This window comes from Papio anubis, chromosome 7 (assembly GCF_008728515.1).
Source record: "Papio anubis isolate 15944 chromosome 7, Panubis1.0, whole genome shotgun sequence".
Lineage (NCBI taxonomy): Eukaryota > Metazoa > Chordata > Mammalia > Primates > Cercopithecidae > Papio > Papio anubis.
In genome coordinates, this window is record NC_044982.1 from 19,902,639 (window position 1) to 19,974,727 (window position 72,089).

General features: G+C 35.9%; 1 long non-coding RNA gene across 2 annotated transcripts; it reads right to left on the minus strand.

Moving 5' to 3' along the window:
* Positions 1 to 11,416: 11,416 nt before the first annotated feature.
* LOC103886419 lies at positions 11,417 to 39,283 on the minus strand. Of its 2 annotated transcripts, XR_002523452.2 has the most exons (4): positions 36,394 to 39,283; positions 18,681 to 18,825; positions 15,626 to 15,750; positions 11,417 to 12,290 (listed from the first exon to the last, which is right to left on the minus strand). It is a non-coding gene; the product is annotated as an uncharacterized LOC103886419 (long non-coding RNA). The 2 variants fall into 2 exon arrangements; XR_002523451.2 differs by having other exon boundaries at positions 15,626 to 18,825.
* Positions 39,284 to 72,089: the final 32,806 nt, after the last annotated feature.

Below are 72,089 nucleotides of genomic sequence, written 5' to 3' on the forward strand. Positions count from 1 at the left end.
TACTTTCAACGTAGAACAGCTCTCTTACCAATTACTTTCAAAGTAGAACAGCACTTTATAATATTAAAAAAAATTTTTAATCAAATTTTATTGTTTAAAATACCCATCTTCTCCACTTAAGACTGAGTTGTTTTGTGCTTCCTGATAAATTTCTTCTTTTAGCACAGTGCTTAACAAGGAATTGATATTTCATCAATATTTGTTGAAAGTAAAAACAAATGGATGACCACATGTTCTGAGTGTCCTCTATATCCATAGTGTGACTAGGACCATACATCTCAAACACTTGCTCCCCTAAATTTCTGAGTGAAGTTCACTGGGGTGTATAATACCTGGTTCATAAGGTGAACATTTGTAGAAACAACCCTATTGGTTAAGTATTGCTATTCATTCTTCTGAAATAAAGGAACTTTTCAGAAGCCAATATTTATAATCTAGCTTGACCTTCCTTGGATTTTCTTAGCAAGGTATCACAGAATGACTTTACAAAATGGGACTTGGTATTCTTTTTTTATTTTTCAAGTATTAGCAGTTAAGAATTGGAAAAACACCTCAGGAATGCGCCACAATTTACACCTACAGTTGGATTTTATGCAATCCCATTATTTTCCTTCAAGGTCATTGACTACACTCTGGAATTAGAAATAGACATATTCCATTAGACTTCTCTTCCTTTTTCTTTTGTTTCTTTGGTTGCTTTCTGCATCCCACTACACAATGGTTTGCCTTGAAATAAGCTTTGGTGGGCAACCTAGAATTTTGGTTTGGATGTCAATAGCTGCAACAGATTCCCTGAAAAAAGAGTTTTGTCATTTGCAATTTGAGAATGTGAATACTCAACTACCAGTATCAGACCATCTTGACTTTGTTATTTTCCCAGGAAATAAAAGTATAAGCAGCGCTGTGAACACCTGGAACTGGATGGAAAAGCCCTCAAGGACTTAATGGACATGATTGTTGCTCATATTGGCCACCCATCCTAGCATTTTAGCACCTTTTTTCATCAGTATAGAGCATCACAAAATCATGGTCTGGAAGAAATTTTAAGAAGTTGTCTAGAAAGAGTGGTCAGAGCTTTACTACATTTACTGAATTAACTTCCCATGTTTGCTAGTTTTACTACCGTGGGAATGTTGCAGTTAAGCAGAAGGTACAGTGATTATGAATACAGACTCTATAGCCAGAATTCTTTGGTCCAAATTTGACTCTATCTCATACTAGTTATGCAACTTAATCATTCTGGGCCTCAGCATTCTTATTTTGTAAAATGTATGTAATAATATAAGTACCTGCCCTGTAGATACTTATGTTGATTAAGCTAGTTTAAACATTTAAGGTGACTGGCAGAGTTACTGGCATAGACTAGTCCTGTATAAATATTTGCTTAAAATGTGTGTCTTTATTATGGACTGTATAATTCTATCATTTTATATTTTTATTTCACTAGCAAAAATAAGGATCATATCTTTATCAGCAAACCCTACTCATCTTAATGGTGATATTTTGGGTGATGTAGAGGACAGTCTAGACCATCTGGTAACTTCTGTATCCTGGTAACTCCCAGTAACTGTAATCAAGGTCAAAGAGGAAGCCCTCATTACAACCCCCATGTTTCAGAGGATGTGGCTGAAACCAACATCTCAGATCATTCCCAAAGTCATAAGAACTGTATAGTAGTAGGATGTGGATTAGAACCCCACACTCTTCTATTCTTACCAATTTTTACCATCAGTACAAATCTGTCAAAATGCTATATTTCCTTTAGAAACAAAAATAAACAATTTTGTTATGGAGTGAAAAGTTACCAATGGAAAGAGAAGATAGAATAATTCCAGATTAAAACAAACTAAAAACTGTCATCTGCCCTAAAACTGTTGTTGCTTAGGGCGATTATGATAATTGAAATCTGTGGCCCTGTATATTTTGGTTCACAATGTCAACAAATGTTATTTTAGTTCAAACTGCTAGTTAAGTGGACTTTCAGTTGCAAAGCTCTTCTGCCCACTCTCTGGCCCAAACCATGACGAGGCTAACAAGCACCTGAGACCCTCTCAAGTTTCTCTTTGATGTGGACAAAGGAAGACCTTCATCTATTCTTCCATTCCTGTGAATGAATAAGATAGCTATGAGCCTCAGGTTACTCTGGGCCAAGCTACGTCAGATCATCATCACTAGAAAAAATTCTGGAAGAACTAAATGACCCTAAATCCATTTTCAAACTAGCTTCGATTCTATGTTTCTGTTTCCCGTAAAACTCAAAGTTGATAACATATTCCTACTGTCTAGCCTATATTTCACAAGTAAAATTACTTAATATAGATCTGGAAGAGAAATGTAACTCCTTTCCTAAAAGATTAGTTAATATGCATTTAAAACCAGGATTTAACAGGACCTTACTTTGCTGCTCTGAAAATTTTTAATTCTTTTAGTCTTTTCTTATGTAACCATTCCCTCATTCTTTTAATAATTTGCTCTTTTCCTCTGGGCTCTCATTAAAGTCTTTGTTTCCTGTTTTATGCATTGGACTCAAAAGATGAAAGCATGCTTTAATTATGACCTTAATTGCATTACTATTCCCTGGAGAGTTCCTAGAAATATTATATATCTCAGGACCTAGATTTACTTGTTGAAGAAGAAACCCACTACATTGCTGGCTGTGGCTGATAATTAATTGAGTCATTTTGCAGATAATTTAAAACCAAAGAAATATTTTCAAACTTTTAATATTTGGAGGTCATTTATGTCTCATTGTTAGTGGTTGAAGTCTACTCTGTTTATCTGTCAGTTTCTACAGTTTGATTTTTTATTAAGAACTTTATCTTGTATTCTAGAATAGTCCAAAAAGTACACCATATCAATAGGTACATATATCAGAAAAAAGTTCCTTGGTTATAGGCATCAGAAAATGACTCTGAAAAAGTCAGACAACATATAATTTATTAGAATATCAAAGGAGGTTCACAGAATCAACTGAAAACAGAAAGTCAACTTGGAAATGAGGAGATACCAAGGCAGAGCTGAAGACTGGAAGCTGCAGCTGTAAAAACATTGTGCCATAGGAAAGCAAAATGGTAGGTTATAACTGCTGGTATGTGCAAAATTAATAGCCAACACTGAGCAACTACTAATTGTTTTGCATCTGTTAGTTTTTTTTAAATCATCACTATGAGTTGTCTGTTATGATTTTCTCCATTTATAAATGAGGAAACTAAGGCAGAATGATGAAGCAGCCTGTCCCATGTGGCGAACAGAGTCAAGCCCAGCAAGCTCATTCTTGCATTATGTAGAACACTGATGCCACTTGTTGTAACAGAAACTCCAAGAATTTTCAGTCATTTTGATCTTTTGCTCAGCATTCAAAATGAATGAAAGGATCATCAGATTAGCCCCAATACCAAGGAGGAAGAGCTAATTTCTCGTTTTGAAATTAGGGCACTGCTAGAAAGGGGAAATGGATGTCAGAAAGCCAAAAATAAAAAGGCATGCTATAAGAAGTCTGCCCTTCATCACACTTCACGGAAATGAATATTTGAGATTGTCTTCCTTATTTAATGGGAGAAGGTAAACACACTAATTTATTTTACATAACTACTTTTAGTTTGATTTCAAAAATACATAATTATCTACATTTTGAGTTATCACACAGAGTAAAGATATCTTGACTGAAATATTTTCAGTTTGTAACCATGAAATTACTTTTGTCTGAAATAAAATTATAACTGTGGTAATATAACAGAAGGAAGTGCTGTACTAGATGAAGCAGCAAAGGTATTGACAAGTGTGGTGTTAAGAACAGGATGCTTTCTTTCATCAAGTGGAGTCAAGAGGAATCTTATGTCTCAAAAGCAAGCAGAAGTGTTACAAAACGATCTTTTTTCTCCCAGGCAATACAACTGCAAAGCATTGTTCAAGGTCACCATGGGTGCGTACATTTGCAATGTAATGGAATATGCAATTATTCATAAAATGAATTCACTAGTTTTGAAAAATGAAAAACTCCAAATAAATACATGCTCAGTGTTTTAAGGTAAGAATATTATTTAAGTATGTGGCTTATGTTGGCATTGTTTAACTAGGCTGAGGTTTCTTGCTTTTTTTGTTTGCTTCTTTAATGTGATTTGCTAATTTCATGCTTCCAGAATGTCAACAAGGGTAATAAAATAGCAATTTAAGGCCACATTAAAAGCTGAACTAAATGGCACCATTCTACAGAAGACATTAAAACAAAATAACAGCATGTCCTCCTATCAGAAGGCGTCTTTGTAGCTTTAATGTAGAGTGGAGAAGAAAGATCTTTATTTTTCCTGCCCCCTACTTTCTGTGCCAGGGATGATGTTGTTCGTGGGACTAGAAGGCCTAGCTTGTTCCTGCTAAAATAATTCTTGTGACAAGTAAATTCTTTCTCTTAAAAAAAAAAGTTTAAAAAATCACTTTATTAAGATATGATTGGCATTAAGAACCTGTAGATATTTTATGTGTACAACTTGATATGTTTGGATATATTTATACACTTATGAAAGTATCAGATCATCATCCCTATCAATGCCATAAATTTATTCATCACTTTCAAAATCTTCCTCCTAGAAACTTATTTTTGGAGTTTGTTGTTGGGGTGTGTGTGTGTGTGTGTGTGTGTGTGTGTGTTTTCTTTTTGTGATAAGAACACAACATAATGGAAACAACTAATATCCATGTATGGTTACATGGATAAAGAAAAGGTGGTAAATATAGACAACAAAATATTATTTCAATCTTTAAAAGGAAGGAAATCCTGCCATTTGCAACAACATGGATGAGCTTGAAGTATATTATGTTAAGAGAAATAAACCAGACACAGAAAGACAAATACTGTGTGATATCACTTATATGTGGAATCAATTCTCTTTTCACTTGAATTATTCACATTCTTCTTAGAATAGGATTGTAAGATTTGACAGTTGATCTGAATACACAAACAGGGCAGCCATGTTGTCTGTATTCTTAATAGGGGCTCACGAGAAGGAAACTCACCTGGATATTAAAGGCTGGTAAACTTAGTCTCTCTCCACCAGTATCAGTAGAGTTGGCAATATTTACATTGTCAATGTTAAGGGCATTGAACCAGGAACTCTTCCCCCGACTCCATCAACCTCTCACCATAAGCATGCCTGGTGAATATGGTAACACTATTTTTTGATATGCTCCTTTCTTCCCAATTGGTTCCATGTGGATTCTCCATCAATATTCACATTATGCCATTTTCCCATGATATTCTGTGTGAATTTGTAAGGTTGTCTTTACATCATCCACCTAAGTAGTGACAAAGTAGAAAAGTCAGTGAAGAATACAAGAAACTTGAGACTGAAGTTCAGAGAAAGATTAAAAACCTACCCAAAAGTGACTTAGAATTTGTTAGTATTGACATTATTTTAAAGCACTTCTTTACTCATGTCTTACTGTCATCTGATAACATGTTGTGTTAGGAAGGCAAGATGTTACTTAACTTCACAGATTATGAAACTAAGAGACTAAGAGAGTTGGGTCAAATGTAAGATATATTCTACAATCATGACAATAGCTATCAATACAAGCCTTTAGGTGGAATTTTATGTACAGGAAATATGCAGAAACTTCAACATACTTCTTGGACAAATTGATTTTACTTTTGTACTCTGACTGATGCTAATCCCAAATGCTCTGTTTTTGTGAATATAAGAATTTATTTTTTGTCTGGGCGTGGTGGCTCACACCTGTAATCCCAGCACTTTGGGAGGTTGAGGTGGGTGGATCACAAGGTCAGGAGTTCAAGACCAGCCTGACTAACATGGTGAAATCCCGTCTTTACTAAAAATACACAAATTAGCTGGGCGTGGTGGTGCGCACCTGTAATCCCAGCTATTCAGGAGACTGAGGCAGGAGAACCGCTTGAACCCGGGAGGCAGAGGTTGCAGTGAGCTGAGATCCTGCACCACTGTACTCCAGCCGGGGTGACAGAGTGAGACTCCATCTCAAAAAAAAAAAAAAAAAGAAAGAAAGAAAGAATTTATTTTTTGTCAATTTTTACATGTCTCAGAAAATGTAAAATCTGTGGAAGGCTTGGTAACATATACAAGAATAACACACATTAAATTTTGGTAAAATTTTAATCTGTATAGAGCTGTCAATCTTAGCCACATTTCATTACTATTCCCAACTCTTGGCCTTTCATTCTATATTTATTACAGATGTTTGAAATACATTAATATACAATCCCTATCATGATATTCTCATCATTAATGCTTTTCTAATTAGAATTTAAAAATATAAGAATAACATTAGGTAACCTTTAGTACCTTGGGTAGAATTTTACCAAGTGTTCTGGATAAAAGTATGTTCAGGAAAACAATTCAGCATTATAGGAATTAATTGTGCAAATCTCAACCGACCTCTCTGATTGTAAGTGAAATTTACTACAGATCAAAGAGATCCAAAGAAATTCTAGTAATCTAAGAAAACGAATGTAATATTTTGAAAAATAATCACAATAACTACTGGATATTAAGTGCTTATTATTAGCTGGCCTTACTTCTTCTCCATTCTAAAGTTTTCTTTCTGGAAAGAGAACTCAATCTTTATTATCATTGGCCTCTACTATTGCCCTCATTCTGCCCAACGAAAGGTAAAGTGACATCTAATTGGTGATTTGCAAAGTGCAATTGTTTGGCCCAGCTCTGCCCTTTATTTCTCTTGGGAGCAAGTTTACTTCTCAAAATTGGGAGTTTCCATCTGTTATGCCTTGTGCCAAATATTACCTAGGCTCTCATGTGCTCACTACCATGCTGCTCCTGCTCTGCCTGATTGGTGGATAAAATCTGCCTTCTCGTAGGAGACCCATTGGCTCCTGCTCAAAAGTACCTTTCTCCATTGACGTTAAGGATATTTTAGCTTCCTTATCTACTTTTTGCCTTATTTCTTAAAACATTTAGAACCTGGTAGAGAAGAGAGTTGCTATTCATTGAGGTGCTTCTTGAAGACCCAAGGTTTGCAACAGAGAAGAGTATTTTAATCCATGTAATCCATTCCAGAGACCTTGAAAATGTGTTGATTTTCTTTTACAAATGAGAAAGTGGAAGCTCAAGGATTAAAGAGTTCAAGGCCACATGGTAAATGGCTGAGCTTGGGTAGAGCCTGCCTGTCTCTAAGTCCTATACTCCTAAAGCTGCATTCTGCTTTCTAAAGTCACAGAGATGAAAGATTGTTTTTGCACTCTCATCTCGCTGATGAGTAAACAGAGCCAAACAGAAAGAAGTTAATTGTGCAAGGTCATGCAGCTAGGCCTTGACTTCATCAAGGCTTGAAGTCAGGTTCTGTACTTTGTCCTCTTCTGTAAATGTATAATCAGGAAGTAACTTACGCTAAACAGAGTTTTGCCAGGTGTGGCTAAAATCTTTTATGAGAAATCTGATGCCATATTTGCATTTGGCCATAGGACACAGAATCTGGAGAAGAATAATTAAATATTTATTTTCAATTTGGGTTAAAACCAGAAACAGAAAATGCCAATAACTCTTTTTAGTAGAGGGCAGGGGCTAAAGAGATTTTAAAAGAGAACAGTCAAGGTTTTATAATTTCTATTATGAAGGCTGAAATAATTATGCAAAATCATGTATCTGCAGAGAATGAACATAAATTATTTTTGTATTGCTAATTGAATATCAAAATCTATTCTGCTGCTGTTATTTGTTTCACAAGAAGAGATATAATAATGAAATTATTATTTTCTGACTTGACTTGTAAATCCAATACATATGTACTTTTTTCATTGCTACAATTTAGAGTAATCAGTCTGTTTTTCAGTACTTTACAACTCCTTACAAACCTTTAGGTCCACTGGCATTTTTAAGTTTTATACCAAAATATATGCAGTTTGATAGCCTCCTCCATATCTGCATACACACACACAAAAACAGAAAGACTGTGTAATTGGTATACTTTTTTTTTTTTTTTGAGACAGAATCTTGCTCTGTCACCCAGGCTAGAGTGCAGTGGCATTATTTGGCTCACTGCAACCTCTGCCTCCCGGGTTCAAGGGATTCTCATGGCTCAGCTTCCCAAGTAGCTGGGCTTACAGGCACCCACCACCACGCCAGGCTAATATTTGTATTCTTAGTAGAGATGGGGTTTTGCCGTGCTGGCCAGGCTGGTTTTGAACTCCTGACCTCAGGTGATCCAACCCCCTAGGCCTCTCAAAGTGCTGGGATTACAGGCATGAGCCACCGTGCCAGGCCTGGTGTACTTTAAGTACTCTTAATACAATAACCTTCCATGTGTATCATTTAGCTATTACTACTAACTCTCCAAAAAAAACTAGTGTCTTAAATGAACAGGTCTTTATTATTTCTCATCATCTTAGGGACCAGCTGAGCTGACCTCAACAATCTGCTAGGTGATTCACTAAATAGTGTTGCTGATTTTGCCTGTGTTTTCATACACATCTGAGTCTTTGGCCTAGAAAATTTGCCTGCGTTCCATATGTGTTTTCATCATCCAGCAGGCTAGCTCAGTCTTGTTCTCAGCCTAGCTTAAACTTTTTCTAATAGTGATTGCAGAGGAGCAAGAAATAGAAGTATAAATGTGCAAAATATTTTTCAAGCCTCTGTTGCTTGTCACGTCAGTTAACATCCTATTGGCCAAAGCAAGTCATATGGTTGAGTCAGAGTGAGAGGGGACTACAAAATTACAGGGCAACAGCTGTGGTTACAGAAAGGCCATATTAGGGTTATCCATGCATTCGTCATACCATACAATGTCAGGTAGCTGACTTTTGTAATTTATTGGAAGATCACAGATAAAAGACATTAATAAAATTGTGTATTCTATTGACTGAATCCTGATGGTATTTATAAGCAATTTAATGCCTGTTGGCAACATCATTTTCTTCTTATTGCTGCACATACAACCAACTTGAGCAGGAGCAGGTTGAATATATTGAGTCATATCACAAGTTGATGTAGTTTAGACATTATCTGGAAGGGGAAGGAAAGGAGGAAGTCAATGAAAAGAAATCTTAAGCCCAGAGGCATTTTTAGATAAGCATGACTATTTTCTAGTGACTGCTTTTGTTAAACAAATAAAATGACCAACTTTAATACTGGGACCATAAATGTCTTGGATGGTGACTTAGATGTCTTTTGGGTTCTAGACATCCTTTCCAAAGTTCTGCTTTTAGCCCATTTTTTTGTTTGTTTTTTGAGATGGAGTCTCACTCTGTCACCAGGCTGGAGTGCAGTGGTGCGATCTCGGCTCACTGCCACCTCCACCTCCCATGTTCAAGCAATCCTCCTGCCTCAGCCTCCCAAATAGCTAGGACCATAGGCACGTGCCACCATGCCCAGCTAATTTTTTTGTATTTTTAGTAGAGACGAGGTTTCATCATGTTGGCCAGGATGGTCTCAATTTCTTAACCTTGTGATCCGCCCATCTCGGCCTTCCAAAGTGCTGGGATTATAGGTGTGAGCCACCGCAGCCAGCCCCAAATTTTTTTTAAATGTGCATAAGTTACAGTTGAGATGGATTTAACTCACTCATTTTTGCTTCTTATTCCCTAGTTATATGTTTCCAATCACTTAATGACTTTAATAAATTATCATTTGAAATAATAGTGGTTCTAGATGTAACATTATTAACATAGAAATTAAATGAGAGAAAGCATGTGGGATTTTGAGTATTAACCACAAACATAATTACATAATATTGAATCCACTGACTTAGGTTTCACTTTATTATGAGCATTTATCTTGACATTTTATTTAACCAGGATTCAGTTTGTGAATTGAGTATATCTGCCTTCATCTACTGTCACTATCATTGTGGGATATTTATATAGAAAAAAATAGATCAGATTGGCAATCAGCAGTGACATTGACTAAATTTATAGACCCAAACCTTTAATGCATGCAACTGTCAACTGATCACATCTGTGTGGTAGAATTTGGGGGAATCAAGTTGGTAAATATTTGTCCTCTTGACTTCATTGTTGCATAGCATTTGTGATGTTAATGTTGATAAATTTGAAAGGTATACAAAGTTATGGAAGACATAGCCCCTGCTCTTAGAAACTTACTATGTGGAGAGGAAATAATAATCTAATGCATAAAAGCATGAAAAATGGCATGTGGTGTCTTAGTTTATTTCATGGTGCTGTAGCAGAATATCACAGACTGGGCAATTTATAATGAACAGAAATTTATTTTGCAGACCCTGAATATCTGAGACAGGTCTCGGTTAACTTAGAAAGTTTATTTTGCCAACATTGAGGACATATGCTCGTGACACAGCCTCAGGAAGTCCTGACGACAGGTGCGCCAGGTGGTCAGAGCACAGTTTGGTTTTATACATTTTTGGGAGACATGAAACATCAATCAACGTCTGTAAGATGAACATTGGTCCAGTCTGGAAAGATGGGACAACTCAAAGCAAAGGCGGGACAACTTGAAGAGGGGAAGGGCCTTCCAGGTCCTAGGTAGATAAGAGAAAAATGGTTGATAGATCATAGGTAGATAAGAGAAAATGGCTTCCAGGTCACAAGTAGATAAGAAAAAAAATCCTTTGAGTTCCCGATTAGCCTCTCCAAAGAAGGCAATCAGATATGCACTGATCTCAGTGAGCAGAGGGGTGACTTTGAATAGAATGGGAGGCAGGTTTGCTCTAAGCAGTTCTCAGCGTGACTTTTCCCTTTAGCTTAGTGATTTGGGGGCCTCAAGATTTCTTTTCTTTCCACAATTGGCTCACAGATCTGGAGGCTAGAGAGTCCACGATCAGGGGACTGGCATTTTGAAAGAGGGTTTTTGCTGTGTCACATCACACAACACATGACATGGCTGAAGGTCTGAGAGAAACAAGGGGAAATCTACCACCACAGTAACTGTATTAGACCATTCAAGAGTGTGGATCTCTCATGATCTAAACATCTCTTAAAGGTCCCACTTCCTAATACTGTGCCAAGGGCCATTACATTTCAATGAGTTTCAGAGAGGACAAGCATTTCAACCATAGCACATGAAATCATACAGATTTGCGTTAAATTCTTAACTTTGACGTTAACTATCTGTTTTAGTCCATGTTCACGCTGCTGATCAAGAACATATCTGAGACTGGGCAATTTACAAAAGCAAGAGGTTTATTGGACTTACTTTATTCCCCATGTGGCTGCGGAGGCCTCACAATCATGGCACAAGGTGAAAGGCACATCTCCCATGGTGGCAGACAGGAGAAGAGAGAATTGTGCAGGGAAACTCCCCTTTTTAAAACCATCAGATCTTGTGAACCTTATTCACTATCATGAGAACAGCATGAGAAAGACCTGTCCCCATCATTCAATTACCTCCCACCAGGTCCCTCTCACAACACGTGGGAATTCAAGATAAGATTTGGGTGGGGAGACAGTCAAACCATATCACTCTCTATGATGTACTGGATCTTACCAAGCCTGAGTTTTTTCCATCTGTTAAGCTGAGATAGGTTTATTGGGAGAATCAAATGTAATAATTGATGTAAAATGCCAAGAACAGGGTCTGCATGTGGTAAGTGCTCAATAAATACTAATATTTAATAACATTAATGAAAAATACAGAAAATATATGTAAGTGATTATAATAAAATGCTGAACACTCATTAAAATAGTAGATTAAATAAGGTTTATTTAATGCATCCAAAAGTATAGAAATATTTTAACAAGCAAATAAACTTAATTAAAATGCAATTTTTTAGTTCAGAAATTAAGCTTTGTCTATTTGCAATTTTCCCAGTAGAAGTGCAGAATTGCATATGTTTGCGACTGATGCTTGCATGATCCTGGTTTCTGCTATTTTTTCTCATGGAACCAGTAACAAGAGTAGGGAGCTTCTCTTTTGTGGTAGTTGATATAAAACTTGTCTACCAATATATCCCCTCATCTCAGTGCTTCCCAAATGTTAATGTGCAGAATGAAAACAAACAGCATCATCAAATATGCAAATTCAAAATAATGCAGAGATTCTGATTCAGGGTACAGCAATGAGATGAAGAAATCTGAATTTCTCATAATCATGATGTGTTATTCTGATGCAAGAAGTTGGGAGCAACACCTTGAAAACCAATGAAAAGTCATCTCTGCTCTAAATGTCAGAGCCAAAGCATCCAGGTTGGAGCGATAAGAGTATTAGCATTTGAAGAAGACAGAGGCTGATTCAAAGTGGTTCCATGTTAAGTGTTTTTCATCTTGGAAAATGTGTGACTGTCTACAGTCCCTTCATTATGGTTTGAAATGCACTTGATGGTGGAGTTGGCAGTCACTGTATGAAGAAAGGAAATATGTTTGAATGTTTCTGTGTACAATGGATGGGATTAAAATCAGTTGGAGGCTTTGGTGAATACACTGTAACTTAGACAAACCACTTAAACTGAAGAGCACAAAATTAAATTTCCTGTTTTTCCCATCAACACAAAAGTCTTCATAGATTTAAAAATGAAAACTATTTGGAAAATATTGACATAAAAATCTACAGAAGTTGTGTACCTACATAATAATTATCATCAATAACAACACATAGATTAATTTTAAAATTGTTTTCTTAAGATGATTTAATTTCTATGATATGGGAGACCCTGAATACTGAACTATGTACTAGACCTTAAAGTTAACATTATAAGAGAGAATGGCTGCCCTAGGGAATAGATATATTTCAAGGGCTAAGTAAAAGCTTTTCTATCTTAAAAAATGTATATTTTCATCCAATGAAAGTTCTGTTATTCCAATAAAATTACAACTTACATGTATAACAACTTTGCCTTGAGTTTGGTAAAATTAACAATCCCTCAGACTCTTTTATGTTCTTTGATATAAAAGTTGCCTATCATAATAAGATATAAGTGATCTTGCATAATGTTCTATCCACAAACATTTGTAAAAATGCTTAGTAAACAGAATAATAGCAAAAAATGTAAATGAAATGCTCTCCCCCGGTGACACAATTTAGTTCAAAAATATGATGCATGCACATCAATATAATTTAGAGACAATTTGGAAAGAAAAATAGGAATTATAGTAAAAACAAACAAGACATATATCTGCTACCTGTCAAGCACTGTTCTAGGTTGTTTAAAATTATTAACTCTAATTCTCAAACAAGTACTGCAAAATAGCTGACTTGGGCTTCATTTTACAGATGATAACTGAAGCTCAGAGGTGTCAAATAATTTACCAAAGTTTACACAACCTGAAAATGGCAAAACCAAGATTTAAACTTAAGAATTGCTGCATTCTTTCACAAAAATTCTCAAGAAAGTCGACAGCGTAAAGATCTATAGCATAAAGTATTTATTCAGTATTGTTGCTTCCAATTGCATGCCAAAATGAACAAGAAACAACAAATTGTTTGATCTCATTAAAAGGTAGGGCTGAAAACCAAGATTTGGAACTGCTCATTACATATTAGTTATACTCCTTGACAGTAATCTCTTAACTTAGTCCTAATGAGTCCCTTGCAACATCATCATGCCATTAATTAGTTTAGCAACTCCAGTAGCATGAAGGGATGAATTTCTTGCAGGCCCAACATAAACTTCCTTATGGTTTTTAGTAGTAGTGTCCAGAGAATGAAATTTCTTGATCATCATAGACTTTGTGAAAATCTAACATTATTATCTTTCTCAGCAAATTCTCTGTTACAGCAATATTAATTTAGCAGCCAAGCTTTCTTTCCTCCAGAGAAAAGTTTAAAGTAACTTGTGCTTTGCAATTAAATAGGATTTTTACTATTAAAATAATTCAGAATCAGCTAAAAGTGAATTCTGTCAAAGTTCTAGTAAAAATATGCAATAAAGTTAATTTAACAATAACACTTAAACCAAACCAAGATTGCAGCACCTAATTCCAATAGTTATAATATCTTCTTTAACAATATAACATAAAGTAATATATGTTAATTTATTTAACAAATTAAAGATGAAAAGTGTTCTACATGACTATCCCACTGCAGTAACACTTGCTAAGAAGCATTTTGGGGTAGAGTGTTAAAATATTTAAGTCTTTAATTACAAATCATTTCTCCTAGAGTTATGGGTGGTATAAGTATTAACTAAATAGGGTGCTACAGAGCTGCAAACAGATGGAATCAAATATAGAAGCTACAGAAATAAAGCAACTTACTCTTCCTTGCACTTGTGAAAAACATAATTAAAAATTATTGACTCAAGCAAGTTGCAGGTGAGGGAGAACATACAGAATGAGGCCAATGGAAAAGTAAGAACAATCTAATAAGACCAAATTAGGTATTTTATCCCATTTATGTTTTTTTCTTCTGGCTTGTTATATTCTTAACCTTTTTGATCTTCATTTTATTTTGTTGCTGCATCTTTGACTTAAATTTGGGACAATTATCTTCAAATTACTTGTTATGCTAAGGCAAATATGACCACATCACCAACTCTGTTTCTCCCAAGTAGGTGCTTCGAAAATGGTAACGATTTAGTAAATGGTGGTTACTGTTATTTATTTATGTTTATTTTAATTTTGATTAAAAAGTGGGGAGGAAGATAAAAACAGATCTCTTAGTGGTAAAAGGCATATCATACAAAAGCTTGTGCATCTCATTCATTGTTGATTTACTTTTGTGCTTTTTCAGCATTCAGTGCTCTAAAGCAGGAAGCCAGAGGGAGTGCTTGAGTAAAGGGAAGCCCAAACTACCGATAGTGAAAAACTTGCGAGAAAGTAGACTAAAAAAGCATTTGAGAGAAAATTTAGCACAAAATGGAGCAATTTTCTGAAGAGCCAAATGAGACTCTCCTGTCTATGCCAATAGTTTTCTATGATTATATTTAAATCTTAAGATGATAATTGTGTAACTACAGTCATGGAAAATAAAAAGATCAACCCTTTGTCATGTTCAAACCAAATCATCAATTGCTTTCTTTAAAAATAAACATATAAAAAGGTTTTCATAAAATGGTGTCTCTAAAAGGGCTGAGAAATTTAAGTCTGCAAAATATTCATTTCTTGTTGATGCTAGATGAAGAAGACTATGCCGTATATATATATTTTGTTTCGTTTGTTTTTGTTTTTTGTTTTGAGACAGAGTGTCTCTCTGTTACCCAGGCCAGAGTGCAGTGGCATGATTTTGGCTCACTGCAACCCCTGACTCCTGGGTGCAAGAAATTCTCATGCCTTAGCCTCCTAAGTAGCTGGGATTACAGGCGCAGCCCATCATACCTGGCTAATTTTTTTCCTTTTTAGTAGAGACTGGGTTTCATCACGTTGGCCAGGCTGGTCTCGAACTCCTGACCTCAGGTGATCCACCCACCTTGGCCTCCCAAAGTGCTGGGATTGCAGGCATGAGTCATTACGCCTGGTCTGTGCTGTATAATTTGACTATTTTCTTTAGGTGTGAGACAGGATATCAAGGCAATTTCAATGAAACTGATTTTAAATTTGCCATCTAAATTAGCCGAGTCCTCATTTTGTTCTCTTTCAAGGAAGAACTGGAAAGATACAGGTGTGTGGCAGGGTATGGTGTAGAGAAATAGCTACAAAACATCCTTTAGGCAAAAGAAGCAGCAGAGGGCAGGAGAAAAGCGTCAATTGGGAAATAGACACGGCCTGCTCACCAGCTTTTGCCAATCACTTACTTACCTTCTTGACCTCAGATGAATGGAATGAGAGAGGGCACCAGATGATTCAAGGTCTCAATCAGCTACAAAATCATAGGAATTTGTGGCAGGAGAAAAATCCATGACTCCTAGAAAAACCTGTGACTTCTGATGGGACAGAAAAGGGATGCAGTTCAACACCAATCCTTCCTTTGATTATACCCGGCCCATTCTACCTGGAAGCTGACTAGCTTTCCTTCATAAACACTTTGTTTGGATTTCCAAATAACCGGAGTTTCTTGTCCTCTTCCCCAAATATCCCTTAGGGTAACTGGGTATCCCCTGATTCTCCATCTTTTCTTGCAGGCGACAATAAGCCATCTCTGTATGTGCCTAGATTCATTGTTTACTGCTACACAGTGTTTACAGGTTCATAGAATGATAAATAGGCAGGAAATTATAATTATATGAATAAACTTCCTAATTCCATAGGCAGGGAAAAAAATAAATTTCAGAGACATTAAGAAAACAACCTAGAGCCACAAAGCAGTTACATATAGTTATCTAAGAAGAAAATCCACATTGCTTAACTTCCAAAACACTCCCTGCGTCGCTCTGTAGTTGCTATGTTATCACAGGTTATATCATAGTATTCTTTGTTAAATATTGTATTGAATGTGGGACCTTCTTTTACGCTTTCTCTGTTTAAAAGAATTTTTTCTATATGTATCCATGTCAGGTTTGAGAAAAACCATTTATAATGAGTAGTTCATGAATCTAATTTACACTCAACTCAAAGTACTTTCTGTTTATCACTTTCTAATTTTCCTCTTTGCTCTAAAGCTCATTATGTCACTTTTTATCTTCCCTGAATTACAGTAGGCATCTCATTAACCTACATCCCCATGCAATTGGACTCGCCCAGATGTTGAGTATAACTGATCCTGGGGTTGGCAGTGGAGGGTGTGTTGTTGGCTGCCACTTGATTTAAGGTGCAAATTTAGGATTTAGCGTTATTTTTATTCTGCAAAGACTTATTTAATCTACACTTCTGTTTTCTGGATCAAAAGAAAGATGAAACTCCATACCAGTGACTTTCTAGTAGGCAAAATGATTTTGAATGTGCTCATAAATGGATGAAATAATAGAGTCCAGTGCTCTTATCTAGTTGTCTTGTGTTTATGTCTTCCACAATAGCCATTTATCAAGTACATTCAGAAAACGTAGAGATGAAAGCACAGCTCTTCCCCTGAAAAAGTTCATATTTAATGAGAGGTAGCTGGAGGGAAAAACAGAAATAGTCACCAAAAATGCCAGCTGCAAAGCTTTATGCTGAATGGGCTCTCAAGGTGCAACATCTGCAAAGAGATGGGCCCAGATCCAGACTGGAGAAATTGAGGGAGGCTTCCAGAAGGAGTTAATGTCTGAGGCTCTTAGAGAATGTCAAGAAGGGGCGAGCCAAGTGATTCTGTAGAAGGAGGACAGAAGGTAATATACAATTTTTAAAAATCTAGAGCCGAATACATTGGATGTATTTAGGGAAATGTAATAATTTTGGAATGACTGGACTGTAAGGAACTTCCCTAGAAAGGGCAGTGAACAGGCATGCCTAGTTTCTGCAGCTTCCTTTATATAAGCTAAAGAGTTAGACCTTCATGTTGAAATACAAGAAATCCTTGAAAGACTTTAATTGAGAGAATGATGTGATAAGACGTACATTTTAATAAGAAGCTGCTGGCAGCAATATGAAAAATATATTTATATTTCATAATATGAATATATTACATACTGTAAACATAAATATATTACAATCCTCCAAGGAAGAAAAGATGAACTCCTGAGTAAAGGCAGCCTCACTAAGAATGGAAAAGGAAGACACCCTGGAAACCAATAAGAAGAGAAAATGGACACTCAAGAGAACGGAGAGTCCTGAAAATGTGAAATTAATCAACCTGGGCCACATACTTAATGAGTACCAGAGCAGCGATTAGAACCAGGTGCCTACCACTCAGTTAAGGAGCATTTTGGTGACATCAGTCTGCCTCTCTGAGGCTATGCTTTGACAATGATAACAATTGAATTTAAAATAGATTGACTATTTATAGCAAAAGACTATATTTAAGAGACCCCGTTTTCCTCATTATCCAACACAAGTAAAGGCAGGTGTTTGATTTAAATAGAATAGGATGTTAACTCCCTCAATGCCTGAACTTCTCGAAAACAAATCGACATTGGCTGCCCTTGATTTAACCTTAGAGCCGATATCATTTCCCTTCATCAATGAGCAAGATATGGGCAGATTTCCTGTCTTGTCTCCTCTGGAATTTTTTTCTTAATGAAAAGCAACACAATGCCAACAGATACTGTTGCTATGAGTGAGGCATCTCACAATTCAAACCCTTATTCCCAAGCAGGGTTTTGGGAAATAGAGAGGAGTAGAAGTCAAGGAGAGGGGTGGGGTAAGTAGCAAATGACTGCCTCTCTGCCTGCCTATTCTTCTTGCCTAGCCAGAAATTATGTCAATGCCGCATCTTCATTGCAAGGATCTGATGGGAGAATGTGTATTAAAGGGCTTTGAGAAACTAAATGGGAAAAATCAAAAGTTAGCAATTATCGTTCATTTCTCCAAAGTGGAGATGATTTTTAAAGTATTTTACAGTGCTTCATTTACAGAGGCAGGACATTTCTTTGCCCAAACTTCAGTTTCCCAAAATGAAATGTGTGTGCCCTTTGGTCTACAGAACACTGTAATCATAGATTTCAAACTGTTGTCAGCTGGCTTAACTCAATTTGCTTGTACACATCTCTTAGATTACTTTCGGTAAATGGTAATTACCAAAAGTTTTGTGGGAGAGAGGGTTAATGACATCCCCCAATCTCCACTACCAGATTATGGTGAATGTCTTCTTTTACACATAAGTCGTCTATTACACATGTAGGCATTTATTACCTGAACATTAGTAGCAAAGGCCTACCATTAAAACCATTTACAAGAGCAGTTCTAGAGGCTTAAGAAAGTCCTTGCACCTGGAGAGAAATAACAGCGTTCAATGTGTCAGTTGTCATTAGATCTTCACAAAGAGCAAACAAGGACTCACAGCAAGTATGTTCCACAGAAGGTAAGGTCCTGAATGTACGTTAATCCTCAGGTGCACTTACAAAGCAGGGAGGTGCAAAAGTGTGCATTGGTGGCATCATGAAGATAGTGTTGGTAGAATGTCAGAGAAGAAAGTTCTAATTATCCTGTAAGGAGAGGAAGAAGAGATTAGAGCAGAGAACATGGAGTGCCTGAGAAGAAGCCCAGGTTTTGAAGGGTAACTTGAAGTTAAATTTACTTGAAGATTTATCTATGAATTTCCATGTTGTTAGCAGTTTTGAGACTAAACAAACTAAGCTATGAGTTCTTGCTTTAGAACAACACCTCTCAGAGCTGTGGAGCATTAACACAATCTTTTGGACGTGATTCCGTTACACTAACATATTTTTTGGGGAAATTTATTTATATAAGTTAATTTAAAGTTATATCATATATACTGTAAAATAATCATATAGTATTAGTATATAATAGTATATATATGTGTGTGTGTATATATATATATCTTTAAATGTGTATATGGGAAACGTAATTCATTGTGACCATGTTATCCATTATCAAATACATCTATATCCTCTCCTGCCTCTGAGCCTGGAGATATGTGGCTCCCAAAACTTGTGACATTCTCTATAGCCCTTGCTGCCCTTTCTCTTTCTCTCTGTATGTTTTTCTAAGACCTATTTATCTTGTTGGTCTCCACCTAAATGCCCCCTACTCAAGGTGCTTTCTCTAATCTCCTACACATGTTAAATTCTGTCATTATATGCTCTTAATGCATCTTCTATTTTTCTATTGGTAATATTTATTATGCTTGTAATTATTAGTCCAAAGACAGACTATTAACTCCTGCGGGAAAGAGTCAATGCCAATCTTCTTCAATACTTTTTTTAGATTTATGAAATTCCTAATATTCTATTGTCTTTTGACTTAAAAACAGCAATTTCATGTGGTTCAGACTCTTACATGACTTAGCACTTAGCAGAGTACCTGTCTGAATGCTAAACACAATTCTACATCTTAAGATATCTTCATCAAGTATGCATCTGTTAATGAATATGGACAAATGGGACATCCAACATGTTTTACCAACTCTGACTTTATACTAACTGCATTTTTCCCCTGGATCTCATTTTTAAATGATATATTGATCTATTTATGATAAAATGGTACATTATATTATACATGCATTGTTTATGTGATATATCTATGTTACAGCATATATTAAAAGAATAAAAGAGAGATGGAAAATTTAATAGTAAAAGATGCTAGTATTTATGAATAGTGAATTCAACACTCTTCACTTAATTTAGGTGGCTTCATTAAAGTAGAAACATGCCCTATTATCCCAATGCCCCTTTCCTCCCTATTTCCTACTTCTAATTGGAAAATTGTGGAGACATACATGGTCTGGAGTTGACAGCCTAATTCATCACCCTTAAGCTGCCCCTGGTACTGGGAGAATCAGTATTGACCTACAAGTAGTCATTGCCTTAGAAAAAAATGCTGCTGTGGAAGGTAACCTAGAAATACAAAAGATTTCATGACTGTGAGTGGAAATAGTTTAGTTTGGTTACTATTTAGGACAAGAATTAGCAAACTGTGGCCCATAGACCAAATCCACCCTACTCCCTGCTTTCGTAAAGTTTTATCAGAACACAGCCCCTCTGATTTATTTGCATGTTACTCATAGCTGCTGAAACACTAAAAGAGCAAAGTTGAGTAGTTGTCACGGAGATAATAGTGCCGCAAAGCCAAACATGTTGACTGCTTATCTCTTTATAGAAAAAGTTTGCCAACTCCTGATTTAAGATCCGTGTTTCCTTACATATAGCAAATGATTTAGAAATTACTGCTCAAAAATTAGCAGTATATATTAACATAGGTAGATAATAACTGAATCATGCAAATAATTGGCATTATTGCATTACTTACTTCAGTAAAGTTATTGCCTATTCCAGCCTAAAGTAATGAAATGAACCCTATGAGAGTTAAATTTATTTTAAGCCTACGCTTAAAGAGGAAAGCATAGTTTGTTCAACATGAAATGACTCATGTCCAAATGCTCATGAACTGATCCACAATATGGCAACCAATTTTAATCACATTTTTCTTCACATTCACATTTTCTGAGTGGGTTGATACAAAGCTAACAAAACCAAAACTCAGTGTCTGGGTTTAAATGCTCAACTGAACTCCGTGTATCCTCATTTCTTTTGATGAATTGTAAGGGTTGCCCCAGTCAGATTGAAAGAATCATGAATCAACAAAAGCCCTTTATTCTCATGCTTATGGGTCTCTAACTGACATCAAGGTGTTTCCCCATGTATTGCTAAGAAGATGAACTGTGGAGACCAAACAAAACCCGAGCCCTCTCAGGTCCAATCCTGAAGACTGGTTGTCTGTTGCAGATGGTTCACAGCCTTCAATAGAGCCCTGGACACTCTTAGGTCACATCTGGGCTTCAAAACACAGCTTTGAATATAGTAATCCATTTTTTTCCCCAAATAATTTAGAAATTTGTCATTTGCTGTCAACACCTGCATTTTTTTCCCTCCTACGCTCTGACCAGAGCTGCATTTTTCACACATGTGCCGTATCTCTGTTTCCTCCTTGGTTCCAACTTCTCAGTCCATTTGATTTTTCTATGGCTAAATAAATTATTTCCTTCACCAACTGTCCATAGGCAAGCATTTACCAATTCCTTACTCACAGCTTCTGCTATGTTACTTGTTTGGTGTATCCTTTAATCATTCATATCTGGTTCTTATTTGTAGATACACACATGTACATACACACACCTATGTGTATATAAAATATACACACACATATTATATATTACCAGTTATATCCACTGATGCAATCTCTGATCCCATCTATCTGGGTTTAATTTTCCTTGAGGACTTTGTTATTCATTAGAATGTATTGTATTCTTCTGGTAATACTGGCTTTCTATTTGGCTTAGGTAGAGATGAGTATCTCCATACCATCTTTTTTAAACAGTATATGAAGAAGTTACTAATTAGTACTAATTCTCTACTAATCTAATTTTCTTTATTTTTCTAGATCAGTTTGACCCCATTTCTAAAGCTCCTTATAGATAAACAATACTTATTAAATCAGCAAACCAAATTGAAGCAATTCTTTATTATACACAGAAACAGAATTTTTTTGTGTGTTAGGATTTGTTTCATGTTGGTTTTTTGTTTGCTATTTTAAAAATGCAATATACTGGCTAGTTATCCTCAAAGGTATGTACATTAACATAAAATAACAATTCATTGGAAGCTAAGAACAAGTGGAAAATAAAAAAAAAATTAAATAACTTCACTTTAATTAAATTTTTAAGCAAATACTTTATTAAGGCTGTAGGTAATACAAAGACTATGAAAACCCTTTACTAGTCTTAGAAACCTGTAATAAAATAATAAGGGTAGTTAAATGGATATAAGCACACTTTTTCAGATATAAGCACGCTTTCTTTCATTTAAAAATAATATCTGTCTCAGTGGACGTACTAAATAGTGAAAGTAGAAGGGGGAGTAAGATACTGTCTTTATTCTTAATGAGTTTTCAGTCTTCTGTTAGAGGAAAGAAAAGTGAACTCCCAGTAGCAATGCAACAATATGAATATTAAAACCGGCATTAATGGAAGTAAATTAATAATCCAGACAGATAATTTAAGCTATTACATTTGTTGATTTTCTTCTGAAATTCCAATGAACAAATCTATAAATTAGCTATTAATAAAAGAAGGCTTAGAAATAGAGGTAAGAAATGCATCAATGATCTATCCAAGTAAATGGAAAGTATGACCTCTGAGTTAAATTAAAGAACTGTATCAAATAATCCATCTGAGTTTGTGTTGGTTGCAAAAAAATAGAATAATTACCACCAAAATAATGAAAAGGTCAAAACATGTTATAATAAATGAAGTGAGCCCATTCCTGTTGCCAACATCTCTCACATTAATTGGCATTTGTTTTTAAAGGAATACTGTGACATTTACACTTCAATTACATATGATAAGAATACTAACCAAATTTCAAAACAAACAGAACAGCTAAAAAATTAGAATTCTACACTTGGAACAGAAACAAAAATAGCAAAAGGTTTACATCTAAAATCAAATCTGGATTATTATACCTACATACTCAAAAGAGCTAGATTTACCATGAACTCAAGTATCTGAGTCCTGTATAGGATGACTTTTATAAACTGAACTAATAATTTTTTATTGATAGATTTAGTTTTATGTCAATATAGATAATTTGGAACTGACATCTCCTGTCATACATACTGTATTTGGCATTAAACTGATTTTTTCCAAAGCAGAACTCAGGTTGCTCATTTGTACAACAGATCTTCAGTGGTTTCTCACTGTCTGTTGAATGAAGTTTTGACTCCTTAGCACCAATGTTTAACCTGCCACAAATGTTGAACCTAACTTACCAGCTTCGTTGCTTATTTCTACTTTGTATAAATTTAATAATCTTTAAATTATAAACTTAATATCTGCCAAACTGAGAGTTGCTTCCTCTTTCCAGACCAGAATATAATTTAGGTCATTTATGTCCAATGTCATGAAAATGACCTGAAAAAAAATACAAAAGCTAATCAAAATATTTCACTGTCTTTATATTTTGTTAAATGTAATGCCAAATACTGCACTGGTATTTCTAGCTATTCGCTACAAATGTGAATCATTGAAGAACTAAAGAGAGTTAAACATTGTTTGATAAAGGGCTCCAATGCGTAGAGTTTTAACCTCCATAGTACAACACTATTCCAGAACGCCAGGGATAGTGGGTGCTTTGTTCCTTGTATTGCTATGATTGGCTCTCAGTACACATGGAGTCAAAACTCTCTAATATTATTTAAGATGGTGCAGGATTATGTTTTTGCTCATTTTTGTGAAACCACAGAAAATCAAGAAATCATGGGAAATATTTAATAGGGTAATAATGTGGGTTACATAATCATCTCCCTGATTGTGTTCCCAGTCAGTTTCTTGGAAGCAGCATTCAAGTAACCTGTTTAACAACTGAAGAAACTCACCAGGTGATAATTTCATCTACTTTCATTGAAAAGTAAAAGCACTTACAAGGCTCTGCTGAGGAAAGTGAGGACTGGGAGGAGAAAGATCCATGCAGAAAATTTTCCAGTGTCTGAGTTCAGGTTGCCCTAATAGAATGTTATAGACACAGACAGGGTAGATTTTAGATAACAGAGATTTATTTCTCATGGTTCTTGCAGCTGGGAAGATGAGGTCAAGGTGCTGGAAGATGATTCAGTATTTGATGAGAGCCTTCTTCCTAATTCATAGACAGCCATCAGCTCACTGTGTCCTCACATAGAGGAAGAACAGCTAGAGAGCTCTCTGAGGTCTCTTATAAGGGCACCAATCCTATTCACAGGGCACTGCCATCATAACCTAATCATCTCCGAAAAGCCCCACCTTCCAATACCATCACCTGGAGGGCGAGGATTTTAACATATGCATTTCCGGGGGACATAACCTTTCAGTCTGCAGCACCAACATATCAATTACTTTATATCATTTGCAAATGGTTTTCTCTGCTTGTAGCCTTTCTTTAGATAACTTCTTCCATCAGAACTACTTGTTAAATGTAGGTAAATATGTCTATTTAAAAACCCTCATATGATATTCCAAGGGTAAGAGACATTAAAGTCTACTAATTGCTAAGTCTAGTTTGAAATTTTACTTTTATTCTGGCATATATTTCTCATTCCAGTAATTATTTACTATATCAGATGATTATAAGTTTATAGACTTTTTGCAGAGAGAATCCAAACTACATTTAGTTCCAAAATTTTCACTGTAAAAATAAGAAAAATGAGGCCTAATGGAATTAAGTGACTTTCCCAAGATGAAATCCTAGTTGAAGTTTTCATTTCTACATCACGTGAGGTAAACAAACACAGATGCCTTCTCCTGTTATACATGAAGATATGCTTGACATTATAAAATAGTGACAAATATAGAATATAGCCAGCTAAATAAGAAAGAAAGAAAGAGAATGCAAAGAAAACACAATAGAAAAAGGGACATAATACAGAGCTATAAGTTGAAAAGATGATTATTTGATGAACAAGAGGTTCTTTGTACTTGAATGTAAAAACTCAATCAGAAACATGAATTATGTGTTTCGACCCTCAAAATTACACAAGATTCCACCTTGATTAGGATTTTGGAATTATTGTTCCTGCCATTGAACAGTATGAGTAAATCCATGTTCTTTAGTCATTGAACCTACAAGAATTTCTGTCTTTGCTTTGGAGTTCTGAATGGAAAATTTTTAAAAATCTCATAAAGAAATAAATCTCAGTTTGCACGTAAGTGTCAATTCTAGATATATATTCTTTCTAATGAATGGAAATTACAACTGAAGAAACTAATGAAAAAATAACACTCAGTAAAAGTGCACAAAATCTACCATGTAGGAGTACTGCTACAACCCATGGTTGATGGGAACCTTATAGAAAAACAAACAAACAACAGAAAACAACTCAAGAAAAAAGTGAGCTGGAATGGCCTGTTACTTTTTTCCAGCAGGAGCAGGCTTTGTACTGGCCCCGTGGCAGAGCCCGAGTATGCTACAATGCTCTTTTAGCCCTGTCGTCCACGGAAGGATGTGTTAACCAGCTCAGCAGGGAGTCAGGGTGACTTTTACATCCTGCCCTTTTGGAACCCGGGTTCTTGCCCGGCGTCCAGAAAGAATCAGGTCACACAGACTTGAAGGATGGTGAATGCAGATGTTTTATTAAGCATTGAAAGTGGCTTTCAGTGGAAGGGGAGCTGGGAAGGAGATGGTGTGGGAAGATTATCTTCTCCCGGAGTGGGGAGATAATTTCACCTGCGGATGGCCAAACTCCTCTCCTACCATCCCCAGCTGAACTCCTCTCAACTTTCAGAGGCTTCTTCTCTTTTCTCCTTCTCCGTGATGCCCCTGCCGCTCTTTTGGAGCCTGGGGTTTGAAGTTCTTATGGGCACGGGATTGGGGTTGGAGCAGGCCAGAATGGTCTTGGAAAAGGCATCATTCAGGCCTGAAAACAGGAATGCCTGTTTTCATTTAAGGCCGTGGGTCCAGGTTTCTTAAGGATGGAGCCCTTGCCAGGGACCCTGCCCTTCTGCCTTGTGTCCATATCAGTGTGAGCTGTTGAGAGTGAGGGAAGCTGTGTGTGTGTGTGTGTGTAGGTGTGTATATGGGAACTCTCTGCTAAACCTAAAAAAAATAGTGTATTAAAGAAATACCTAGTAATTTGGGAAGCTGAGGCAGGCAGATTGCTTGAGCCCAGGAGTTCAAGACCAGTCTGTGCAACATGACAAAATCTCATCTCTACAAACAAAAAACAATAATAATGCAAAAATTAGCCAGGCACATTAGCACATGCATGGGGACTCAGCTACTTGGGAAGCTGAAGCAGGAGAATTGATTAAGCTAGGGAGGCGGAGGCTGCAGTGAGCCATAATTGGGCTGCCGCACTTCAGCCTGGGTGACAGAAAGAGACACTGTCCCAAAAACAAACAAACAAAAAAGAAATAAAAGGAAAAATAAATAAACAAATGGATTACACATATAAATCAAGTTGTTAAAAAAGAACAACATAAAATAAAAGAAGGAGGAAACAATAAAGCTATAAAAAGTCAATAAAACAAAAAACTTACTGGGCAGATGAACAAAATAAACATTAATTAAAAGTTATTTGGCTAAATTTTCAAAAGAAAAAGAAAATCCAGGAAAAAGAAAAATAAAAACACTTTAAAACTTACCAAAATTGAAAAAGAAATAGAGTGCTGGAATAGAACAGTTACTATTTAGAAAATGAAATGGTAGTGGGTGATCTTCTTTCCCACCAAAACTGAGGTCCATATGCTTTTATTGGTGAGTTATAATAATTTCCAAGAAGAATGAATTTCAATTTACATAGCTTATTCTAGAGAGTAGGAAAACATAAAACAACTATAATGCTTATTTTATAAGGCTAATAAATTATTGGTTTTAAAACTATATAAGAAAAATACATGAAAGGAATTTGAAATCTAACTTTATATATGTACATCGTTATAGAAATCCTAAATATCATATTAGCTCTCCAAAAGCAATTCATGTATTTAAATATACTGTCATTTTTAAGTAGAATTTATCTGAGGAGTTAAGAAAGGAAGTTTTTAACATCAGAAAATTTAGCGATGGTGTTTACATTTAATAGAATTATAATATCATCATTATAATATATGAAGAAACAGTATTTCATTCACTTTGGTGCTTACTTATAATATATATAACAATATGAGATTAGAATAAAACATTTTAAAATTGATAATGTTTGCATTCCCAAATCTTAGAGCTGATTTTGAGAATAAACTTTAGATATAACCCCTTAAGTTCTATAATAAAAGAAAGTCTACCAACATCGAAACTTTTAAATTTAGTATTGGGAGGCTTTGAGCAGAGCTTTAAGAAAAAGAAAAGGGGATTAGAATTTAAGAATTGTAAAGAAGAAAAAAATATTTTTATTATTTGCACATAGTACAATCATCCAGGTTGAACAAATTACTGAATCAAAAATTGAAGTAAATAATTCAACAATCCTGATAAATGTCACATCACCTTAAACAAATAGAAATTCTTGGAAACAGCAATAGGCTAATTAAAAATTAATAAAAATAGGATAGTATTAACTATGGCAACAAGCCTATAATTCTGTTTAGATTTTTTGTTGTTGGTTTTTTTTTTTTTTTTCTTTTGAGACAGAGTTTCGCTCTGTCACCCAGGCTGGACTGCAGTGGCACGATCTCAGCTCACTGCAAGCTCTGCTTCCAGGGTTCACGCCATTCTCCTGTCTCAGCCTCCCGAGGAGCTGGGACTACAGGTGCCCGCCACCACGGCCGGCTGGCTACTTTTTTGTATTTTTAGTAGAGACGGGGTTTCACCGTGTTAGCCAGGATGGTCTCGATCTCCTAACCTCGTGATCCACCTGCCTTGGCCTCCCCAACTGTTTAGATTTAAACAGTTAACTCTATGGTAAAAATTGTAAACTCTCACAAAAGAAGGTATCTCAATCTCCAGGACTAATATAAGTAAACGTTTTATGTGAAGGACGAGATAGGAAATTTTTTAGGCTTTATGGGTCTTTCTTTCAATTCTTTTTGTGTATCTGATCTCTATTGCAACTATTTAGCTTTGAAGGAAAGTAATAGGAAAGTGACCATAGACAATATGTAAACAAATTTAGGTGTGGCTGTACTCAGATAGAACTTGACTTATGGACACTGAAATTACAAATCTATGTATTTTCACATGCCTTAAAATATTTTTCAACCATTTAAAAATATTTTTCAAATTATTAGATTGTGAGCCATATAAAAATAAGCAGCAGGCCAGATTTGATCCATGGACTGAAATCTACCAGCCCTTACTATAAAGTGAGACAACAGTTCTCTTAAAGATAATAATTATCCCCAAGTCAGTGTATAAATTAATTGAAAATTCAATGAATATTCCCTTTGGATATGTTTTCAGATCTCCTCTATAAGTTTACTTACATATTTATGAGGAGAAATCAAGGTCCATGAATAATTAATAAATTCAACTTGAAAAAAAAAAAGAGAGATTAAAAAGAGGAAGTTGACTTTCCCTGTGTAATACACATTACAAAGCCTTAGGGATGAAAACAAGGTAGAGTTGGTAGAAGAACAGATATTTGAACCAATGGAATTTAGATTATTACATAAAAGTAGGGGCACCAGAAATAAATCAGGAAATGATGAAAACATTGGTTTACTATATGGAAAAACACTGGATTATGGACAACGATTAACTCAAGTGGTTTAAATATATGTAATTGTAATGCTGTTATGAGAATATCTTTATGTTTCAGGGATGGAAAGTTAATCAACTTTCAAAAGCACAAGCCATAAAGAAATAAACCGATAATTTTGACTAATCAAAATAAGAACTCCTATCAATCAAAAAATACTATGGAAAAATTAATAGTAGATAAAATTTATTTTAAAAACTATTTGCAATGCCTAAAATTTAAAAAAAGTCAAAGATATAAGGAAGTTATGAAATCAACAAGAAAAATACATTAATAATGGAAAAATGTGCTAAGGGTATGAAAATGATATTTACATACAAGAAACCTTCTCCCAACAAGTTAAAAAGAGAATGACCAAAAGTTTAAAATCAGCAGGGTGCGGTGGCTGGAGCTTGTAAGCCCAGCTACTCAGGAGGCTGCGGTGTGAGGGTCACTTGAACCCAGAAGTTCCAGGCAGTAGTGAGCTGTGATTGTGCCCCTGGATTCCAGCCTGGGTAACAGAGTGATACTCTGTTTCTAAAAAATTAAAATTAAACAAAAAGTCATTGGTAATCAGAAAAAATGCATATTAAAACATCAATAAGTCTGATTTTATACTTAACAAAGAGGTAAGAGCTTCACCCATGTGTGGATAGGATGATGTGAACTAGAGGAGTTATTACCATGAACAATCTGTCAGTACTGTTACATTAGTGTGCACATATCCTGCTAACTGGCCATTCCGTTCCTAGGTATATATCCCAAGGAAATTATTACCTCATCCATAAGAAGACATTTATGAGGGTGCCCTTTGTTGCATTTTATATGGTGGTGGGGAGTTGGAGGCAATCTGAATTCACGTGACTATTAGTTGATTATTAAAAGGTGGATGCGCACCACTGACTATGTCACAGCAATTAAAAGTAGTTGAGCAATTGAATACATAGAAACACGAATAGATCTTTCAAAACAAGTACTTAGGGGGAAAGAGAAGATAGAACAATAAAATCAGTGAGTTAATAACATTCCTATAAATTAAAAATACACACACACACTGAAAGAAATTCATCTTAAAATAAAATAATAGCACTATCAAAATCTACTTTAAACATATTAAAGTGGTTTCCTATATACAGAGGCAGAGACATGAGAATAAATAAATATGCATGTAAATAAAAATGATGATGCCTTATATGGAACAAAATTATTAAAGTGTCCTCAACTAAGGATAGCATTAACTCACAGCTTTATTTATACATTCAATAAGGAATGAAAGGAAGAATTAAAAGAAGAAGAGAGAAGGGGATAGGAAAAGAGATAGGAAGGGAGGGAAGGAACAAACCAAGTAAGGTTATACAGTAACAATAACCAAGTAATAAATTTAATGGGAAAAGTCCCATTGAAGTTAGCAGCAAAATCAGAAATAAATCTAAGGATGTACAAAACATAAACATGATTGTTGCTAATACTCCTACTACCACACTGATGATATACATCTGAATTCTTTAAAAAGAAAGACAGTACATGGAAAGAAAATACAGGATTAAACACAATAGACATTTAACAATAAATATTTTAACTAAGCATTAAAAAATTAATTTATAGATTCACATGTACTTATTAGAAATAGTACGTAGATCCTGTGTACCACTTGCCTGGTTTCCCAATGGAAACATCTGGTAAAACTATAGTATAATATCACAATGAAGATACAAATGATACAGTAAAAATTCCTAACACTGATGCCATAAAAATACAGAACAATTTCATCATCACAAGGATCCCTCCTGTTGCCCTTTTAAAGCCACACCCATCTTTAATTCTTCATCCCCAAGGGCACCATTCTCCATTTCTATAATTTATTTATCTCAAGATATTATTTATTATGGAATCTTTTGCGATTGGCTTTCTTTTTCATTTGTATTTTCCTGGAGATACATCCAAGATGTTGCATATATCAATAGTTCATTCTTCTTTATTGTTGTCATGTTCCACGGCATGCTAGACCTTTCATATACATTATTATGAATGCACAAAAGGGCAATTGCTGGGTTGTAAGATAGTTGCATGTTTGGAGTTCCAGAGTGGCTATACCATTTTCCATATCCTTCAGCAGTGTATGAGATCCAGTTCCTCAACATCCTCACCAGCATTTATTGTTGTCCCTATTTTTTAAAAGTCATTCTGACAGATGGGTAGTAATATATCATGTGGTTTTAATTTGCATTTCTCTGTTAGTCATGTTAAAGCACCTTTTTATGTGCTTACTTGCCATCTGTATATTGTTTTTGGTGACACATATGTTTACATATTTTGCCAATTTTCTAATTGTTTTTTTTTAACTATCAAGTTTTAAAAGGTTTATATATATACTAGATATTAGTCTTTTGGCAGTTTTGTGTTTTGCAAATACTTTCTCTCAGTTTGAGGTTTGGTTTTCCATCTTCTTTACAATAGGATCTTTCACCAATCAAAAATTTTTAACTTTGATTAGTAAACTTTATTAATCTTTAAGTTATTTTTGCTTTGGTGTCAAGTTTTAGAACTCCGCCTAACTCACAAAAATTTTCTAATATGTTTTCTAAATAAAAGTTCTGTATTAGTTTTGACGCTGCTGATAAAGACATACCAGAGACTGGGCAATTTACAAATAAAAAAGAGGTTTAATGGACCTACAGTTCCATGTGGCTGGAAAAGCCTCACGATCATAACAGAAAGTGAAAGGCACATCTCATATGGAAGCAGTTTTGTGCAGGGAAATGCCCATTTTTAAAACTATCAGATCTCATGAGACTTATTCACTATCATGAGAACAGTATGGGAAAGACCTGCTTCCATGATTCAATTACCTCCCACCAGGTTCCTCCCACGACATGTAGGAACTGTGGGAGTTACAATTCAAGATGAGATTTGGGTGGTGACACAGCCAAGGGGCAAAGCCAAATTGTATCAAGTTTTATAGTTTTATATTTTATATTAAAGATTGTGAGATGTTTTTGAGATATAGATTTTATACAGATTTAGATCAGAGTTCTCTCTCTCTCTCTCTCTTTTTTTTTGTCCTATAGATATTTAATTGCTCCAGTACCATTCGTTGAAAGGCTATTCTTCTCCCCATTGGATTGCTTTTGTAACATTGTCCAAAAAAATGTTCTGCATATTTATTTGGGTCTTTTGCTGTGTTCTCTATTCTGCTCCACTTGCTTATGTTTCTTCTCTTCTACCAATATCACAGTATCTTGAGTACCATAGTGTCTCAAATCAGATAACGATTCTTGTTATTTTATTTTTTCAAGACAATTTTAGCTGTTTGAGAGTATGTGCCTTTCCATACAAATTTAAAATGAAGTTGTCCATATATTCAAAATCTTTGCCAGAATTGTATAGAAATTGCATTAAAACTATAGATGAATATGGGAATAATTAATATCTTTACTATAAGTCTTTCAATTCATGAACATAGTATGTCTTTCTATTTGTGTGGATCTTCTTTTGCTTTAGTTCATTCGTATTTTGTAATTGTCAGCATCTGGATTCTGCACATGTGTTAACTTGACACTTAAGGAATTCATTTGCTTTGGAGTGATTGTAAATGATATTGTATTTTTAATTTCAACCCCACACCTGTTCATATATAGAAATACAATTAATGTATGTTTGTTGATCTTGCATCTGTGATCTTGCTGAGCTCATTATTAATTTTACAAATTTTTTTGATTTCCTGAATTGTTCTACTTGATCATGTCAGCTCCACAAAAAAAAAAAAAATAGTTTTATTTGCTCCTTTCCACTATATAGAGTTTAATTCGTTTTCTTACCATATTTGTATGAACTCTTCTGTATTGTATTAAATAAGAGTGGTAAGAGCCTACCATATCTTTGTTGTAGTAGGCTGAATAATACTCCCTCCCACCCTCCTGAAGATAACAGCATCTAACTACTGGAACCTGTGAATATGTCACCTTACATGGTACAAAGACATTTTCACATGTGATTAATTTGAGGATGTTGAGATGGAGAGATTATTCTAGATTATTCTGCATGCCTAAGGTAATCATAAATGTCTTTACAACAGCAAGACAGAGAGAGATTTTACTATAGAAAAGGAATGTCAGGGTGATCCAGTGTGAGAAAGACTTAGCTAAGCATTGCTGGCTATGAAGATGTAGGAAAAGTCTGAGCCAAGAGATTCCTGTGACCTCTAGAAGTTGGAGGAAGCATAGAACAGATTATTTTCTGGAGTCTGCAGAATAAATTACTGCTGCTAACCCCTTCATTTTAGCACAGTGAAACTGATATCATATTTTGGAACACCAAAAGAGTAAGATAATATATATTGTTCTAAGCCACAAAATTTGTGGCACTTCACTTTAGCAGTGGTAGAAAACTAATACGCTTCCCTTATTTCCAACGTTACATCATAAACATTCAGTTATTAACTGTTAAGTGTAACATAATCTATAGGGTTCTTTTTTTTTTTTGTAGATGCTGTTTATATAGTTGAGAAAGTTGTCATCAATTTTTAGTTTTCTGAGAGGTTTGTAATTGATACTGTATTAGTCTGTTCTCATGCTTCTAATAAAGACATACCCAAGACTGGGTAACTTATAAAAGGAGGTTTAATGGACTCACAGTTCCACATGACTGGGGAGGCCTCACAATCATGGTGGAAGGTAAAGGGGAAGCAAGACACATCTTACATGGCAGCAGGAAGGGGGCATCTGCAGGGGAACTGCCCTTTATAAAACCATCAGATCTCCTGAGACTTATTCACTATCACAAGAACAGCATGGGAAACATCCACCCTGAAGATTCAATTACCTCCCACTGGTAGGACACGTAGAAATTATGGGAACTACAATTCAAGATGAGATTTGGGTGGGGACACAGCCAAACCATATCAGATACATATTATATTTTTTAATATGTTTTTTTCTGTAGTATTTGATGCATTCATACAATTTGTCATCTTTAGTCTGCTAATATGGTAGACTATACTAGTTGATTTTAGAATATTGAGACAATATTGTATACCTGGAACAAATTCCACTTGGTTTTTGTGAATGGTTATTTTTATTCATTTCTGGATTTAATCACCAATATTTTGATGAGGATTATTATGTCTAAGTTAAAGAAATACATTTGTTTGCACTTTTTCACTTTTTCTGTCTTCCCTTTTTCCTTTTTTACTTTTTTATTTTGCTTCTTTTTTTGAATGAGTTGGTAAGTGTTCCTTCCTGTTCTGTTTTATGGAAGAGATTGTGTAAAGTTGGTGTTAGTTCTTCTTTAATTACTGATAGTTTCCCTCAGTAAAACACTCTGGGCCTGGAATTTATTTTCAGGAGATTTTAAATTATAAATTTAATTTATTTAGTAATTATAGGAGTATTCAGCTTGTCTCTTTCATTTTGTTTGAATATTGTTAGTTTGTGGGTTTTGAGGAATTGATCCATTTCTTCTAAATTATCAAATTTATGAGCACAGAGTTTCTTACTGTGTTCCTTTATTATTTTGTAATGGCTTCAGGGTTAGTAGTAATACCCCTTGTTTCACTCCTGATATTGGTGACTTTTTTCATCTTTTTATCTTTGTCAGCCTTGCTGGGGTTTTAATCAATTTTGTTGAATATGCAGAATGAGTTTTTTGCTACATTGATTTTTCTCAATTGCTTTTTCCCTATTGTTTATCTATCCTCAGTTTCACTGAATCCTGTGTTTGTCTACAATGTCCTTTCTTCTGCTTGTGTTGGATATATTTTGCTATTTGAGATACAAACTCAAATAATTGATTCAAAACATTTCCTTTTTCTTAATGTCAGCATTTAGTATCATAAATTTCTATCTCGACAGTGCTTTTGCGGCTTCTACTTATTTATCTAGATTACATTTTTACTTAGTAAAATATATTTTTTAACTTTCTTTAGATTTACTATTGACATAAATAATTTAGAAGTATATTATGTAATTTTCAAATTTCTAGAGATAGCTCTCTTGTCTTTCTAATATTAGTCTTTAGTTCTATTTTGTTAGAGTCAGATAAAATACTATCTATGATTTCAATTTTAAAAAATTGAGGTTCCTCTTATGGTCCATTATGTGAGCTACTGATATGGTTTGCTTTTCCCCCTTTTGCTTGCAACTTCTTCTCGCAGCCACCATGTGAAGAAGGATGTGTTTGCTTCCCCTTCTGCCATAATTGTAGGTTTCCTAAGGCCTCCCCAGCCATGCTGAACTGTGAGTGAATTAAACGTTTTTCCTTTATAAATTACCCAGTCTCAGGTATGTTTTCATTAGCAGCATGAGAACAGAGTAATACAGTTACCTTGGTGAATTTTCTCATGGGCACTATATGTGTATATTATTAGATAGAATTTATTAAAATATATACATTGCTATATAAAAGTATTATGTTATGTATTATATACTAAATAATTATATATTATAATTTACATAAAATATATACAATAATGATATATATTATTTTATATTATGTATTATTTTTACAGTTTACTATTATATATTATATCAGCTACATAAAATAATAATTTATAAATCTTTAAAAATTTTTAGTTTATAATTATTTTACTATATATTTTATATTTATAAAATATAAAATAATACTTTGTATATTCTATAAAATATAACATAACTTATAATAATTTATATATAAAATACTTATGGCGTCACTCATGCTGAGATTCCAAACGGAATTTGGGTTATTATCTGATCTTTGGAGAAATCAGAAGAGAGAGATAAGAGTATTATTTCCCAAATAGGCCAGTTTCAATTGGGATCTTAATTATGTTCCCAATGGTGTAATCTTTACAAAGAAAAAGGTAATCTGAAAAAAACCGGTGTTAACCAATCAGGTATTTCTGTATTGTTCAGTTTCCCTACTTTCACTTCATAAGGAAAGCAACTTCGAGGTTACCAATCCCTTTTTTGTTCCTTATTTCTACTTTCTTCAGCCCTTCTCTGTCTATGAAAACAAACTCTTTTGCTTGGCTCATTGGAATATTTATTCTCTTTTTTGGAATAAAATGTTGCCTGATTCTAGAATCACAAATAAAGCCAATTTATATCTTTAAATTTTTGCCATAATTTTGTCCTTTGGTGTATTCACACACACACATATACACACACACGCACATATCTATATATATCTATATCTATATCTATATCTATATATATATTTATGTGGATGGGAAATAATTGGGTAGAGTAATACATATATATATATGTAATACATGTATATGTATATACACACACACGCACAGAGACAGTTCTGACCTGTTTTGAGTTATAATTTTTTTGACTTTATGATGGTTGGAAAACAATGTGCACTTCTCAACTTATGATGGTGTTATGTCCTGATAAACCCATCAAAAATTTAAGATATTGGGAACATGACCCCATCATGGTAAGTTGAGCATCTGTATTGTTGGGTGGAATAGTCTATATATGTAAACGAGAATCTGTTTCAATTCTAGTTTCTGCTGATTTTATGTCTAGTAGTTCTATTGATTGTTGAGAGTACAGCAATAAACGAAATAACATTATTTTAAAAAGTGAACATTGTAATCACTTCATTCTCTAGCCATACACAGCGACTGATGGCAGATAATAATAAGAAAATCCTCAGCCTGCTGCCTCAGGTTCATTTCGTGCCCTGGAATGTAGTGCTAAACTGCACTTCATAATCTTTGGAAAACTTAAAATTCAGCACCAACCAACCAGATCCTTAGGTTCCACTTCAGACCTACTGAATTTGATTCACCTGACATGAAGTGTGCACATTTTCATTTGAGCAGTCTTTACATGTTTCTGATGATCAATTTAGTAAAAAACAAGTACAATTAAATTGAAGTTTTGTAAAAAGATTGAAAACATAATAACCTCTAAAACCTTGCTTCTGAAGGTGTATTCTGTGGATTCATCATCACCAGGGAACCTGTTTGAAATGAAGAATCTCAGATTAATTCTAGAATTACTGAAAGAGACTTCTTACATTAACAGGTTTTAAATGGGATTTTTACAGTTGTCAACATTTTAGAGACACTGCAGCTGGTTGTCAACATTTTAGAGACACTGAAACTTACCGTCAGAAGATACTGAAAATGTGTCTTGCGGATTTAAATTTAGGACCTGGGAGTCTATGCATCTACCAGGATGCTAGACTCTTCTCAATCCAGCTGTATTTGTCTGGTGCTTTCTACTAAGTTTCTGCCTGTGTCTCCTGAATACCCTCTTAGTTCCATGCTGGAAGAGGAACCTGTCTTTTTGCTAGAACCTGAACTACTTTCTAGAACTCTCTAGAGAGGAGAGATCAACCTACCTGTTACATGTTGCAAAGCAGAGGAATTTTATGGAAGATGAATGTTACTAAATTCAAAGGAAGTCCCTGCCCTGCATATTCTACTACTCAGTTATAATGCACCCATTATAGACTGAAGCTACTCTAATCCGTGTGTCGTTGGTCACTACCCTATAGGTGTTTTCTGTTTGTTTGTTTTGTTTTTTTCACCTCCTGTTTGTTATACTAGTAATCTCCAGTTGAATTCATAGGTTTTGCTTCATCATTTCCTGCCCTTTAAGATTCGAAAATGTCCTGTGTCCAAATCTTAGTCTCATGACAAGTGACGCTCTGAAATGATACAGGGAACATAATCAAAGAAAACACCTTTTTCTAGATTCAATAATATAGGTGCCATGTGGTTTATTCTGGCTTACAAAGAAACACAGGAAGCCCTTTTGGCCCCCTAGCTAAAGTAATTTCCTTCCTTTATTCTGCCTTATTGTACTGAATAATATTAAGTTTCATGTGACAAATGCTATTATTATCAATAGGAAAGTATTAATGACAACAAGAAATAGTGAATACTTGGAAACCAACTTCAGTTTGTTGCCTAATGGTTCAAAATGTTATCCGGTCAGATGAAAAACTTCATTGACTTTTCATTTCCCAGGAAATTTGGTAGAGCTGAAATAATATAATGGTTTTAAAAAGAGAGAAAAAAGGAAATGGAGGGCAGGTCAAAGCATTGTGTGCATTATTTAAAGACTCTTTCTCTGGGATATAAATAATGTCACTGATGTTGTTTCCAGGGTTATGCTGCAGAATTTCCAACAGTGACTAGTTAGGAAGCCCAGGTATTGGAGCAAATTGGGAAATGAATCCCAATTCAAACAAAGTGAGTGGAAGGGCTTATTTGTAACCTAGTCCTACTAACCACAGCATCGAGCTAAGACCGTGATCTCATTCATAAAAACTGTTATCCAATCATCTCAATAAATGTTTGTTTTGTTTTGTATGCTTTCATTTAAATAGACTGTTTGCTACCATGCGGAAGTATTCATATTTTCCAATTCCCAGGCCAACCTCTGGTATGGCTCACAAAACTATTACATTTTAACATAGCATCCATGTATATTGTATCCCCATAATCTATGCACAACTTACGTCTCAAGCATGACACATGAGACACATGGATGTATCCTTAATTATCTTGCTCCCATTTCCTGGACTATCTTTCCTTACACATTTTCATTCATTATTTCTCAAAGTGAGAGAACACATTGTTGAATTAAAGATGTTTCCCATGAGTTCTTCTGGTGGTATTGAGAGAAATGGATATTGAAGAGATGTGAATCCCATAAATCTGTATGAGAGAAGAAACATTTTGTTTTTACCTGTGTTAGTCAACTTGGGCTTCCATAACAAAATAATGTGGCTTAAACAACAGCAATTTATTTTCTTACAGTTCTGGAGACTAGAAATCCAAGATCAAGGTGTCAGAAACATCCAGTGAGGTCTCTCTCCTGGGCGGCTTCCCACCCTGTCCTCACATGGTCTTTCTTCTGTATGCATCTATCTCTGGTGTCTCTTCCTCTTCTTATAAGGACACCAGTCCTATTGAATTAGGACTTCACCCAGATGGCCTCATTTAATTTCAGTTATGTCCTTTAAGACTCTATCTCCAACTGCAGTGACATTGAGGGTTAGGGTTCCAACCAGTGAATTTTGAGGGAGCACAAGTCAATCCATAACATGACTTAATATGTCAGAGTATAATTACATTATGTTTTTTTAAATGATTTAGAAATTATAGTTTCTAAATGAAACGTGGCTGTAATCTCAAGCACTTTTCTTCTTACTGTCCTCATTGCACTGGAACCTGTGAAAATTAATCCTAATTTGCTCCCATTTTCAGTGTTACCACCATTCTTCTCAAACATACATAAACACAACAAGCAGGTTCAAGCTTCTTAATTGGATAAACACCAATTAAGTGTATATTTTAAGTGTATATTTTCCTGTCCTGGTTTTTACCTTCAAATATTTAGAGGCTGATGTCTTTGTGCTCAGTGACTGGATGGACATTTTCCTTGGTTCTTGAAATAGGCGAGTGTTAAGCTTCTGAACTGACCACTCTCCTGGGTGCCAAATGAACCATAAAGGGCTAGTCTCGTCTCTGATTTGGGGTAACAGTTGAGAAACCTGTTTGACTCATGAGTATTCTCTAGGCTCTGTCCACTGTTTTCAGGCCCCAGAATCCTGATTCCTGAGCACCCACCTCTTACTTCACCACATGGAGACTCCGGTCCCCTCTGCCACTACACAGAGCCACTGAAACTTTCCTCTCAAGCTTTCTTGTCTTAATTTGCTCTACCTCATTCATGCCCATTTTCATTGGTAGTCTATTCTACTTCTATAGTACATATTTATTTTATTTTGTTTTGGTTTGTTTTGTTTTGGAGACAGGGTCTCATTTTGTCACACAAGCTTCAGTGCAGTGGTGCAATCTTGGCTCACTACAACCCCGAACTCCCAGGCTCAAGTGATCCTTCCACCTCAGCCTCCAGAGTAGCTGGGACTACAGGCACATGCCACCATACCCATTTGATTTTTCATATTTTTATATAGAGGCAAGGTTTCATCACGTTTCCCAGGCCGGTCTCAAAACTTGGGTTCAAGTGCTGGGCCTCCCAAAGCTCTGGGATGACAGGCATGAGCCACCGCACCCAGTCGCATACTTATATTTTTCACTCCTCATTCTCCTCAATCCAAAAACAAAAAGTAATTGTAATGACATAAATATCACACCATAATCAAAAAAAGACATTAGTGTTGTCTGTAATGTTACTCTTGATCTGAAATTTTAGAGGATGAGGAAAACTGACACTCTATTACCCCAGCAATTCCAAACTTCTGAATTTTATAGATGAAGAAACTAAAGCCCTTCAGTTTCAAAACAAAAACACACCAATCCATGTATGCTCCTGCCAAATATAAGTCTGAATGCATGAGATCCGTTCTACTACCTGCTGGATGTTCATTCTTTCTTTCTCAACAAATACAGGCACTATAGTAGGCATTGAGGTAGTTAATGGTGAACAGAGAAAACCATTTCGTTCCTTCCATCATCACTCTCATAGTCTGACTAGACAGAGTAATAATAAGCAAAGAGTGATGTGAATACATGCAAAATGTCAACGGTGGGCACTGCTCTGAAGTATAAATACAACATATGAGAAGCTGTATTCAGAGACTTTGACACAGTGGGTACATTGGAGAGAGCTTCCCTGGAAAACTAAAATGTAAAAGATGACACTGATTTAATTAGGTGAATAAGGACAGGAAGAATATTTATACCAGAAGAAATAACCCCTACAAAGATCCTATGCTGAAAGACTGCACAGAACAAATTAGCGTGGAGAGTAACAGGAACAAGAGAGGAGGAGCCAAATGTGGTTGGAGACACAGATGGGGATCACACAGTAAAAGCCTTTGGGCCAAGTGAAGTTTTGCTTTATGGCAAAAGCAGCAGGACATCAGTAAAGGGCCCGTCTCACTATCACTGCCGCTTCGGCCCTAAGCCAGCCCCGGTTTCTCTTACCTGTTTATTATTACTCTTTCCTCCTCACTGTTCTTTCCTCCTTGAGCCTCCCAAAGTCTATTCTCAGCAACAGTCAGCGTGATTAATTTAAACCCAGGTCTGATCATGTTACCTGTCTGCTCACAGCCAATTCCAACATCCTGTCTTTCCCAGAATAGCATCCAAAGTCCATCTGCTGGCCTGAAGGCCCTCCATGATCATATTTACTGCTACTTCTCTAACCACACCTTCTAACTCTGTTTTCCCTCACATACCCTCTCCGTATCGCTGTGAAGCCCCGTAACTGTTCCAGAACATTTCAAGCATGCTCTTCTCCCAGGGTGTTGGCATTTCCTGTCCTCTAGATTGGCCCTCTTCCAGGTAGGCACATGAGTCAGTCTCCCCAAGTGCACAGGTCTTTCTCAGACATGCACTCACCAGGGAGGTCTTCCCTGACTTCCCTGTAGAAAACAGCTACCATCCTGCTTCCATCACTTCCCAGCACCATCCTCAGCTTTATTTTTCTTCCTAGCATTGTCTGCTACCTATCAAGTCTTTTTGTTTCTCTGTTTTGATCAGCCTGCTGCCACAAAAATGAAAGTTCTTTGAGAGGAAGGGCTTGTTTTCTTTCCTGCTTTATGCCTAGTGGGTTGAAAAGTAACTAGTACATAGTGATCGGTAAATATTTATTGAATTCACAAATAAATGAAAAAATGTGGGACATTTATTACCACAATCATTTTGCCCATTAGATATTTTTCATTTTTTGTTCTGAATCAGAATGTTCACTTGTATGCAGAGAATACACAGATATGCCCTGTTGTAAATCAAGATCTAACTCAAGTCCTGTTTACCCTCTAGGACTGCCTTTCAATACTAGCAACCTTGATTTTTAAAATTCCCAATAAACTAATAATCTAAACCAGTAATTTATCTATAATAGCCCAATGTCTTTTCTTGGGTAATTCTCATCTCTTGAACACTATTGTGTAATTTGAAAATATGTACTCAAACTTTTTTCATTTTCTTTTATGTAGAGCTGCCAATGCAATGCTATTTTGTAAGAGGTAAACACACACTTGCTGCTTTCTCATAATAACTACTATTTATCATTCTTAAGCAGAAAAAAAAGCAGTATATGTTCACTTAAAAAGTAGTAACCAGTTTTAGCTGAGACATAACTCTTGTATGATAGAGTAGTGGAAATAGACATGGAAAGGAAAGTTAGATGTTGTAATATTGTATTGAAAAATGTAGAATTTTTCTATAGCAATGAGGAGACATTGAGTATTGCAGATCAATGAAAGGGTTTTAGAAAGATAACACACAATACTATTGAGGCAGATTGGTTAGAATACAAAGAGAAGTTGTTTGGCTCAAAGGCCATCAAAGTAGGCCATTCTGAATGAGGCCACTGTCAGTAGGAACAGAAATTTTTTAAAAATAATATTTTTGATGTTTTTGCTTTTATTCAAGCATTTACTGACTCGGACTGTTGCTGTACTGTGTTAGCCATTAGAGCTTAAAAAAATGAGCTGTAAGTTGCATGGACATGCCTTTAAAATAACTTCATTATCTACGTTTTTCCTTTCAGTCTAAGAATTCCAGTTCCTATTAACAATGTCATGATGCATATTCATTAAGCCTAACAAAAGTCGTACATTTACATTTGCATAACATTTTGCAGTTTAAAAATAGCCTTCATGTGCTTTAATTATGTTATTTGATCTCACAAGAATCCTAGCAGGTAAGCTGAGTAGGAAATTCTCTTCAGTTTTTGATAAGAAACTGTAAGTCAGATTTGGTAAGTCATTGGCCCCAGGTTACACCACCTGTGAATTCAGAATTGAATTCATATATCTAAATTCCAAATAATATGGTTTTCCTTATAATTTCATTCCAAATATATATTACTTTATTTGATTTTATTTTTGAGACAGGGTCTCACTCTCTCTCCCAGGCTGGAGTGCAGTGACACGATCTCGGCTCACTGCAAGCTCTGCCTCTCGGGTTCACGCCATTCTCCTGCCTCAGCCTCCCGAGTAGCTGGGACTACAAGCACCCGCCACCACGCCTGGCTAATTTTTTGTATTTTTAGTAGTGACAGCGTTTCACCATGTTAGCCAAGATGGTCTTGATCTCCTGACCTTGTGATCCACCTGCCTCGGCCTCCCAAAGTGCTGGGATTATAGGCGTGAGCCACTGCACCTGGCCTCCACATACATTTTTAAAGTTCATGTGAAAGTAATTTTGTATCTGTACTAATTCCACTTTAATTCCCCTCTCCAGAGCCTATGGTTTATTGTCTAATTTCATTACTTCTTTTGTTACAGGTTTTATAAGAAATATCAACAGTGCTGTATTTTTTTTTTTTTATTTTTGTGATAGAATTGTGAGGCTATAAATACAAAAAACCCCCCCAAAAAAACACAACAAGAAAAGAAAAAACACACAAAGATAAACTAATAAGCCTTTCTCCTAACAGTGCAAAACTTCTGTCTCAAAAACAAAGAAAGATAGTGTTTTTAGATATATACATTTTATAAATAAAAATATATCATCATTGGTTTATGTTTTTAAAGTAAAAATGTAGACTTTAATTTCAGTTTGTGTAAATATTTTAAATTTGTTATTTTGTTTACATAACTTCTCACAATTGGAGAAGCTAAAAATTGAATTAGGATAGTAAAATATTAAATCCTGCTGGAAAACATTAAACCAAAAGCCATAACTCTCATTGTTTTTGCTCTGTGAATTCACAGTATTAATTAGTTTAGCAGGAAAGCAAAACAAATTATTACCATGAATCAACTTGAATTTCAGATATTCTGAAAATAAGCATCAGTTCAGTTCATTAGAATGAATTCTTTTTAATGAAAGATATTCCCAGCCTTCAGATTTTGCATCTTAAATATTTTTCTCTAATAAAAGGAACCTCGGTTTCTTGGAAAAATAGCTTATTCTAGGGTTAGGGAAGAAAATACACAAGGTAAACCTCAGGAAACTGGTAGTGTCAGACAGTAGGAAAGTGCTTAGAAAGAAAATACACACACACACACACGACTGTATATATATCAGAGGGACACAGGAAGCAGCAACATAGATGGAACTGGGGGTCGTTACGTTAGTGAAAGAAGCAGGCACAGAAACACAAACATAGTGTGCTTTCACTTATTTGTTGGATCTAAAAATCAAAACAATTGACCTCATAGAGAGACAGAGCAGAAGGATGGCTACCAGAGGCTGGGAAGTGTAGTTGCCAGGGGCAGTGAAGAGGGAGGTGGGGATTGTTAATGGGAAAAAACAAAAAACAAACCACAGAAAGAGTGAAAGAGACCTAGTATTTCACAGCATGATGAGAGGATTATAGTCAATAATAATTTAATGGTGCTTTAAAAAATAACTAAAGAGTATAATTGTATTGTTTGTAACACAAAGGATAAATGCTTGAGGATATGGATACTCAAATATTTCATATACTACATAAATATATACATATATATGTACTATGTACCCACAAAAGTTAAAATGTAAATAATTAAAAGAACTTCCAATGGACAAAGTTAGGACAATGTGAGCAACAAGATAAATAGCATGGCATTGTCATATAAGCCAAATATAAAATAAATATACTGACATCATACCATTGTAAATGACTGATTTTTTTAAATTTTTTTAAATTACAGCTGTCAACATGCAACATGAGTTAAAAAGTAGATAGGGATGAATATAGGCACACTTTCCTATGATGCTTAGGGACTAAGGAAGGCATTATAATTAAAGCTGGTGATAAGAACACCAAGAGTGATTCACACTGGATGGTGAACACCTATATCTATCTATCAAAGGTAAGTCAGAGAACTGAAAAATTCAAGCTGGAGAAGATGCACCAGGCAGCTAACATGAATGGAAGACTATTAGACATAAATAGTCTTGCCTTGGGAGATGGAGGCTGAGGATGGAAGCTTCCCATGTTCACACACACAATAAGATGAGCTAAAGGTACTCCACCAACCCGCACACTGCCAAATGCTGAACAGGTCTCATGCCATTCAAAGATGAGTACGTGGAAAATACACCTATGCTAGGTCTTTGAAATGATAGTAAACAAAAGTAGATAACAAACATTGTCCAGATATTTCCACCAAAGAATGTCTCCCTGAAGAGCATGCATCTGAGAGCCATTGGCTAAAAGAAACTGATGAAAACTAGAGAAAATATATGGTTGACTTACTGACTATTGTTGCAATTGAATGTTATCACAGTAAATTCAAGAAATTATAAAGAGATAACAAGAAGCTGAAATTAGACAATCTATCTAGGAAGAATTTTTAAAAAAGAATGAAATGGAGATTAGTATGGAGTAACAGATTTGTAAAGTTTATCCATCCACAACAGTAAAAGACATAAGTAAGAGGAAAGACCAAGGTATCAAAGAAGTAAAGAAAAACTTAGAGGAAAACTCCTTTAGAATGTAAATAAAAGCAGCGATTAAACAAGTAGAAATGTAATGATACATCACTAGGACAATTGGATGAGAAATATCATTCAAAAATATACTTAAAAACACTTATTTTTTTTTTGGAGCTGATGAAAAGATTTCATGTGAATATTTAAAAACTCACTATAAAAAACTAACACAATGGTAACAATGCCAATCTGTGACCTAGATAAATTTTTGAATTTTAAGGAAAAAAAATAAATAAATCTTTCAAGCATTCAATTAGTAAAAACAAAATGCCTACAAAGGAATCACATTCAGAATGATTAAGGGTCATAAATTTATAAAGTTGTATCTGCAGAATTTTGAAAGACAGAAGCTAAAAGAAATATATACACAGCTATTCCCAATGATAGTAAATAAGTGACAAGAAAATTACGTAAATGGCTTTAGAAGGCAATATACCCCCTAAATATGATCTCTCTAAGACTGCAGTCATCTACGTAAGATTATTCTCCTGCTCACTGAAGTATGCATTTAAAAATCAAGAATGAAAAATTCATAGGATAAAGGAACTCACAATGATTCTGAAAATCATAAAATGCAAATTTCACAAAAGATAATTTTTAAGTTAATGAGTACAAAGACTGTACTTCTAGTGATAAAATAGTATTGAGGCTTGAAGCAAATTACTTAACATTTCTTGTGTCTACCATTTTCATTTGCAAAACATTAACATGCCCCAGTAATAGTCAAGAAAAATTCGAATGTAATATTCTACTCAAAGCCATCATAGAACAAGCTTCTTGGCTGTTTTCTCTTTCACACAGTACTTGGGAAAACTCTGTGATCAGAAGAGTTATGTGTCTTGTAACCCTTACTCAAAATGTCGATGGAAGATCTAGACATGTTCACTATCTTCAGTGAATCATGTAGGAGTTTTCCAGTACAAGCAAGAATATTTTCCTTGATCTCATTTCTATTCAAATGGCAGAACACAGAACAAAGCCACGAAGCATTCATTCTTGACCGTGGTTTTAGCTAAACTGATGTTTTCCTTTTATAAAATTGGTTAATATAGCTCTTCCAAGCTGAAAGCTATGAGATGCATTCAGTATCTTCTATGACTGTCTTTTGCACTCACACACATGGTACTATACACCCAGGCATGCATACATAATTCTGAATACAATATACAGGATAGTAAAGATATCTATATCTATATCTACACACACATATATATGAATGTCAAAGATCTTTTAGCTTATACATATGCTAAAAGAGACTGGAAACTCCTGTCTAACAATATAAGACTAACTTTTTCTAAAGTAGCTCTTGACCTTATTTTGCTAAGTCATTAATCTTTATTTTGGGATGGTTTTTGTTATTGGAGACATTTTTCTACCACTTAAAAATTCACTTATGTACCCTATAGTCCTATAGTGCTTCTACATGAATGCCATTACAGGGGAGAAGATGCTACTACTGCAAATAACACTGCCATTTTCTCATTGTGAGATACATAAAGAGACGATAAGATCTGTTCGCTAGCAAAGTGAGTTCTTGGTGCAGGCTGTGATCCAGAATCAAGTTATTGTGTGTCCTCAAACTGTTAGAGTTTATTCCTCACTCAGATGTGATTTCAAGACCAAGATTTGGGGGCTTTCTGACTTAAGTCAAAACAGTAAGCTGGAAATTTACCTATAATCAGTTCTGGGGTCCATTTTTAAATGCAGGACATATCAGTTACTCAGTTGCTAACAAGGCATTTCAGGTATTTACCTGTATATTCCCTCTGTGTTGAATAAGCAAGCTCTTATTTTTGTGCAAGCTCAGACTTTGTGGCTCAAAGTCTGCCCTGTCTCTTTGCCCTGCATGGTTGAAGTTGTATTTTGAACACATCTTATTGGACCATTACCAATGCTAGTTTACCAGTATGGGTTTATGTGCAGGTGTGTGCAGGTGTGCAGGGATGGTGGGGGTGGTGGTGTCACGAATTTTCCTCTGACCAGTATAGTTATGATGATTATAATTAGTCTATTGTCATATTTTTAAGATATCTTATAGTATTTAGGGAATGTAGAATCATGGTTGGCCAATTTTCTTAAATGTTTTTTGGGTAGCTTAGCAAATAACAAATGCAGAATAATAACAGCCTCAATTATCTCCCTTCATTCTTCCAACTCTTTCACTTCATCCTCTCCACGCATTTTCATCTTTGTATCCCCACTCCATTTTCAGCTTCCGATGTTTACATGTGGTCACTTCCTCTGTTACCACCATGCTCAAAAATGCTTACATCAAGAGGACTTAAATCATTCTGGACACAGAGTATTGCCTCTTTCTGTGCTCAGTCATGTTCCTCAAAATTGTGACTTATATTTTGCTATTGTCTCCATTTTCTACCTACTAATTTCTTTACTTACTACTACACTCAACTAATACTTGCTGAGTAATTAATGTTTATCAGCCACAAGGCATCATGGCAAGAAGCTGAAGACAGAGCTGAATGTCACATGAGTTTTTATTCTTTTCAGTAACCAACCTGTTACATTACTTCTCTCCCCAAACTGTTATTTCAAAAGTTGCCAGGCTTCGTCTACCACCTAAGATGACATTTCCTTTGTCCTCATCTCGCCTGAAATATGCAGTATTTTACATGGCTAACCATGCATATCTACTCACATTAGATACTTTCTCTGTCTCTATATTTAGTCACACAGGCATACAGTCTACCCTTGAACAACATGTGGGTCAGTGTGCATTGATGGCCTGCACAGTCTGCAAACTCCTTACATGTCAACTTCATGATTTAAGACAGGTAGAGCTGTAAGTGCCAATAACCTACTGTTGACCAAAGCCTTACTAATAAATAACAGTTGGTGACAACCTTTTGTATGTTATATATATTCTTTACTGTGTTCTTACAATAAACTAAAGAAAAGAAAATGTTATTAAGAAAGTCATAAGGAAAAGAAAATATATTCACTACCCATTAAGTGGAATTGGATTATCAGGAAGATCTTGTTTCTCATCACCTTCACATTGAGTAGGCTGAGGAGGAGGAGGAAGAGAAGGGGTTGGTCTTCCTCTCTCAAGGGAGGCAGAAAAAAAATGCATATAAGTGGACCCATGCAGTTTAAACCCGTGTTGTTCAAGGGCTACTAGTACGCTTAACTGTTGGTACCTTCTGAGGTTCTGTTCTTAGACCTGAGTACAGGATGAAGTAATGAAAACTCTATCCTTAATGCCTTTTTTTTTTTCAGACAGGGTCTTACTCTGTCACCTAGTCTGGAGTGTAGTGGCGTGATCATGGCTCACTGAAGCCTCCACCTCCTGGGCTCAAGGGGTCCTCCCACCTCAGCCTCCTAAGTAGCAGGGGTTACAGGCATATACCACCATGCTAAGTTAATTTTGTTTATTTTTTATAGAAATGGTGTCTCACTATGTTGCCCAGGCTGGTTTTGAACTCCTGGGCTCAAACAATTCTCCCACTTCAGCCTCCCAAAGTGCTAGGATTATAGGCATGAGCCACTGGACACCTAGCCTATACTCGATACCTTGATATCCCTCCTGGTTATAAAAAAAATGTGGGCTGGGCATGTTGGTCCACACTTGTGATCCCAGTACTTTGGTAGACTGAGGCAGGAGGATCAGTTGAGCTCAGGACTTCAAGACCAGCCTGGGTATCACAGTGGGACCCATATCTCTACAAAAAATAAAGTAAAAAATTAGCCAGGCATGGTAGTGTGCACCTGTGGTCTCAGCTACTTGGAGGGCTGAGGCAAGAGGATGCCTTGAGCCCAGGAATTTGAGTCTGTAGTTAGCTATTATCATGCCACTGCACTCCAACCTCAGTGACAGGGTGAAACTTGGTGTCAGAAAAAAAAAAGTGTGTGTATACATGGGACGGGATGGGTATATCAGTGTGTATATAAGTCATATGCATAAATAATGCAGACCTGCAAGTTTCCAACCTTTTAAGGGCAGATGCTTGGTCATTAGACAGATTTTGTTCTAATAAAATCAGGGTTCTTAATGGTCTCTGCTTCCCTGAACCCCAACATCTAGCTCCTAAATAATTAATGTGTTCTACATTCAATAATGGATTCCTAGAACATTCTTGGTCATGAGAGATGCCCAATAAGTATTGAATGAGTAAATTAAGGTATTCTCAGTCTTGATATCTGCTTACAGAATGCCTCCCTCAACTCCACCCTACCTCCAGGGCACTGAAAAAAAAATGTTTGTGTCACTATCTTTCACTTCTCCATTTTAGAGCTCTCACTGAAACAAACATGTTACCATTTCTAAGGTATGAAAGATCTCAACTAAATATTGTCCTCTTGATGAATATGTTTGTATTTCAAAAAACAAATCAAGAAGCTCTTCCTGAAGAAAATTGGCCATTCTACCTTTTGTGCACCTCTTTAATCTCCACAGCACAGTTGTCTATTAGAAATTGTCATACTGTAATTAAATGTTTTCTTTACATGTCCTATACCCTCCTCCAAGTTTCCATTTCCAGAGGACAGGTTGAATGAAAGACAATTAACTTTTAATTTGGCACCTATGACATGCCAGTTACCTTACTAACATACATGACCCAATTTCGTCTTCTGCCCACTCTCTACGTGAGGCATTATTATCTGTGATGTTTCAGACGCAGAATTTCAGACACAGAGCTTAAGTCATGATTAATTAATGACGGTGGAGTCATGATTCATACCTAGAGTCTTCTGATTCTAAAAGTCCTTAGTTTTTTCTTCTGGCCATCCCTAAAACTCTTCAAAGGTCCTAATAGTTACTTGAACTTCATTATAAATAAATATGGGAAAAATAAACAAACAAAAGCAAACCAATAACAATCATTTACTACTTAAACCGTCGTAGCCAACCATGGTTGCCTGAGTCTTTTAAATCTCTTGGAGGGCATTTGTTTAGTATATATAAATCGCTAAATTTCATGGAGTGAAGTGTGTATGCGTGTTTGTGTATGTAAGTTGGAATTGGGAACATTTTGATGTAGTGAGGTCTTCATACCACTCGGATGAAAGATAGAGATGTCTGGTAAACAGACTTTCAAAGTTTTGTAGATTTTGGAATTTTTAGAGTTCCAAAGAGACATTGGCCCTCGTACTTTTTCCTAATTTCTATTCTTCTCCAGCTGACATATTTTGATATTTATTTATCCAGCCTCGTCCAGTTTTCACCTTGGTTTTTTGTTCTGGTAAGATTTGGCTTACACCTCCTGTAGTTAATTTCTGGAGTAACAATCTGCTTTGGGGTATAACAATAGCGAATATATAATCTCTAAAGTCTCTGAGAGTCATTGGGGAGGATAGACATCAGTTTGTCTTTGAGCACAGAGCTTTCCTCAGTAGAGAATGGCTATCCAAATAGCTAAACCCTGTTTAAGTCACTCACTGAAGTGTATAGATGGAATGAAGTCTGGGTGTTTACAGAACTTCACTTCTTTGATCCTACAACATCTGATTGCTTCTGGATAGATATATGTGAGTTAACTGAAGTGTAGAGTGAATTTATCTACAAAAGAAAAGTCATTAACTTTTAAGTTAGAACCCAGAATGATATATTGACTCTTCAATATTTTATTTGAGAATATGATAAATCCACTGCTCAAGTCATGCTAAATATTCCATCAAAAAGTATACTTTGATTCTAATTAGAGTTTTATTTCAGGTAGAAGAAAAAAAATAAGAGATGACTTCTTAAAAATTTTGAATATGTAAAACATAAGGTTTTATTATTCCAAAGAGAAACATTCTATTATGCAAATGTATTAATTCAGTTGCTGGTATGGAGACTTTAAATAGAAATAAAGTTTAAATAAGGATTTCATGTTGCGCAATTGCTGAGTGAAATAATCAGCTATTTGTTATTGTTAGATTACATGTTGGTTTTAAAAGAATCTTCTTTTAATATATATTAGTTTGTGCAAATCATCTACTATGACTACAGATTTTTCCAGTTGCTCTAGAAATAGAAATTATCATTCAGAGATAAAGTCTGCAAACAAGCAGAAACATTGCATCTGAAAATGGGTTTAACCTAGTGTGTTTACTTTAAATCAACCGAAATTGCTTACGTCAGTTGATGTAGAAGAACAGTATAAAATGTACTAAGGTCTTTGCTATTCACGCATGTGTAAGCGCAGATTCCATTTTATGCCCGTGAATTTCAGAAAAAAATGTGTGTGTATGTATATGTACTTGCGCGTATATACATATATGTATTTAAAGTGACAGAGATTGATATAGACATATGGATACATGCAAAGTGAGGGAAAGGAGAGACGAATCATTGACTTAACAAAATGAAAATCTCTAGCAATGACCAATCTATTTTTATGAATCTGTATGTTTTCAAGAACACATTTTGACATCTTTATGCTTTGCTAAAACTTCATGACATTTTTAAGCCTTGAAATATCAGTGCCACACTGTAGCAGACATTTTTCATGCATTTTTGGCCACTCGGTATATTTGAGCATCCTTCCTATGTTTGGATAACTTCTTCCATGTAAGTCCACACCTCTCCAAAGTAAATGTCATATACATGTCATTCTCATGCTTCTTCCAGCTATTTGTACCTGCATAAGCTCACCCTACCAGACCATTCTTGGGCAAAGAGAGGCACAGTGAAGTGGACACTGCACAGCTTCCCCTCTGAAAAGCAGAAGTAGACAACTTAGTGTGCATTAGAGAGGTCAATGGTCCATCCATCAGATCCCAGGCTTGATGTAGTGGTCAGTGCAGCAATAGTGAGATTTCTAATGGGACTGTCCCAATATAATTTGGATGTTGCTTCTGTTGTCCAGCCTAGAAATTCTGTGAGTATCCTTATATCTTTGAAAATCCCTTCCATCCTACTAGAGTAGGTTTTTTATTTTATTGTAAAAGCCATGACTGGCATACTGCCCAAACGCTTGTACCCTCTAACCTATTTAAGAACCTCACTTAAAGATTTTCCCTTCCCTCTGTCTCTTCATCAACTTTTCTCCTGTTATCTGAATCATTCCCAGCAGCACACACACATGCTATTGTTCTCTCATCTTAAAAACTCCCTCTGTCTTATCATGCTTTCACTTCAAGCCACTGTCTTGGTTATTTCTTTCCTTTTTCAGCAAAACCCCTAGTAGTGTTATATATACACAGTCTCTCCAATTTATTACTCCCATTCTCTCTTGAACTCGCTTCAATCAAGCTTTTCCACTGAAACTGCCTTTTTTTCAAAGTCCCCAGTGACCTCCACATCACTAAGCCGACCTCCGCGTTGTTAAACCATCTTTAGTTCTTACTTCGCCTCACCTATCAGCAGCACACCCTGCGATAAAATTGATCACTCTCTCCTCGAAATACTTGCTTAGCTGCCAGGACAGCATACTCTCCTAGTTTTCCTCCTACTTCTCTGCTGCTCTTTGGCCTTTTTTCTTTTTCTTAATTTTGAAGTACCCCAGTGCTTAAATCTTGTATCTCTTTTCTTTTATATCTATACTCACCTAACCTCATGGCTTTCAATGCTAACAGGCTCATTCCTTTCTCTTGAACTCCAGGCTTGCATAGCCACCTACCTACTCAACATCTCGACTTGGAAGTCTAATAGACATTTCAAAAATATTATGCCTAAAATTGAGCTTTTGATCTCCCTGACCATTTGGAGCCCTACTCCTCTCAGTTTTCCTTATCTTCATAACAAGCAACTTAATTCTTTCCATTGAGTAGGTTAAATATTAGTGCCATCTTTCATTCTTGTATGTCCTCTGTATATCATGTCTAATCCACTAGGAAATCTGTTCCAGGCTACCTTCAGAATATTCTCAGGCTCTGATGCATCTTCATTACCTCCACATTTATCTCTCTGGCCCAAACTATCGCCTTTCATTTGTTTACTGCAGTAGACTTCTAGTAGGTTTCTCTTCTTAATTCTTGCCCCTTTCCCATCATCTATTCCTAACACGGGAGCATCATGATATTTTGTTTGTTTGTCTGTTTTTGTTGTTCTGAGTTGGAGTCTCACTCCATCGCCCAGGCTGTAATGCAGTGGTGTAATCTTGGCTCACTGCAACCTCTCCCACCCGGGTTCAAAGAATTCTGCTGCCTCAGTCTCCCCAGTAGCTGGGATTACAGGAGTGCAACACCACGCCTGGCTAATTTTTGTATTTTTAGTAGAGACGGGGTTTCACCTTGTTGACCAGGCTGGTCTCAAACTCCTGACTTCAAATGATCCACCCACCTTGGCCTCCCAAAGCGCTGGGATTACAGGTGTGGGCCACTATGCTGGCCGCATCATGAGTTTTAAATGTAGGTGAAAGCACCTTATATCTCTGCTCAAATGGTTCCAAAGCCAAAGTCCTTACAATGATCCATTTGCTCAAATATTTTCTGGCCTTATTACTTTTCTGATCTCATCTCTGAGTGATTTCTCCTTAGTCATTTGGGTTGTGCCAGTGACCCTCTTTGATGATCCTAGAACACACCAGAAGCAGTCTCACCACAGGGACCGTGACTCTGTTTTTTGGCTTCTTGCCTTTTCCCCAGATGTCAGCACATGTGTTATCTTATCTTCTTATTGCTTTTATTTGCATTCACCCTTCTTAATGAATCCTTTCTTGTCACCCTAATCAAAATTACAACCCATTTATATATATATATAACATTTTATATATAATATTTATATATAATATAAATATATTATATATTATATATTATATATTTATAATATAAATATGATTATATATTATATATAAAATATTATATATATAATATTAGTACTTAGTATTTATAAAAATCCAACAATCCACTAGCACGTGACTATGTAACAATAAGGCTCTTTGTATGACTGGCAAACAGTAGGTGCTTAGGATGACCAACTCTTCTCAGTTTGCTTGAGACTTGTCTAGTTTTAGTACTGAAAGTTTTGTGTCCCAGGAAACATTTCAGGTCCAGGAAAACTGACACAGTTGGTCACACTAGCTCCGTAAATATTTGTTAAATGACAGGATGAGAACAGAGGTGAAAGTATGCACTCTAAGTAATTATTAAACCTATAGGGTATTTAATCTCTAGCTTTCTAGATGACACAATCATCTGGAAGAAAGGATATAATCACATCCAATCATACAATGGAAAAGTGCAGGCATTTCCACAATCATCATAAAGTACCATTTAAGAAATCTCTCTAAATGTATAACAACTATTATTAGATCCATACACTCAAGTCTTATCTACAACTCTATTATAAAGGATACTTTATAAAAATGCTTATCCTTATGACTGATAGCAAATTTATAAAAATATTGAATATAACTGTAAAATATACACATTGGAGAGATTCAACCACATTATTACTTACTGTATGGTCATGAGTAAATGCAAACAAAATATTGACTTTACTGAACTAAATCATGTTTCCAGTTAATAGCTGTGTGAGACTTCAATGATGAGCTGAAGTCCATCCCTTAGGCATAAATCTTTCTGGGGTACCTAAGTAAGCTCACGTGGTTATTATAGGCTCATATAATTATTATAGTAATTATTTGTAATGCTATATAAACAACAATTATACTTTATAAAATGTTAAATGCTGTATAATACTTATCACAATACTTACATATTATATAGCATTTAGCATTTTTAATATATTAAGTATTATATGGCATTTAACATTTTTATAATATAACATAATTTCTTTGTATATTGATAATGCACAACCATTGATAAAATATGAATACCAATTTCAATATGAATATTACAAGCTTTTTTAAAAAGTCAGCTTAAATGTTTTAAACATAAGCATCCAAATAAACAAACGTTAATAAACAGAACACAAAGAAATGAGAGTTAAGGGTTAAGTTCCCCAAAACAAACTCCTTTTAGGGTGCCTCCCTGCAAAGTTCCTTGGGAAATGGACTATATCTGAGTTCAGTTCATCCGGGTAAAGTGTGGAGTGATAGCTCATGCCAACTGGATCTGCCATGTAATATAGTTTCAACTGAACTGTGATCATGCTGAAAGGGACCGGCGTTCTATCAGCCAGGATTGTAATAAGATAGAGATGCAGACCAAGGCTCTGACACATGTCAATCACTGTGGGGGAGAAGCTCAATGAAAAGTTTCTCACTAGAATCAGCCATCTGGCCCTGCTAGATCCCTGTGAGCTGCCTCTCAAAACTTCAGTGGAGATCTAGAATGCCTGTGAGTGCTTATCTCTGAGCTTTACCGCCGGTAAAGGCCTTGCGTGTGCATTGTGGAGCTACACACTTTTGTTGGCTTGGCTACTGGTACAGAGAGTTATTCATCTGGTCCAGCACCCATCAGGACCTGGGCCTTCTGGATATGAGCCAAGAGATCAGAGACCAGTGGCTCATCCTGAGGGTGGGAGAAATTTGCTTGGGGTGGCATAGCCAATTATGCTCAGGGAACAACCTGACTGATCATTGACTAATCATAAAAACTAGATCTTTAAAACACAAGAAATGTAAAACCTGGAGAGATTAGGATACCCAAGATAATGACTCATAGCTTTATTAATGACCCTGAAGTCAAGAGGTCATCCAAGAGAAGGTGAACACCACCATGGGAATGGCTGAAGTGGGCTCCTTTACAAATAATTTTTGAAAATGATAATGAATGGAGCATTCAAAGCATGTTGAATGTTCTTACTTGAACAGAGTTAAGAAATAGGCTACTTTTATGACCCTCATCCTGTGATGGGCTCAGTCTGAGAAGGCATAGCGTCTTTTAGGTTCTGTGAGTACTCACTAATTGCAAACCAGGAGGTAGATGGCCTAAAGTTTACTGCCCTATATGAGGTCCTCCAGGTGAGGCAGATAACCCATGGGGTTCCCGAAACTGCCAGGTAAGCCTCTCAACTGGTTATTCTCTTCTTTCCCTACTAGAACATTCTCCACACTTCTCTTCTGTGTCCAGCATCCAGGAGTAGGATCCTTTCAGATTGCCTCTCCCTGATGTCCTTGCCTGCTGTTTCCAGGTATGCTCATCCAGTGAAAAGCAGCAGAAGCACACAGGAGGGTAAGGGGAGGCAGAAAAGGATTATTTCTTCCCTATTCCTTTCCTGCATCAAGATTACACCTCTGGCAAGAACTAAATCATTATATGATAAAAACTCCAGCTTCCAAAGTCCTATTCTTACCAGAGTCTGGTAATTCTATCTCCTTACATTGTCTCTTCTGCCTTGAGGTGGTAATGCCTTCCCTCTGTTGTTAATTCTTTGGTACCCTACTGTCTTTTTTTGTTCCTTTAATGCTGCCCATACTTCAGTAACCTAGTCTTTTGTTAATAATTCTGATTATTTTCTGTAGAAAGACAAAAGATGAATAACTCCATTGTTTCCTCTTGCTAATACATTTTAATCTTTACCCCTTGTATATTAGGCTGAAAGGAGTGTACTATTGGGATTTATCGTGGTCACAGGAATTAGATTGATTAGTGTAAAATAAATTATAGTGGAAAAACAAAACATTCCAACAAAATGCATTACCAGAAATGTATGAGTATTAATGAATAAAATACCTATTTCTGCTTCCATTACAAAAAGCACACGATAACCTTACAAAATTTTACTATGGAATATGAATGAATAATAAAGGTCAGTTTTGTTATGTAGAATGGTTTTGGTCATTGTAGATATTTATCACAGGCTAAACAATGCAGTCTGATGAGCATTGTGAGACTTTGCTAAGGCTCAGATAGATGCACTCCCATGGGAATAGGTGAATTAGACAGCAAAAAGTCAGTCAATGTGTAAACTGATCTGGAATTGAAATTTCCTACAAGTGTCAAACATTCATAGCAGAATAGGAAAAGTAGTATCATGCTGACAGAAAACACTAGTAAAATTGCCATCATCGGAGATCAGAAAAAAAATGCAATGCTACAGGACTACAGAAATGTAAGTTTAACATTGACCATTGCTTTTATGAAAATGAATGAGCCAATAATGCATTACTTTCTGAGAGCCCAATAAGCACTGAATAAAAGAGCATTAAATATTCGCATTAGAGCCTATGAAATATGCTTTCACATGATGCTTGCCGTTTGCTTCTGTCATAGGTTCATCCAAAGTTATTAAATTTTAAAATTGCACTAGGACTTTTTATATGTAGTACATTTATAGCCTCTGATTTATATAGCACTTTTCTTCCATAGTGCCATTACACCCTCATTCTCCAATTCAATTGTGCTTATGGTTAAATATAGCAAGCAATATATGCGTGTGCATTAAATATATATATAATGTTATATAAGTTTTTCTTGATCTTTATATACCATATTTCCTGAAATTTTGCAGTAGGTCAGAATGCAATTTCAAGATGACTTGCAATATGGAATGGTATTTACATCCACAGGAATTTGGTATGTTTCAAGATTGCCTCTAAATAGCAATCATTCTGAAGTAGGCGGTCTAATCTGTATGAAATCCCATTCTCTGTGTATTTAACTTACATAAAGTCAACTATATATGCCTTAGAAAGAGATGCAGAAAATAAATGTATTAAAATTAAAATTGGTCATGCCATTCTGCCTGCTGTTTCTCTATCTCCCTGAGTGAAGCTGAGTTAAGCAAATCAAATTGCCTTTCTTTATTCATCCCAATTTCATCATCACTCTCATAAGGTGAGAATCTTAACTGGATAACTAGGTGTTGAGAGTTTAAAGATGCTTTATTTATTTATTTATTTATTTAAGAGACAAAGTCTCACTCTGTAGCTCAGGCTGGAGTACAGTAGAACAATCATGACGCACTGCAGCCTTGAACTGCTGGATTCAAGTGATCCTCCCACCTCAGCTTCCTGAGTAGCTAGGACTACAGGCATGTGCCACTATGCCACCCTCCTAACAATACATATTTTTTTTATATAGCACATACGTTAATCTTAATCCAGCTACTCCACGTGACATTAAACCAAGGAAAAAATGATCTAATCCCAGCCTAAGGAAAAACTGCTGTTGGACTCACTGCCTTGAGAGATAGTACGTCAGTCTCCAACAGGATTTTCTAAGGAATATTCCAAGTGTAATTTCACCAAGATATAATGATTCCCTTGTCATAGACTTTAGACACTTGCTCTCTGGTAGAGTGGGACTGCATCAATGAGTAATAATAAAGAAAATGGCCGTTTCTGCGTAAGTTTCAAAAAGTATAACTTTATGAAATTTTAAAATGGAATATGGATGAATGAATAAAGGTCAGTTTTGTCACCTAGAATGGTTTCTAGTCATAGCAGGTAGTCATCACATGCTAAACAATGCGGCCTGATGACCATAAAATCAGTATAAAAGGAGGAGTTCATGTCCTTTGTAGGGACGTGGATGAAGCTGGAAACCATCATTCTGAGCAAACTGTTGCAAGGACAGAAAACCAAACACCGCATGTTCTCACTCATAGGTAGGAGTTGAACAATGAGAACACTTGGACACAGGGTGGGGACCATCACACACCGGGGACTGTCATGGAGTGTGGGGAGAGGGGAGGGATAACATTAGGACATATACCTAATGTAAATGACGAGTTAATGGGTGCAGCACACCAACATGGCACATGTATACAAACCTGCACGTTGTGCACATGTACCCTAGAAATTAAAGTATAATAATAAAGGAAAAATCAGTATAAAATCTCTGCAACATTCTTAGTGGTGACAACAACTCTTAGATTCAGGTTTTCCACTGCCTTGGACCACACTGAGGAGAGATTTAAACAGAAATAGGCCACTCAGAATAAAGCAACTATTCAAAAGAGGGAGGCAGGAAGTTACAACCTGTGTTGGAGAGTGCTGGGTAGAGAATTGGCCTTGAGGTGAATGTGCTGTGAGTGGGATGATTGTGTGAACCTTCGTTAGGATGGCAGATTCTGCTAGTAATTTCTCAAATCTTTTGAAAACAGCACTTAGACTAATCACCCCACATTATTAAAACAAGGAGTTGTAAAAATGGAAGACGTTCTACCGCTTAGAAGCTATTCAAATTTGCATTAACTTTGAAGCCTGGTCATTTAATATATGCCCATATAACCAATTAGGGAAAAATGTTTTTGTTCAACAAAAAGAGTCCTGTAACAGCAAGAAATGCTTGTCACCAGGGGGCGCCGGTGAGCAAGTTTCAAATATGTCACCCCGTCCCCCCCAACAATGGCGAATGGAAGAAAGGAAGGGAAGTAAGTTTTCCTATTCCTGCTCTATATAATTTCTCATAACCACCATCATAGAAAACGTCTCTTATTTTTTCAGGCCGGGCGCGGTGGCTCAAGCCTGTAATCCCAGCACTTTGGGAGGCCGAGACGGGCGGATCACGAGGCCAGGAGATCGAGACCATCCTGGCTAACACAGTGAAACCCCGTCTCTACTAAAAAAAATACAAAAAACTAGCCGGGCGAGGTGGCGGGCGCCTGTAGTCCCAGCTACTCGGGAGGCTGAGGCAGGAGAATGGCCTGAACCCGGGAGGCGGAGCTTGCAGTGAGCTGAGATCGCGCCACTGTACTCCAGCCCGGGCGACAGAGTGAGATTCCGTCTCAAAAAAAAAAAAAGAAAGCAGCTTTAGATTTCAATTCCAGTTTCACAACGGAATAGTTGAGTGTGAGTGAGCTAGTAATTTCTTTTTATGGGCAAAATGGACGTAATGATAATGCTGTCTCAAATTATTTTTGCCAGAACTAAACTGTTTGGCAGTGATAATAACTAATGTTTGCATATCCTCAAAGTTTAATTAGCTTATCTTTGCATGCGTCATCTACATTATGAAACACTGAAAGACAAGTCTTTCCTAAAAATGAACTGATTAAAGAAGAGTAATAATATTGGAAGTTCTTAATTTCAGCTCTTTCTGTAAAATTAGTTGAGTATTGTCTAATACCAGAAGCACTTTTCAAAAGTGAAGTATTCAGCCTCTCCTTGAAGCTTGATACTCGTAGGCTGTGAAAATGGTGTGGACTCTTCAGACTTTTCCAAAATGACTCCAGATTTCTTGAAGGAGGAAAATGGCTGTTGTATGAGAAATGAGGATAAGGGAGAAACATGGAGGGACAGACAAAAACAGTGCTCCTGGGAGCTATTCATCCAGATATGCAAGAAAAAGAAATGGACTCTATTCTATTTCCAGAATCCACTGTGATTTGTTTATTAGCTGACGCCTGTGGAATTTTCATTCTGAGATATTATTTCCTGGGCTCTCAGCACTTTCCCTCTTTTAGTTACATCAACAACCTGACGCTATAATGTGCTCATGTTGTATATTAACACGTTGGAGTTCTATTACACTGGAGCAAAACCTTGTAAGCCATTTATTCAGGTCTCCAATTAGTAAAACATTTAATAAGAAAAAATTGTTATGAGAGACATACATAGCTGGTTTTAACCATGTGAATGCACAAAAGAAAATCTAAAACGAGAATACTTTTATTCTATTTATTCGTCTTGTCACTTTGATCCTTTGTTAAATTATTGGGAAGAGAAAGTCCACCCAGGGCCAAGGATATAGATGTGAGCATAGAGTTTCTCATTTTTGTTATTACTATTTTTCTTTTCCTTCTTTAACTTTAGGTCCCATACTGTGCCTATTAGTGATTTCATGGAACACAAATCTTTCTGAGGGGAAACTTTTCTAAAAACAGAATTCAGTTTCTTTTTATTCTGTCTTTCAATATACAATAGCTATTAAATCCGCCTACTGCTATCAGAACCTTTCTGCACCCCGGAATCGGCTGTCTCATCATGACTTCCTGTCCCTTGTCTTATTCACTTGTTTCTAAGACCAGCCTGAGCAATAGTTTTCATTTTTCCTTTTCTTTACTTAGGTAGACAGCTGCCTTTTAGCCCTTACATAATTTTATTATTTCTTGTATGTGAAAGAAATTGTCACTGATAAAAAGGAAGGAGAGATGAATATACTGTCCCTTTGCTATAGAGAAAAAAATGCAAGGGAAATAGTACATCATTTTAATTTATATCCTTTTTTTGAAGTTTGGCTTTTAGATCTAGTTTGATCAGGGGCAAGTCACTTTTTAGGGATGTCACATAAGATTTTTAACTTTATTACAATAGAAGTAATAATAACAATAATAAAAATCTCTGCATATATTCTAGACAAAAATTTGTTACATGAGAGAAAAAATCCACAAATGAAGTAATGAGGACTCAGAGATAACTTCATAATTTATAGGTTTATTAGTCCATTAATTGATTGATTAATCTGACAAATATTTATGAAACATGTAGTATGTCCAAGGTGTATATATACACATATATATGTGTGTGTGTATATATATACATATTATATATATATATATATATATATATTTTTGGAGACGAAGTCTCGCTCTGTAGCCCAGGCTGGAGTGCAGTGGCGCGATCTCTGCTCACTGCAAGCTCCGCCTTCCGGGTTCCCGCCATTCTCCTGCCTCAGCCTCCCGAGTAGCTGGGACTACAGGCGCCTGCCACGGCGCGTGGTTAAGTTTTTGTATTTTTAATAGAGACAGAGTTTCACCGTGTTAGCCAGGATGGTCTCCATCTCCTGACCTCGTGATCCGCCCGTCTCGGCCTTCCAAAGTACTGGGATTACAGGCGTGAGCCACCGCGCCCGGCCGGCCAAGGTATATTTTGTTTCAAAAATTCCTAACCAGTAACCAGCCAAATAGGGGGAGAGAGAAAAGCCAATATTTAGGGAATAATACACAGTTTAATTAAATCATGTATTCTTTCATTCCAAAGCTATTTCCTGAATTCCTATGACATGACTCACATATATTTAGCAAAAGAGGATTGGATTTTACAGAGAGGGAACTCAATGGAGAATGTATTGAAAGAAGTGAGAATATAGGAAGAGAAACCAATTTGAGAAGCTGAAGGGTGCCTACACCTTTTGTGGGGACTTAGGTTTATCTAATTGAGAGGGAGGACTGTTTACGAAAAAAAAAAAAAAAAAAGCCAAATTATGTCCATAAGTAAATAGCTATTTTCACGTAGGGAAAAATCACAATAAATTATTAATACAAATTTTTAAAAGTTGACATATACTAGAAATATCATATAATTTTTAACAATGACACACTTTATATGAATTAACTTACTGGTTACTTCTCTGTAATTTTTTTCCTTCAATCTAGCTATATTTTCTTTCAATTACTCTTCATTTGACATTTCTCTATAGGGAAAAGTGAGATATTTTAGTATTAATTGTCATGATGAACATTTGTTTGGCTTTTTCCTTTTCATTTTTATTTTATATTTTACTCTTATTTTGGATTCAGAAGGTACAAATGTAGGTTTGTTATGTGGGTATATTGTGTGATGCTGAGATTTGGGGTATGGATGATCCTGTCACCCAGGGAGTGAATATAGCACCCAATAGGTAGTTTTTCAGCCCTCACCAATCTCTCTCCTTCCCTCACTAGTAGTCCTCGCTATCTATTGCTTTAATCTTTGTGTCCATGTATACTCAATGTTTAGCTCCCACCTATAAATGAGAACATGTGGTATTTGATTTTCTGTTCTTACATTAATTCACGTAGGATAATGGCCTCCAGCTGCATCCATGTTGCTGCAAATGACATGATTTCATTATTTTTTATGGCTGTATTTATGGTGTGTATGTAACTTTTTTTTAATATACAATCCACTGATGGTGGGCATCTTGATTGATTGCATGTCTTTCCTTTTGTGAGTACTGCTGCAATGGACATACAAGTACAAGTGTCTTTTTGGAAGAGCAATTTATTTTCCTTTGGATATATACCCAGTACTGGAATTGCTGGGTTGAATGGTAGTTTTCTTTCAAGTTGTTTGAGAAATCTCCAAACTGCTTTTCACAAGGACTGAACTAGTTTGCATTTCCATCAACAGTGTATAAATATTCTCTTTTCTCCATGGCCTCACCAGCATCTGTTATTTTCTAAATTTTTCATGATCACCATTCTGATTGGTGTGAGATTGTATCTCATTGTGGTTTTGATTTGCATTTCTCTGATGATTAGTGATGATATGCATTTTTTTCATATGTTTCTTGGCCACTTGTATGTCCTCTTTTGAGAGTTGTCTGTTCATGTCCTTTGCCAATTTTTAAATTTGATTATTTGCTGTTTACTTGTACATTTTAAGTTCTTTGTAGATTCTGGATATTAGACCTTTGTTGGATGCAGGGTGCAAATATTTTCTTCCATTATACAGGTTGTCAGTTATTCTATTGATTATTATTAGTTTTTGGTATGCAGAAGCTCTTTAATTAGGTTCCACTTTTCAATTGTTGTTTTTATTGCAATTTCTTTTGTGGACTTACCCATAAATTCTTTCCCAAAGTTGATGCTGAGAAGAGAATTTTCTAGGTTTTTTTCTTGGATTTTTATAGTTTGATGTTTTACACTTAAATTTTAAATCCATCTTGAGTTAATTCTTTGTACATGATGAAAGACAGGAGTCCAGTTTTATACTTACGCATATGTCTAGCCAGATATCCCAGCACAATTTATGGAATAGGGAGTCCTTTCCATATTGCTTGTTTTTGTCAACTTTATGGAAGATCAGATCACTGTAGCTGTGCAGCTTTTGTTCTAGATTCTCTATTCTATTTCCTTGGTCTATGTATCTGTTTTGTACCAGTACCATGCTGTTTTGTTTACTGTATCCCTATAGTATAGTTTAAAGCGAAGTAATGTGACACCTCTGGCTTTGTTCATTTTGCTTAGGATCACTTTGGCTATTCAGGCTCTTTTTTGTTTCCATATAAATTTTAGAACAGTTTTTACAAATTATGTGAAAATTGATGTTGGTACTTTGATAGGAGCATTGTTGAATCTGTAAAATGCTGCGGGCAGTATGGACATTTTAACAGCATTGATTCTCTTATTCCAAGAGCATAAAACATTTTTCCATGTATTTGTGTCATCTCTGATTTCTTTCAGAAGTGTTTTGTCATTCTCCTTGTAGATATCTTTCATCTCCTTAGATAGATGTATTCCTAGGTATTATATTTTTGTGTGCCTATTATAAATGGGATTGTGTTTCTGATTTGGCTCTCAACTAGAATGTTTCTAGTGTATAAAAATGCCACTGATTTTTGTACGTTGATTTTATATCCCAAGACTTTCCCGAAGTTGTTTATTTGTTCTAAGGACCATTTGGGAGAGTCTTTATGGTTTTCTAGATATAACATCATACAGTCAATAAAGAGACATAATTTAACTTCTTTTCCTATTTCAATGCCTTTTATTTCTTTCTCCTCCCTGATTGCTTTGGCTAAGACTTCCACTACTATGTTAAATAGGAGTGATGAGAGCAGGAATTCTTGTCTTGTTCCAGTTCTCAAGAGGAATGCTTCCAGTTTTTGCCCATTCTGTATGATGTTGGCTAAAGGTTTGTTGTAGATGGAGCTCATTATTTCCTGACATATTCTTTTGATGTCTATCTGTTGAGGGTTTTTATCAGGAAGGGATATTGAATTTTACTGAAGACTTTTTCTGCATCTATTGAAGGGATCATATGATTTTTGTTTTTGATTCTGTTTAGGTGGTAAATCATATTTATTGATATACATATATTTAATCAACCTTATCCCAGGAATGAAGCCTATTTCATCACAGTGAATAAACTTTCTGATACTGCTACTGGATTTGGTTTGCTTGTATTTTTTTGAGTATTTTTGCATCTATGTTCATCAGTGACACTGGTCTCAATTTTTCATTTTTCATTGTGTCTTTGTTGGATTTTGGTATCGGGATGATGCTGGCTTCATAAAATAAGTTAGAAACGAGCTCCTCCTTCTCTATCATTTGAGACATTTTCAGTAGGATTAGTGCTAGTTCTTTTTGTAGGTCTGGTAAAATTTGGCTGTTAATCTGTCTTGTCCAGGTCTATTTGAGGTTGATAGGTTCTTTATTACTGATTCAATTTCAGAAGTTGATATTGGTCCTTTCAGGTTTTCACTTTCTTCCTGGTTCAATCTTGGGAATTTGTGCGTTTCCAGTAATTTATTCATTTCCTCTAGAATTTCTAATTTGTGTGTGTAGAGGTGTTTATAATAGTCACTGAAGATTTTTAGTATTTCTGTGGAATAGGTTGTAATGTCATTGTCATTTCTGATTGAACTTATTTGGATCTTCTCTGTTTTTTTTTTTTCTTTGTTAATCTAGAAGAGTGGTGTAGCTAATGGTCTAGTAATCTTGTTTGTTCTTTTGAAAAAAACAATTATTTGTTTCACTGATCTTCTTTATGAATTTTTGCATCTCAATTTCCTTCAGTTCTTCTCTGATTTTAGTTATTTCTTTTCTTCTGCTGCCTTGGGATGATTTGATCTTTATTATTTCCACTTCCTCTAGGTAAAATATTAGATTGTTAATTGGAGATTTTTCTAACTTTGCAGTAGAGTTATTATTAGGAGCAAGTTCTTTAATTTCCGTGTTTCTGTCTAGTTGTGAGAAACCTTCTTAGTATTGATTTCTATTTTTATTGCACTGTGGTTCAAGAGTGTATTTGGTATGATTTTGATTTTATTGAATTTATTGAAACTTGCTTTAGGACTGACCATGTGGTTGATTTTAGAATATGTTACATGTAAGCATGAGAAGAATGTATATTCTGTGGTTGTTAGGCGAAGTATTCTGTAGATATCTATTGCATCCAATTGGTTGAGTGTAAAGTTTAAATTCACAATTTCTTTGTTAGTTTTTTGCCTGAATGATCTGTCTAATTCTGTTAATGGAGTGTTTAAATTCCCCACTATTATTGTGTGACTGTCTGAATCTCTTCATTGATCGGGAATAACTTGTTTTATGAATCTTGTTGCTCCCATATTGGGTGCAAATATATTCAGGATAGTTAAGTCTTCTTGTTGAACTGAACACTCTATCATTATGAAATATCCTTCCTTATCTTTCCTGATGGTCATTGGTTTAAAGACCATTTTATCTAGCATATGAAAGGGATTCCAGCTTTTTTTTTTTTTTTTTTTCATTTGCATAGTACATCTTACTCCATACCTTTACTGGGAGCCTGTGTGTAGCATTAAATGTGAGATGGGTCTTTTGAAGACAGTAGATAATCAGGTCTTGTCTGTCTTTTCCTTTTATTTATTTATTTATTTATTTTTGAGATAGAGTTTCACTCTTGTTGCCCAAGCTGGAGCGCAATGGTGCATCTCAGCTCACTGCAACCTCTGCCTCCTGAGTTCAAGCAATTCTCCTGCTTCAGCCTCCTGAGTGACTGGGATTACAGGCAGGTACCACCACACCTGGCTAATTTTTTGTATTTTTAGTAGAGACAGGGTTTCACCATTTTAGCCAGGCTGGCCTCGAACTCCTAACCTCAGGTGATCTGCCTGCTTTGACCTCCCAAAGTGCTGACCCAGGTCTTGTCTTTTAATCCAGCTTGCCACTTTTTGTCTTTTAAGTGGGGGTGATTAGACCATTTATATTCAGGGTTAGTACTGGTAATGTGAGATTTTTGATCCTATCATCATGTAACAACATGGTTGTTTTGTATGACTTGATTACAAAAATGCTTTATATTGTCTGTAGGCTCTGTATTAAGCATGTTTTGTGGTAGCAGGCTCATTTTTTTGTTTACATGTTTAGCACTCACTTAATGACTGCTTTTAAGGCTGATTTTGTGGTAATGAATTCCCTTAGTGTTTGCTTATATGAGGAGTATTTTATATCTTCTTCACCTATAAAGCTTAGTTTGGCAGAATATGAAATTCTTGGTTGGAATTTCTTTTCTTTGAGGATCCTGAAAATAGACTCCCAACTCTTCTTTTTTTATGGTTTCTGCTGAGAGGTTCACTGCAAACCTGATGGGGTTCCCTGTGTAAATGACATTTCTGTCTAGTTGCTTTTCAGGTTTTATCTTTCATATTCATCTTGATTAATCTGACAATTACAAGCCTGGGGGATAGTCGTCTTGTATCTCCCAGGGGTTCTCTCTATTTCTTGAATTTACATGCCAATCTCTATAGCAATGCTGGGGAGCTTTTCATGGACTATATCCTCAAATACACTTTCCAAGTTGCTTACTCTTTCCTCCTCTCTCAGAAATGCCAATGAGTCATATATTTGGTCTGTTTACATAATCTCATGTTTCTCAGCCATTTTGTTAATTTATTTAAATTATATTTTCTTTATTTTTATCTGACTGAGTTGATTCGAAGAAGCAGCTTTCAATCTTTGAGATTATTCTCTCAGGTTGGCCTATTCTGCTTATAATGCTTCTCACTGTACTAAGAAATTATCCTAGTACATTTCTCAATTATAGGAGTTAATTTGATTCTTTTTTAAAATGGCTATTCTGTCTTTCAGCTCTTGCATCATTTTACTGGACCTTTGCATTCCTTGGATTGGATTTCAACTTTCTCTTCAATCTCGATAGCTCCCTTCCTTGACATCCAGATTCTGAATTTTGGATGTCTGTCATTTTGGTAATTTCAGTCTGGTTAAGAACCATTGCTGGGGCACTAGTGTCTCATTTGGAGGTAAGGGGACCTCTGACTTTTTGAATTGCTAAAGTTCTTGCTCTGATTAACATTCCTCTGAGAGGGCTGGTGTTCCTCTAACTGTAGTATAAGTTAAATGTAGTCAGTTGGCTTCATTTCTGGGTGCTTTCATTAGGCCAAGGCCACGTATACAATCGTTATTTGTTGCTGGATTCTTGCCTTAAGTTTCACAGGTGCTAAATACTGGCAAAATATTTTTGGTGTTGTAAGTTGGGATTTAATCCAGTAGATGGCACTTAAGAGTGATGGCCAAGAGATAGGCTTCAGCTGTGTGTCTCTTTTGTATTTCAACATGTTCACAGTGGGTTCTGTGGTGGGGTTGGGGAGAGATATGACTCCCCTCACCAGATTTACTCCTGGACCTTTGAACAGACCTCTCCAATCAGTGGGGCTGTGCCTGCATTTCCCGTGATTGGTGTTCCTGGCCATGGGGCTCCCTGAGGCAGACAGCACAGCCAGCAGATAGGGTATCCACTTCCTTCACTGCCTATATGGAGGGAGGCATGTCCCATCCTACACTGGTCCATGAACCCTGGTGTCTCCAGTCCTCTCAGTATTCTGAGATTTGGGGCACCTTTCCCACTCAGGCACCACTAGGCCAGCAAGACTTGCTTGGCTGGGAGCAGTAGGGGCAAAGGCAGTCTCATGATCTGCCATTTAGGCATTTTCTGAAGAAACACAGAGCTGTGCACAGCCACAGGGTTCAGGCAGGGGTGGATCCACTGGTGTGGAAGCTCAACCTGGCAAGATCTGCCTGGCTAGGGGCATGGGGGTAAGGGGGTCACGTGATCTGCAGTCCAGGTGGTTCCTGAGGGAACACAGCACTGTGCCTGCCATCGGAACTCAGGCAGAGATGGGACAACAGCACTGGAAGTCCATGCTAGGTAGCCTTGCCTGGCTTCAGTGTGTGGGGGCCAGTGGGGGTGACACGGTCTGCAGTCTGGGAGGTTCCCAGGGGAACATAATGCTGTGCCTATCTGTAGCATTCAGGTAGAGTGGAGGTTGTCATGTTGGAAGCCAAGCAGAGAATTGTCTGGCAAGAAGGAGTGGGACAGTCTGACTGCTCCCCTGGTACCATGAGTGTGGCGTCATTGGGCATCATGGAAGCTGGTACTAGGCTGCTCAGGCATCCAGGTCCCGTGGGGCTTTCTGTGGTCTTAAGTAATGCCTCTCTGAAAGAAAACCCAGGAGGATTTCTGTATCAGTCCAGAGACGTGGGTGTCTCAGAGAGATTCTTCCATTCCCAGAATTGCAAAGGTTCCTGTTGGAGGAGCTCTTACTCTATTACCCATTGCCTGTGTTAGGGAGCTTCTCCTGGCTCCTCGCTGGTCCCAGGTGTGTGACTGCTCAGATTTACTCTTACCTGGCCTCCATGGGTCTCCTCTCTTGCTTGATGGATTCTGACATGGTTAGAGAATCCATCTATAATTCAGTAATACTGAAGAGTCAGTATTTACTCGCCACTTTATTTTCTTTCTGTGAGTGCTGCACACACTAGCTGTCAGCCATTTTAAAGAGAAACCTTGCTTTGTTTTTAGGTTAACAATTTATAAAAGTTAGTTTAAGCTTTGTAGTTCTTTATTGGTAATGGCATAAAAATATTTTATGCTTGATGTAAAATTTAGTGAAAACCTTATCACATTTTTTCATGAATAAGTACTAAAAAATTGTAGCTTTTTAAATTTTCTTGTGCAGAGGCTATTTAAGTTATTGTTATTCATTAATCTATTTGTCTTTGTTGTCTCTGCTATAACGGTCTGTTTTGTGTTTCATGTACTATTCACCAATAGCTATATTTAGTGCTCACCTCCTCTTTGCTAGATTAAAAAAATGTCCGTGCATACATCAAACCAAGCAACTTAGAAATGCAATGAGAGAATTGAAGGAGAATGGGACAGTGTTTCTAACAGACTGTGGTTCATGTAGCTAACAGATTCTGCAGATTTTACATAAATATGTGAGCACCTTGTCATGTTCCTTCCCAATGACTTGAAAGGAGCCCATGAAAGTGAGAGGTTCTGTTTTACAAAAATCTACCCATGGTTTGGAGCTGCCACAGTCAAGAGAAACCCATATGCATTTAAATGAAGACAATGGCAGAAAGAGTACACATTTGAGGAATATTAAGGAGGCAAAATCCATAATTAGTTTCATGATGGAGATGAGTATTGCCATTTCTATATATGGTAATATCTGTTCTTCTTTCTTATTTATTACCAATTGACATTAATACAGGTCTGTGAATACCTGTAATAGTTAAGTATGAAGACTAGTCTCTTGGATCCACAAGAGGCTGGAGGGGAATAATTATAATCTAAGCAAACTCTGGAGCCAAAAGCTAAACAGGAAAGTCAAGATGTTATCATTGTCTCGGCCACCAGACAGCAAGAATGCCTTGAGGAGTAATATGACTTCTCATCTTAAATTTATAATCAATTAATGTACAGCTAGGTCATTCTAAATGGTACCATCACTAATGAAGGCTGCAATCTATTGGGATCAATAAATTATAAAGACATAAATACAATCTATAGAGGTTCCCTGAAACCAGAGGAAATAGTGCCTGATATTTTTAGAGACCATCTGGTCAGGAAGCACAGAAGAGGTAAAGTGTGTACTGAATTGTAAAACACTCCAAGCATTTGGCCATTTGGTAAAATAAGGGGAAATTTGAGAAGGGAAGATGAATTAAGCAAGGTTTCATCAAATGTTCCAATAGCCATGTTATCCAGTAGAGATCACTGGCATAATTTTCTATTCCTGCGATACAGTAGATTAGATGCTTCCCAATGAAGGTCGGAAACACCGGTCAAGTTTAAAATTAAAATTAAAATGTTTGTCCTGGAACAAGAGGCCATGGCAAAAAAAATAAAATGGAGCTGGAAGATGCAAAGAAACAGTGACCCTATACCCCATAGTGGATATAGAAATCCCTGTGACTATGTCTGCAAGCTGGTGGAATTTCATTCCTATGCAATTTGGAATTGGAATGATTCCTAGTCCATTTGAAGGCGTGTATTCTCTATGGTCCAGCAATTACACACCTAGATACGGTTTCATCAATTTTGAGTTACATTTTTTTTCATAGTTTAATATGTCTGAAGTTAAAATGCAATTCTGATATATTTTAATTGACAACTTTTTTCTTTCAATTAAAATATTTTGTGCATGATTTTGTGTGAAATAATGGTCTGTATTGTATTACTGAAAACCTCTTAGCCTAGCCTTGATGAAGTATCACATACATACCGTAGAGAAACTCTTGTATGTTTCTGTCAATATATTATAAAATGTTCATTGTAGTGTTTGCCTAACAGAAACCTGTAAACAATCCAATTGCCAGTCAGTGACAAAAAGAATAAACACATTGTGTTATATTTAAAGTAGCAGATGTGAATGAATATACTCTAGTCACACATGTCAGCATAGAGGCATCTGAAATATCCATTGTTCAAAAGTCACAGAAGAATACACACAGAGTAATTTATTAAATACAACAAGTCATTAAAGTTAAATGATACATATATGGATGGTAGCACTATAAATAAAACCAAAAACATTATTAGTACAGTATCCAGGAGCATAGAGATAATGAAACAATTAGGAAGCTTACCCAGAGTGCTTCTTATTTCCTGATAATTAGTCTTTTTCTTAAGGTGAGTGGTGGGAAGATGGGTTTATGCATTTTATTATTCTCTAAAATATGATTAATTTATTATTTCCTACATACGACAAATTTCAAATGAAACTATTCAATTAAATATACAGAAAAGGTCCACCTGATGTAAACTTGAAGAGATTTGACCTTAACCTCTCAACAATTATTTCAAGCGAAGAAGACCCAGAAGTTTCGTATGGAATACCGTTGTAAGAACTGCAGTCACTTTGTGTTCTGGGCTATCTAGAATATGTACACCTGGGCCAGATAGCCCACTGAAGCCCCATAATGATCTTTCAATATTGTCAAGGGTTATTGGTACTATGCCCATTTGAAAACACAAAAACAGGGGCACACCATTATTATGGTTGACACCTAAATTTTTTTAATTAATTAATGGAAGAGCTGGAGTAAAATGCATCTCCCCAACCACAAACCCAGGTTACACAACTCTGCATGCTTATAAGGCTAGAAAATTTGGATATAGAAGACATTGTGAGGTGGTCTGCAGATATTTGAAACAGGAGTGAATGCATATGTGTGTGTGTGTTTATATATACTATAGATATAGGATACTTGCCGTTTTCAAACAGCATTATTTAATTTTATCTGTATTTCTTTCTAAATTATATTGTAGTTACAAAACAAAACAAATGCAATCAAAATTCAGTCTTTCACTTAATAATTTTGAGTTCCTACTATAATCCCCAGGGCATAATGGATGGAAGGGGTTACTCTCTTAACAAAACACCAGCTCTGGCTATTCAATAGGGAAAATGTGTACTTCAATTTCTGTTAAGACCAGACAAAAATTTATAACTGCCAGGAGAATAAAACTGGTACATTTTTAATGGCTGCTTTTAAAGAACAGCTTTTATTTTTACTGGATGTTTTAAGGATGAGCAGGATGAAACTGACACCTTAAGGAACGTGACATACAGAAAAGTGCACAAGGGTAGAAAGAGTTGTGAAGAGTTGTGCATGAACACATAAAAAAGCAGCTTATCTTTGACCCACCTGTACTAGGTATGGTTGTTTCACATCTGGAGAACAACACAGAAGGCAATTGTGAGTAAATTTTTTGAGCTTTATTAAGGTATAAT